Source organism: Mercenaria mercenaria, chromosome 7 (assembly GCF_021730395.1).
Source record: "Mercenaria mercenaria strain notata chromosome 7, MADL_Memer_1, whole genome shotgun sequence".
Lineage (NCBI taxonomy): Eukaryota > Metazoa > Mollusca > Bivalvia > Venerida > Veneridae > Mercenaria > Mercenaria mercenaria.
Genome location: NC_069367.1, coordinates 60,449,268 through 60,515,190, shown reverse-complemented (window position 1 = coordinate 60,515,190; position 65,923 = coordinate 60,449,268). Strand labels below are relative to the sequence as shown.

Genomic DNA, 65,923 nt, shown 5'->3' with positions numbered 1-65,923 from the left:
ACGGTACTTTGGCTAGAGAACCAGTTCCGGACGAATAAGTCCGCTGTCTAGGGAACCGATTCCGGTTCTCTAGCCACTGCCTTCGTATTAAAAAGATAATTGCATAAGAAAATATGAAAATAACGAAAAAGTTATTAAAAATTCCAATCCCATACATAAACAATTTTTAAAAACAATTGTTTTGCCAACCACCAGATAAACAGGTGTTAATGCGTTACGTCACGGCGATCTCTCCTATACCTTCCAATTTTTGCGCTATCCGAACACTAGTACATATTTAATTTACATTCATTGGAAATGACTACTTCATTTGTAGGGTAGAAATAAATAAAAAGCGGTCCATTTGATCTATTCATGTTTTTACCACCATATGAATTGAATTGTTACAAACTTACTAAGAATATATTCAAATAAACAACTTGTTTTTATCGTTTCCGCATTTGTTGTAGGCTTGGGTCTACTAATTGTTTGCCACAGACATAAAAAGGTATAAGCACACTAAAATGTTGGTCTCAAACCTCAGTCTCCAACAATTTCTTGGAATCAGCAGGACTACTTTGTGAAGAACAAGCAGGTTTTCGAAAACATTATGGCACTGTTGACCATATTTTTTCACTAAAATTATTAATTGATTTTTATTTAAGTAAAAATTGTCGTCTTTATTGTGCTTTTATAGACTATAAGAAAGCTTTTGATTCTGTTAGTCGAGTTTGTTTATGGAGGAAGTTACTTCAACATAATGTTGATGGAAAATTTTTTAAAGTTATATACTCAATTTATGATCAAGCAAAATCTTGTGTTAAAAGCAGTCAATGTCTCTCAAATTTTTTCATTAGTGCATCTGGAGTCCGACAGGGTGAAAATTTATCACCGATACTTTTTTCTATTTTTCTGAATAATTTAGTGTCCTTTATGACACATTTTTACAAAGGACTAACAACTCTATCAAATGATGTTAAAAAGTTTTTAAGTGATGATACTGCTGAAGTGTTTTTCAAATTATTTTTATTACTCTATGCAGATGACACTGTACTTTTTGCTGAGACACCAAATGAGCTACAAACATCTTTAAACACAATGTCAGAATATTGTGATTTGTGGAAACTGACTGTTAACTCTAGTAAAACTAAAGTTGTTGTTTTTTTTTTCTCGAGGTAAAGTGAGAATAAAACCAGTTTTCCGTTATAATGGTGAAGTACTTGATATTGTTGATAATTTTAGTTATAATGGTAATTTCCACGAGACGAAAAAACATTTAGTAGATCAGGCTACAAAAGCTATGTATTCTCTGTTGAGAAAAGCAAGAAAACTTCAACTCAGTATTGATTTACAGTTACATATATTTGAAACAATGATAATGCCTATATTTTTGTATGGATCTGAGGTGTGGGGTAGCAGTGATATTAGTTTAATTGAAACTTTTCAACTAAAATTTTTAAAGATGTTACTAAAAGTTAAAAAATCCACACCAAATGTTATGGTATTTGGTGAACTAGGGGCTTTGCCCATTAATGTTATTGTCAAAAGTAGAGTACTTAATTACTGGTGCAAGGTTATTGAAAGTAAAATGATAAGATCAGCCAATTGTATAAGTTATGTATAGCTTCATATATGATGTATATTGTTGCTTGGATTTCATATGTTAAGAATACATTAGAACAGCTTGATTTGCAGAATATTGAATTAATCAGTCAGTTTTGATTTAGCCTTTTTCGTAATATTATTAAGCTTAGAATAAAGGATCAGTATATAACAAATTGGACCAGAATGGTTCAAAACTCAAGAAAATGTGAGCGTTATAAAATATTCAAGACAGTCTTTAAATTTGAAGACTATTTGAAATTGTTACCATCAAATCTTGTATTATCCTTATGCCATTTCAGGTGCCGTAATAATAAGTTGCCTATTGAAAAGGGTATATTTCTTAATATTGTCCATGATGAGGGGACATGTCACTTGTGTAATAATGCAGCATTGGGTGATGAGTGTCATTATATTTTTGATTGTCCTTTTTTTTAAATCTGGATAGACAGAAATACATTCCATTTCATCACCAGATTTCAAATGATAATAATTTTCAATGTTTGTTTCAAAGTTGTGATGAAACCCTTCTCCTGAAGTTGGCATTATTTACACAAAAAGTTATGTATGTTACTCAGTGAATCTGTTAATCTGGTGCTAGTCAGAAATTATTGATTTACGTCAGATATGCATATATCTTCCGTTAAATACCTACTGTAAGATACAGTATCTGCTATGTATTTTTTACATGTATACGTTTTGTTTTATGTACATGTATTTGCATGTAAATGTTGCCTTTACAAGGCTGATGCCCATATGGGCCTAGTTCTTGAATAAAATCTGAAATCTGAAATTAAGCAGAGTTGTCGTTCGTTCCTCACCATACACCTCGCTAATGTAACCGGTGTGCAAGAGAGTGCTCAAACCTGTTCTCATTTAAAATGTCTGTTACTTGCATTTTCTTGAAGTGCATTGTAAGACTATTACTTTATGTTTAATGGAAGAATATGTATATGAATATATATTTGCCGAACAAATACATTGAAGTAAAAACTAAAATCTCAAATAAAAGCTGAAATTAAACAATCATATGATATTTTTACACAATTTAAAAACAATCTGAAGATTGCATGTGAACGGACACGCAAAGTTAAGTCTGTACCAAAACGTTCTACACCCTAATAAAAAGCTCAAAACAAGATTCACTTAAGGTATCCCCACTAAAAGATCAAAACTCAGGCTCTCTTAAAGGTAACAACATTGAAAAAGCGAATATCTTTCTTATTGACTGTTTATCTTTGTAAAATCTGTTTATCTTTGTTATATATAGTCGGTTAAAAAGCGCTTGTCGCTTATGTTGTATTGTTTCTCTGTCTTGCCGACTTAAAATAAAATTTATCTTATCTTATCTTAATATTTTTTACAAAGGATTTTGAACAGTCATTTTTTCCCAGATTCACCACTCTCAATTAAACAGACGGATGGTGGTTGTTTCGTCAAATCACCGAGAAATTACTTTAAATCCTCGAATGAGTGACCTCATCAGTAAAATTGGATTATTCTATACCTATTTTATCTATCCAATCGCGAACGTTCGTTTGCAACACGTGACCGTACAATATATCACGGTATTTAGATGCACGTGCGTACAAAAATCCTGTATTTTCTGTATTTGGACGCACGCGCGTACAAAAAAACCTGTATTTTCTGTATTTGGACGGTTCAACAGTCCCATGTTAAACATACGATAAAGCCCGAAACGCGTGAAAATGTTCCGAATGTAAATCGGATGAAGTAGGCACTCTACGTACAGAGTTTGATTATGCATCTTGAAATCTGGATTTAATTTGAGTTTTTTTGTTTGCAACACACAAAAACGATTCTAGGGATAACAATGCTATCTGATTTAGATATTAAAACGTTCGTTAATAATAAAAAACTTCAAAATACAGTAAAAAGGATCATCAGATGTTGGAATATTTGAAAAGTCGCATAAAGAAGCCGTTCCGGACGAAACCTAGAAATTGGTATCAGCCCTGACTGTCTGAATAGCTACCTCAGCAGTTGTTATTTAACGGTTAAGAAACAAAATGGAGAAAATTATGAATGGCAACGGACGGGCGGTCAGCATCCAAAACATGTCTGCTCTATAATTCAGTTTTCGTCCGATCTTCACCAAACTTCCTGACAATGTTTGTGGGCATTACATCTCGGCCAATTTCGATAACCAGCCAAATTGTACCAGGCACTCTTTGGTTATAGTTCTTGAATTACTAGAAAAAACAGGGAATTTAGCCTTGTCCGCTCTTTTAAGTCGAACAGTTTTCATCCGATCTTCACCAAACTTGCTGACAATGTTTGTGGGCATAATATCTCAGCCAAGTATTATTACCACCCAAAACGCCAAATGGCTGTTGTAGGAAGGTTGCACCATATACTTTTTTAATGATGATACGCAGAAAAAAACAACATTCAATGAATTGCGTATATTACGTATGAAGTGAAATAAATATAGAAGAAAAAGGTTATTTAAGGTCTAACATTGTTCCGTATAAGATATATTTGCACTCATACCAAGCTGGGAAAAACTAGAAAAGGCAGGAATACAGTATTCAGTGAAACATGTTTAATTTAAACTATTATTATAGTAAGATAAAATAGATATAGAATAAATAGGTTATTTAACATTGTACTGTACAATACGAGATATATTTGGACTCGTACCCAGCTGAGAAAAGCATATTGAACTCGCCTAGCGGTTCGTCCAATATGGTTTTCTCAACTGGGTACTCGTCGAAATATATCTCCGTATTGTACAGAACAATGTTAAATAACCTAATAGTATTAAAGCTCCTTGCCAACCTCAATACCAACAAATCTGTCGGCCTGACAATATAAGACCAATTGTCCCGAAGGTTGTATGACTGAATAGCGAAATCTAATCAAAATTAGCGAAATCTAGACATAAAATTTAAACTAATGAATATTTTTTAAAAGCCAAAAACGTATACGGGTCCTGATTTCGCCCGATTCTACATGCGCGGAAATCTCAAGTGACAGGTAAAATCAAGACATAAAATTTAAAGTGATGGATATTTTTGAAAATCCTTTTAAACTTTTATCAAGAATATATTTCTACGTGTGCATGTCAATTTTCAGGAAAAATATTTATATTTAGTATGATTAATAAACGAAAAACTTATATACGGATGTTGATTTCGCCAGATTTTATATGCGCGGAAATCTCAACTGAGAGGCAAAATTAAATCTTAAAATTTTAAGGAATGAATATTTTTAAAAATTCCTTTTGAGCTTTTATTAGGAATATATATTTCTACGTGTCCATTTTAAGTTTCAAGAAAAAAGAATAATATTTAGTATAGTTTTGAAAAGAAAGCGTATGCGAGTCTTGAATTCGCCTCAGGCAAATGTCAGGCAAAATCAAGACATATAATCTAAAGTAATAAATATTTTTAAAAATCCTTTTGAACTTTTATTAGGAATATATTTCTACGTGTCCATGTCAAGTTTTAAGAAAAAATATTTATATTTAGCATGGTTTTGAAAAGAAAATCCTATGCGAGTGTTGATTTCGTCCTATTCTGCGCGGAAGCAAAATCAAATCGTAAAATTAAAAGTTTGTATTATTTATTAAATTCGTGTTGATGTTGAGCCGTTATTGAGAATATAATTCAACATACAGACACATTTAAAAAAAAAATTCTTCACAACGAGTCATTTATTCATTTACGCGTGACAATACTCCTTGGCACTGTTGATTGAAAGCAATGAATTACAGCACTGTGTATTTTAATAAGTCCACTTGTCCCCGGATGCACAAGGTCTTGACAATAATGAGTTGGATACTTAATCCTTTTTCCCAGATCCACGTAGTCCCCTTTCTAAAATAGAGCACACAAATACTCTTTCCACGCCGCATTGCCGTAGTTCCTCCACCATCGTTTTCAAATCGTTGAAGATTTCCCCTGGGCTTGTGCTGCGGTTGATGCTATTGCCTCCTAATATGACAAACACGTATCTGAAATAAAAAAGATATATATATATATATATATATATATTCAATTTAATTCTTAGAAAGACGTTTTCATATGGAAAATGTGTTAATGAAAAATAAATTGCAAATCTGAATAATTACTGTTTGATACATGTAATAATCTAATATTTGTTGGATGATATAAATCGGCACAATTTTGACAGAATGATTACCTGCTGCATTCCACACCTCTTCAAACGTGTGAGAAAACCACCTTTAATTAAATTATCGTTTATCCCCGCTTAACTAATTGGATTTAATTTAATTTGATTAACTAATCAACTTTTTTTAAATTATCACTCTGTTAACCTAATTAAATCAAGAATGTCTTTGATCTTTTACCAAAAATGGACAGTAATTATTTATCAAACGATTTTGCTGGAAAACGTCCCTATAAATATTAAAGCTTGGATTTTTCTCCTCATTCTTTGCTTGTATTCATTATATAAATTGTTGGCACTCAAACTGATTTTTATTAATCAGTGACTTATTGTTTTTCTTCTTTCTGGATTAAATATACTTCTGTGTTTTGTGTGTGTAATAGTTGTTTTGAAAGTATAGTGACTTTTCATGTGAATTTTTAATTGTTGAAAAGACAGTGACTTTTCTAATTATTTATATGTGCTTTTCATTATGGCGGATTCTTATCCCTGTTCTGTATGTGCCGACCAGTGTGACGACCATTGTATCTTCTGTGAAGTAAGATTAGTTGTTGTGTATATTGTGTTGAAAATATTTAACTTACAGAAATCAAGTTTTTGTAGAAAATGATATACTCTGTATATCAACGGATTACGTACAGTTCCGTGAAAATTGTTGGAACGGACGTAAAACACAATCGCATTATGTAGATACATCTGGGATTATTTTCGTCATGATAAATCTTAATATCAAATCCAAGTGATGTTTAAATATAAGTGTACTGATTATACACTCACAGACTTTTAAAATCGACCACGGATATAGCTGCGATATTTTTAATAATATTTAAATTACACGACTGAAATTTTAATATGGGCCGTTCCATGAGAAAACCTGTATTAGTGACATGATATAATTTTTGCATAATTGGTAGTTTAAAATACTGGAAAATCATTGTTTTCTTATGTTTTTTTTTCATAAAATAGAAACTAATTTATTGTAATTCAGTTATCCAAGGCACGTTATTCTACCATATTTTTCATATAAATGTTTTTGTGTTGTCATAATGTTTAGTAATTAATACGCATAATTGTTTCCATTAATGACATGAAAAATACACGCAATACACGAAGACGCCTTACTGCTTTCATGGCTCAAAATATTTTGTCTTCCGTGACTACTTAAAAAGTAAGGTAAAAGAGTGTTTTCCATAAATATTTTGTCATCTCAATTTTGGAACTTCTGATAAAAGCTTAAACGGGTTTTAAAAATTATTCATTACTTTAAATTTTATGACACGGGATTATTATCCCGATGGTAGTACTCTAGGGATTCGAACTCACAACCCCTGGTTTTCGTAGTAAGACACTGTTGCAAAACTGTAGGCCTACGTAGAATCTATGCCTCAGTGCTTTTAACCATTTTGATGTCATCACCGGGCGCGTTCGGCATACATACTCGAGCTAACCCGAGTCACCCTGGGTATTACTCGAGTATAACTCGTGTAACCCGGGCGATGGTAGTTGTGTCACCCGAATTCTACCCACCTCCTGAAGCTGGGAAAGGCGGGTGATCGTATTCGAATGCATTACCGCTTTAAACATGGCGTCGTTGGTAACTGGTAAAGTTTTGGGTGCAATTACTACCAAGGCTTTTTCTCAATAACCGCAGATGATACTGAACTGAAACTTCAAACAAGTGTTTCAACTCATCAGACTTACCAAAATAACTAAGTTAGATATCTCTTGATTCTATTGTAAATTATGGGTCTCATTTATAGACATATTGCTTTGAAATCTAATTTTACTTTTTAAGGTCATTAACTAACCGCAGATGATCAAGTCCCATTACTCTAATATGTATTTTGACAAAATTATGACCCCTTTGAACTTAGAAAATGCAGATTTAAGTTTTACATGCAAATTAGTATATCCATACTAATGCAGATGTTTGGTGAAAAGTTCACACATTTCTTCGGGTCTGTAAAATAAGGTCATATCACAAGCCTCATAACTCTTACTTGAGTCAGACCTCTTTTTGGGGTGAAAGTTTTGCATGCAAGTTATATTTTTTTGAAACTAATGCAGATACTGGGTTGAAACTTAACACATGTCTTCCATGTTGTAAAGGACATAGCACCAACTTCCATAACTCTTATTTGAAGTTTGGCCAGGTTATGCCCAACTGTTTAAACTTAGAAAAAGCTGGTTAAAGTTTTGCACGCAAGTTCCTATCTCGGAAACTAATGCAGATATTGGATTGAAACTTTCATACATGTCTCCAGTGTTGTAAAGGAATGTCAAAGCATTAGTTCCCATAACCTTAATTTTGGACAACCAATGCACTCTTTCTTGTGCACAGATATTGTTGGGTTTGCATGCAAGTTGCTATCTCCAAAACTAATGGGGACATTGGGTTGAAATTTCTCAAAAGTCTTTAGGGTGGTAACGCAAGTTAAAAGCATCAAGTCTCATAACATTTGCTTTAATTTTGGCAAAGTTATGCCCCTTTTTGTAGTCAAGTTGCTCTTGCCAAAACTAAGGGCGGTACTGGGTTGAAAACGTTTTATATCTATTCAGAGTTTTAAAGCAAGATCATAGAAACAAGTCAAATACTCATTGAATCATTATTTCACTTAGAACTAGAACCGAAAATCATTTATATTGACGATTGCCTTCGAATAGTGGAGCGTGCTGTCATTGTTTTTTTAAAACCTTTTACTTTCTTTTAAATGCAGATTAACTTTGAAATGCTCTTTTGGCATTCATGCCCCCCTCTGTAAATACTGCTGAATAGGACAGAGGTTGAGAAATCTGCTTCTTACAGCAACATCCATGTCAAGCATATTTCGAGGGTTCTCGATCTGATTCTTAAAGCTTGTAAGTTTTATTTCTAGGTTCACAAGGGACAACTTTGAGAAAAAACATCTAGACTTAAGAACACATAATGGATGATAAGGACAAATAATCCACAGAAGAAGCCACGCATTGATGTTGAAGTTATAAGTAAAAAAATTCAACCTCCCTAGTTGCCGACAAACCTTCTTTCCACAGAAACATATGGTACTGTTGTCTAGTTATCTCAGTAGCTGATGCACTGTACTGCCAGTCCAAAAGTCACGGGTTTGATCCGGTTAAAGAAGAAATTCTTTCCATGGCCATTTCAGTCTACCTCAGTTCATGCGAATGTAGAGTTGTCAGTTCCTTATGAAAGTGCACTTAGGTTGCTAAGCCTGCCAGGGAGAGTGAACATTTGTTACCATTAGTGACTGTCAGTCATATATGGCAATAAGATTGTTGGAAATGGTGTTGAACCCGATTGAACAATATCAAGAACTTGTACTCGGTCTTTTAAAAGTCAAACTAGCATTTAGCACAAGGCACCGAGGCATAGAAATTCATTAGCATGGGGGAATAGAGACAGCAGAGTTGAGCTTATTCATTTTTGTATCATATTTCTTCAATGGACATGGCTAAGTGATAGATCAACGTCCCTGGCTAAAGGTTGCGGGTTCGATCACCTGTCAAGATATACAAAAGTAGTTGAAAATGGTAAATGTATCAACAACTGTCCCTGGCATTCAGCTAAAATGTGGAAAGTGGATTCTGATTCTCTCACCGTGACCTGCGTGGCCAGAGTGATTATTATGCCCAGTGTCCTATACATGGGTCTTGGCAAACAGTGCAGACTAAGTTGAACACCGCAAAACAGATCATGTGATCACAGTCTCCACTGTTTCCTTAAATAAATTTCAGTCACAACAATGAAAAAAAAGAAGAAATAATTATACCAAACACCCTTTTAATTTGAAATGGTTCGGGGTAGTAGAGACATATTTAGACATAAGAGGATTAATATAAGTTGTAGCTCTTGCTTCAGAAATGAATTAAAGTATGAATTAACATAAAATAGAAATTCCTAGTCTATTAAACATTATGGGCGGAACATTTTTTCCAAGTGTTACTTGATCCCAGAATCTGAAAAGTCGATTGATAATAATCCAGTCTGATTTTTCACTCTGACAGAAGTCGTACCAGTTCATCTTAGTCTGTTACACTGATCTGTCTTATCGAATGCAGTTAATATGTAGTATTTAACGCGTGGAAGAGTCTACAGTTCATCTCTAACAATGATACCAGTCTGTCTGTACTCATCATGGTCATCAAACATATCTATATTAGGTTCTTCACAAAAATCATTTATTTCAATGTCATTGAAAATGCAAACATTATTTAAGATACACACAGCGACAATGCAATCAACTAACAGCACTTTACCGCATACATAAAACATATACATGTAGACTACTAATTCAACACAATTTCTGATACGAGGGATAAGTACTGTCTCGTCTGATCAGCCGTTCATTTTGGAAAATGAATTCATTATGTGTCAAATGTAGCAACCATTCTTTATTATTGTTACAGCTCAGAAGCTTTTGAACTATCTATCTATCTATATAGATAACGTTCTCCATCATTTTCAGTTACTCGTTAAAGCGTTTCGGACTATAATTGTTACTCCTGTCACTCAGGTTAACTCGGGCGATCTAGTCAGAGTTACACGGGTTTGTATGCCGAATGCGCCCACCTACTACCGCTAAAGGGAAGTAACGCTGCTTGTGTACGGATACTCCTCTCCCTTAGCATTCAGGCCTAACTAAACTAAAGGAACCAGCGTGGGAGCCATCTGGTCTATTCGCGTAATGGCTGCCAGGTATTTCACTTGGCATGGCAACAGAGATCTAAATTGAAGCTAGTTTCTGTTTAAATTTCATTGTGAATGTATTTTTGACATTTTGTTAGGAAAAATGGGAGAGCAGGTTGTATTTGGTGAAGTCAAGCTCAATTTTAGTATGAGTAGTACTTCCAGGTCACAGCAGTGTGATTTTGATGTCAGTTTACAGTAAGCAAATGTGACCAGAGAAATCTCTCTTAGAAGATACATGACCCCTACTTTTCTCTTCATTTTATATCAGTTTTATCATAACTCTTTAAAATGAGGTAAGGATTTGTTCTCTGAAATGGGTCTAGCTATTTTTAGTAGCTCTTTAAAAAAGGTCAGTTTTATATAGAATATATAGGGAAAACTATTTACCTTATTGTGACCTTCACAACGCCATTTGTAATCTTTAAAAGCTCACGCCCAGAGAAGGTATTTTTTATTTTCTTCAGCTTTTAGATACGTTGTATAATGTTTTATTAAAGACAGATCTATTCTTAAATGTTAGCATTTTATTTCAGCGGAGTTTCTTTCGAAGAAAAGGAAATGATCATTATTTATTGTCCTACCGAGTAGGCTACTTTCGATTTCGCTCAGTTAAGGTTCAAGTAAAGTGTTTGAGACTGCCCCTCGGGTGAATTTTCGTTTCATGTTTTGAGACCTCATAGGCCTTTGTTTATCATACATTGTATACCAAACTGTTCAGAAAGAGTAGAAGTGTCATTCAAGAGAGGTTGTTTTGTTCGGTACAATAATATTTCTCTTATATCACATGTACTTTGCTTGTCCACATTCTGTTTTGTAAAAAATATCAAACTCCTTTTTCAAAAATATTTTTACATTAGGTCTATACTTATTGTGTGCCTAACATATTTCTCCAGGTACTCCCAGTGTTAAAATTGCTAAAATACATCTACATTTCAAAAAGTTGCAAAAATTGCAAAACGAAAGTGAAAGTAGAGCTGTCAAAATGACAAAATACTCCTATATTTCAGAAAATATGTAAGTTAACCGTATTTCAATACTGGGAGTACCTAGATAAATATGTTACAGACACAAACAAAAGATATTTAAAGAAAAAATACTTTTGAAAAAGAAGTTTGATATTTTCTACAAAATAGAACTGTGACGATCGAAGTACATGTAATTTTAGACAAAAAACTTATTCTCAAAGAAGCTTACCTATGTATAATGTATTCCCTACTTCCTCTGAACAATTCAGTGTATGTATAATAAATAGTAACAGTCTTTGAAGAATAAATTTCCAAAATCAAAATTCACCTGAGGGGTGGTCTCCAAACACTTCACATGAACCTTAAGGTACTTCCGCCATCTTGAATTTAGGGTGACCTTCATTTGAGGTGTGAAAATATAGTGAACAAAAGCTTTCACATGCAGCTGTTCCAGAGTACAAAAACAGCACAGTTTGCAAGACCTGAACTAAAAGTAGCTGTATAAAAAGTAAAACTAAAATTTGGAAATAAACAAAGAAGAAATTTTACCTGTATTTTTCCAAATTTTTGGTTAGATTTATAAATCCTTTCAAAATACTTTATTAAAAATTCATGAATGGCAAAAGTTAGTTCAAAGTTTCAATTAGTGCATAGGAGAAATGTCTTACTGAATAGAACTAAACTAAATCTGTTTTTAAATCTGACCACCTCATGTATTAAAACGAAAATAAATCTGTACAATTGCTATTTTCAGCATATACATAAAAGTAGTGCAATGTTCGGACAATGATTTTTCTACGTATGGTGTACCAAACTGCCTAAAATTGTAAGAGAAGTCTGAGACTTAATGTGATCAAGATTTGGCAACGATCCAAAATTCTTTTCAAGGTTTAATTTATTATAGTGAAATTTATGTACTTATGCGCTGCTTATCTCACGGAATATTTGGTGGAAATGGAATTTTCGGCACTTCCTGCGGTAACTACCGAAATTACTTAACGTAACTTTCTCACAAATACGTGATTGCATATTTATAAATTATAAAACAATCGAAATATTTGCTTAATCACGATATATGCAAATATTTTTAGACAATCTTGAAACATTTGGCCACAGTATTTCTGCATACTGGTCCGGGACAAGTTCGATGTGTACAGTGATTCCTTATTAGATGTTTCATGCGTCGTAAAATAACCAATTTTGATCTATCGGCTTTTTAATATACAATATGAGAATTTATGCAGCATGTAATAAATCGCAGAAAAATTGTACAGCCAAATAGCAACCACAGCTAAATTTTCAAAATAACTTTTTTACCTTTATTTTAAACTTATTTGAAAGAGCCTTTTAAAAGAAACACAGAACAGTTTAAATTTTGAAGATATCTCAACTGAAACAAAAGTTATGCCAAATTTAAGTTTTGATTTTTCGACAGAATTTGGTCATCTTTTTCAAAGACTTTCTGCATTTTCGCGGTCAATCGACGGAACCGAAAATTCAAGATTTTTCAGTTAAATTAACATAACTTTTTTATTCATAGAGATATGTAATAGCAGTAAAATTTAGGCCATATTTTTAAATTGAAATATGCAAGAAATTAAAATTCAGAAATTTGTTTTAAAAAGGTATTTTTTTAAAGATTATTTATTTATTAAATTAAGAAGATTTTCAGTAGATTTATTATGCAAACAAAATGTGAAGCCAAGCTATATGATAAGATATTGGCACTTTTATGTGCAGATATGTGACATCTGGCATTACTTGTCCAGAACTGCTAATTGCAATTATCATAAATTGGTGTGTCTGCTATCACCAGGTATCTTTAATAAGCTTGTTGTCATGTAGATATAATTTGAATATTGAATAATGGTATTAGTTTATGGCTTTAGATGTGAGAGGGTCATCCAGGCCCTTTCAAGCTTAAATTTGATTGGCTACTGATAAAAGTATATTTCTTTTCATTGGTTAATTATTTTTATTTGCAAATCTTGATCATGCAGTTTTTGCTGCTATTCAAGGAGTTAAGTTTTAGACACAAAGGTGTAAAGATGTTTTAAAAGTTCCTGGCATCTCTTGCCAGAAATAGAGGCATATCAGTGACTTATATTGAGTCAGCCTATTAAACTTTGAAGGAACACTTAAGCTTTACTTTGTTATTTAAATACAGGATTTTGTGAATTGTTGTAACTTTAACATTGGAAATTTATTATTCACTGGAACTTTGTTACATCTTTGTTGCTTGTTGTAATCTAAATGGGAAACCTGAATTAAACTTCAAAAAACAGTTACATTGTGTTTTATCTGCAGTGTGGACAATTATCTAAAGGTCAAACCTAAAACCAAAGGCTTATAAGTCTGTCAAAATGAGGTTCCTTTAAATTTATAACACTCGGTGGAATCTCACAGGAGCTCGAACCCGGCTAATTTTCCCCAAGACTACAAAAATCAACCGGTACCACCTGTGAGCCCGAGTCATGACCCCAACACCCTTGGAACGATAAGGGCCCTCTATGACAGATATCTTTATAAAAATTTGCACTGTAATGTAAAATTTCATGCTGATTTCAGTTCTGCTGTTATTTTATATCTCTGACTCATGCCTAAGGGGTAAATCTGACATTTTCACATCAAAATGACGGGTGTTTATTTTAAATTTTATTTGTACATTTACAACATACATAAAATCAATGAGAAATCAACATTTTTACATGAAATGAATGATAACATAAAACAAATTCAATAAGTTAGATATATCACAGTGACAGTGCAATAAGTTAACAAATGTTGCTGAAATGTTTTCATTAACACATTTTGGATTTGTTAAATGCATTTTGCGTTTAAAAATTTGTTGCGTCATTATATGACTATCTCCTAACATAATTTGTCTTGATGAAATTTAATTTGAGATATAAATCACAACATATTTTATATAAACACACGTTATTAAATAAATATATCACAGTGACATGTTACAATCATTTGTTTCATTGCTGATACTTGGCTTGACATTAAAAATACACCTTACAATACTGCCCAAGCTGTTCGCGTTCAGAACTTACAAGTGATTTCATTTTACTAAGCATTTTTTGCTGTTTACTGATTTCGTACTGTAACATGTTCTTTGTTTTTAATTCCTCAACTAAGGGTTCTTTGCTTACACATTTCTCTAATTCTGAATAATCATCTTGTTTTGAAGTAACTTTCTTTGGATCAGACATTTCACTTTCAGGTTTACTTTTTTCAACACAAGTCTCATTATTGTTAACTTTGGTTGTCGTGTTTCCTGACAGCGAGACAGTCAAAGGAATGAACGGAGAATTCTGGTACTCGTTTGAAGTCTTGAATCCAGCTACTTTCTTTTTGTGTAGCAACTTTTTGTTTGTTTCAATAACACGTTTGATGCGGACAGACAGCGTGGCTTGTTTAATTTCAAATGTCTTTTTGTCAATTTGATTTAGCCAGGTAATGAGATTGGTTACAGGGAGTTTTGATGCATCAGCAAATTTCTTCAGCTCAATAATATGGCCATGTTTGAGGGTTCCTTCAGGTTTTGGTTCTATCACATTGTGGATAAGATTTGCTGACAGAAGTCCAGCTTCCTCACAAAATGGGCCAGGGTACTGTCCTGCCATTTCAAGTTGATGTTTAAGTCATCATTAGGATGTCAATATGGTATATATATTGCACAACCTGAAAATGTATAAAAAAAAGAATTATAAAGCTTGCATACAATTAATTTCATCACTATCAAGGTACAATTAACCGTGTATTATTTAACAAATGTAAAATAAAACCAGTTCTTTAGTCAGTATCCGAAAAGCGGACACGAAATTTCATTAAATAATTAGACGGGTTCATTTTCGGACACCTTCAAATTTCATTAAATTCGGCGAGATTTATTGCTTTTTCATCATATTTTTTTCGATAATCAGATTCTTTAATATCAAATTTATGTGGAGGTAATATAATTTGTATACAATTGTAGATAACTACGAAACAATTTACAAAATGCAATCAGTTGAACTTTTCACGCGAAAACCTGATGATTAAAATCAGCAATATCTCAAAAGTAACATTTCTTTATCTTGGTTCTTCGTAAAACAATGATATTTTTCACATTTTCATAGATTTAAACTGATAAATAATGTGTATTGAAATTCCGGCATAGAAATGGACACTGACTTTACATTAGTGATTACTGCGGTGTTGACAGCGGAAGCAGCGGTCCAGTACTAAGACTGTCTACGAAACCAAGGGTAACGAGTTCTTTATCTGAAAATCACGAACATTGGGATCAGTGTTCAGTATACACCTGAAAATAATAGACTTGCTATTTGCCGAGTGCACACTTGTTTTCTATCGTCGTTAATATAAAGTAGACTAGTAAATATTCGTACATATGCATAATCTCATAAACACTTCTTTAATATGTGTTCTCTGAAATTAACAAATAACTGGCTCAACTGAGACACCATACTTTAAAGTAAATTCAGTTTATTCACCACGAGGTTCAAAATGCACGGGAGTCTCGTGATAGTACATGCCTTTAATTTCACATGGTTGAAGTGTAAACAAATATTTAAATTTGCTTCGTTTTATTTCTCACGGAAAAGATCGGACAGCTTTTTATATTGGAATAATTATAGAACATATATGCATTTAAAGTTGGAAGTTGATTGTTTTCTACAGGACGTAAAACTGAAACAAGTAAGCACTTTTACCTTTTCAGCAGTGTTCCTCAGGTGAACTTTGACATTGTTTACGAAGAGAAATCAGTTTTGTGTCATCTTGAAATGCGTTTTTCGGCTGAAACGTATAGTTCCCCGAAAAGTTCTAAAATGGTTTTTGTTTTATTTATAAATTCAACACAATGTGCAATATTTCCAGTTTTTGAAAATGATTGAAATTCAACTTTATTTTAGAAAAAGTTCCGATCTTTCATTAATATTTTGCCAGCGGATGCTTACAAATTTTAAGTGAAACGGCTTTCTTGTCCAAGAGAGGTGTGTAAAGCGAAAAACTGTCATTACACATTGCGTTTATTCTTTAAATGTGAAGGATCGGTAACAGATTAAGGAGATCGGACAGTGAAAAACTATACTAAATGGATATCTCTAACCATGGATAAGTATGTGTACATATTTCAGTAAGGAAATCTGAGGTAAAATAACAATCATATATTTTATTCCTTGAAATAAACATGGCGGCGAAATATTTTAGAAAAACTGTGCACGTGTTTTGCGCATTAGAATTTTTAACGACTTTTTCTTGAAAAAGTAACGCTTGTATGCACTAATTTGGCATTTCTTTGATTTGAAAATAAATATTTCATAGCAATTTAGGTTGATACGATACCAAAATTTTGCACCAAAAATGTTCACTCATTTTCTTCCAAAGCACTGTGGAGATGGGGTTTAGCGTAGCTTTGATGCTCGCAATTTTACCTACAGATATATCTTTTCAATTTTTATCATATATATTTTATGTCCTTGCATTTCGAACGCTGTTTCGAGGATTCTGATTTTTCACATAAATTTCTAATTTCAATTTGCGGAAGTACCTTAACCAGTTAACATGTACAGTACAGTGCACAGTTGATAAGTTTTACATTAAGACTTAAAAGGTTGTATGAATTTTCATCTCATTCTTTAACTGGCTTTTTGCAGACACACATTGTGACATGCATTTTAGATGTTTGCTTCTTGTGTTATTTTTCACATGCTATCTTACGAAAATCAATTTAAAGCTATCGAGTACTAGAGAATGGAATTTAGTCCATTTCTCAAGGACTGATTACACCAAACAGGAAGTGACTACTCAGTGTTAGTCCAAAATGTAGTTCCATACTGCTGATGAAATCTGGTATAATGAGTCATATGAGGATGTGACAGTTACATTTTTGGCACAGTTTTATTGCTTAATAAATTGTATTGAGAAAAGATCTAGACCATTTTCATTGTGAATTTCCAGGTATATAGGAGAGATCGCTGTGACGTCACGCATTAACACCTGTTTATCTGGTGGTTGGCATAAGAAATGATTTTACACCGTTTGTGTATGGGATCAGAATTTTTAATTTTTAATAACTTTTTCGCTCATTTATGGATTTTAAAAATTCAAAAAGTTTTGAAATGCTTATGATTTTCATATTTTCTCATTTAAATATCTTTTTAAAATGAATTACCATTTTAAATGACATATGGTTTTAGTAGCGGCGTAGCGATGCTCCAAACTTTTAGAAAAAACACTGTAAGTTAAGCGTTCATAATAAATCCATTTTATTTTGAAATGATAATTAAAAGTAAGCAATAAATTGCTTGTTTTATATCCTTTCCATTGATCAGAAAAAATATTGATGTCATTTGTGTTTGAAGAAAGTTCACGCCGTTAGAAAAACATCACTGTTTACAAAAAAACATGGACGCTCGGCGTCTGCCCACCCGGTATTTGTCTTATCAGTTCTAAAAATAGAAAATACAAGGGATTTGTATACAAACACGATCTCTCCTATAGTCTACTATAAGTTTTATTCTTTGAGAAAATGTCGACATATGCGTAATTGCTAAACGTCTAATTTCATTGGAGCATTTTTAGAGGGTGATGTTTCTCAGAACAGATTACTTTTATGCCCCCGAAGGGAGGCATGTTAGTTTTCAACCGTCTGTCCGTTCGTTCGTTAGTTCGTTAGTCACAACGTTAACTTTTTGCATGAAGGCACTTTACATGCGAACCACTGCACCCAGGACCTTCAAACTTAATGTGCTGATAGTACTTATTGAGTACACGACCCCTATTGACTTTGGGGTCACCAGGTCAAAGGTCAAGGTCACAGGGGCCAATGTTAACTTTTTGCATGAAGGCACTTTTCTCGCGAACCACTGCACCCAGGACCTTAAAACTTCACCTGCTGATAGTACTTATTGAGTACACGACCCCTACTGACATTGGGGTCACCAGGTCAAAGGTCAAGGTCACAGGGGCCAACGTTAACTTTTTGCATGAAGGCACTTTACTCGCGAACCACTGCACCCGGGACCTTTAAACTTCACATGCTGATAGTACTTATTGAGTACACAACCCCTACTGACTGGGGTCACCAGGTCAAAGGTCAAGGTCACAGGGGCCAACGTTAACTTACTCCCGAACCACTGCACCCAGGACTTTCAAACTTCACCTGCTGATAGTACTTATTGAGTACACAACCCCTACTGACTTTGGGGTCACCAGGTCAAAGGTCAAGGTCACAGGGGCCAACGTTAACTTTTTGCATGAAGGCAATTTACTCGCGAACCACTGCACCCAGGACCTTCAAACTTCACATGCTGATAGTACTTATTGAGTACACGACCCCTACTGACTTTGGGGTCACCAGGTCTAAGGTCAAGGTCACAGGGGCCAATGTTAACTTTTTGCATGAAGGCACTTTACTCCCGAACCACTGCACCCAGGACCTTCAAACTTCACATGCTGATAGTACTCATCGAGTACACGATCACTACTGACTTTGGGGTCACCAGGTCAAAGGTCAAGGTTGCAGGAGCCAACGTTAACCTTTTGCATGAAGACACTTTACTCTCGAACCACTGCACCCAGGACCTTCAAACTTCACATGCTAATAGTACTTATTGAGTACACGACCCCTATTGACTTTGGGGTCACCAGGTCAAAAGTCAAGGTCACCAGGTCAAAGGTCAAAGGCGCTGCGGGGGCATTTGTCACCATTAGTGACAGCTCTTGTTAATTATATAATCTCAAGATAAAAAAAATCATTCGAAAAAAAAGATTGCCCACAGCATGGAGAGAACCTGACAAAGGCCTACATTAATTTGAACCAGCGCCTTAGACCTCTCGGCCTTTGCAGCAGATGACATCGAAAGCAAATATATTTATTATAACCACTGATGATATCGTCTGTGTCCCAGCTCTTTGGTTAATTTGACTGCGCAACACCTACCCAGCTCGGATCAGTTCTCGTATTTCTTCGACAAGCAATTTGTATTGAAATGCTCGGCGTAAATTATCTTTACTTTTTAGCTCACCTGAGGCAAAGGCTAATGGTGAGCTTTTGTGACTGCTCAATGTCCGTCGTGCGTTGTGCGTCTGTCAACATTTTCTAAAAAATCTTCTTGAAAACCACTTGGCAGAATTACACCAAACTTCACAGGAATGATCCTTGGATGGCCCCCTTTCAAAATTATTCAAAGAATTGAATCCACACAGAACTCTGGTTGCCATGGCAACTGAAAGGAAAAACTTCAAAAATCTTCTTCCCCAAAACCGCAAGGAATAGAGTCTTGATATTTGGCATGTAACATCATCTAATGGTCCTCTATGAAGACTGTTCAAATTGTGCCCCTGGGATGAAAAGAGGCCCCGCCCCGGGTGTCCCAAGTTTTACATAGACTTATGTAGGAAAAAACTTTAAAAATCTTCTTATCTGAAACTGTAAGGCCTAGGCTTTTGATATTTGATCTGTTGCATTGCCTTATGGTCCTCTACCAAAAGTGTTCAAATTATTACCCTGGGGTGAAAAGAGGCCCTGCCCCGGAGGGTCTCAATTTTTACATAGACATGTATAGGAGAAAACTTTAAAAACCTTCTTGCCCGAAACTGCAAGGCATAGGCTTTTGATATTTGGTATGATGCCTTGCCTAGTGTTCCTCTACCAAAGTTGTTCAAATTATGCCCCTGAGGTGAAAGGGGGTCCCAAGTTTAACATAGACTTATATAGGAAAAAAATTTAAAATCTTCTTGTCTGAAAATGCAAGGCCTAGGCCTTTGATATTTAGTATGTAGCATTGCATAGTGGATCTCTTAAGTTACAAGACTGTTCAAAGTATGCCCCTGGGGTGATAGGCCCCGCCCAGGGGGTCACTTGTTATATGAGTTATATAGGAAAAAATACTTCAAAAATTATCAGATCATATTTCCTAGACTGTTTAATTATAATTACCTGATGACCTCAAGTGATGAGGGGTCACCTGACGGTGATCTTGACCTACTGACCTACTGTCTTGTTTTTTAAGATACATGTACAGCATTGAAATTTGGATGATATGTACAGTTTTGCAAACCGATCTTAAAACTGACTTTCAGTGACCATGAATGTGACCTACTGACCTACTTTCTTAATACTTTAGCATCAGTTTTTCATTTGAAACATGTGGCTCATATTACTCAGGTGATCGATCCAGGGTCATCATGACCCTCTTGTTATTGCATTGGTAGTAAATGGTAATTTTTAAAAAATTCTGAATTTGTAACAAAACGTGTTCAATTTTTGAGATATGTTGCTCAGTGTGTTTCAAAAGACTAAAAATATTGGCTGATATCTGGCAGGGGCCGAGAGGGGGGCTTGACCTCCAAGTGTCTGTGCAAATAATAGGATGTTTCGGGACAGCGTGATAACTTTTGACTGTTGCTGTCCCGGCACATCCAGACTTATTCTGCATATTTCTGTTAGGAAGTCCCCAATGAAATCCTATTTTGAGTGTTTTCTGGTAAGAGTACACATTATTATTCTGATTTATAGACTGTAGTAAAAAATCTCGGAAAGTTTGTTTTGATGTGGTTTTGGTAACTAATTACTGAAAAAATTGCCTAAATTATCCTTTACAGACTAAACTGAATGTTTTGATCCTTCTGGTACATAGGAAGAAACTACTAAGTTTATTCTCTTTGAATTGGAATGCAGGAAAAGTTTGTAAAAAATTAGCTAAGCTCTGTAGTGCATGTTGTTCTGGTCCAGAATGAGGACAAGATCAGTCGTCAAAATGAAAGTATGTCCAAATAATAGCCTCGTTAGACCAACTCTAGTCCAATAAAAAAGCCATAACATGTGCAGTTTTACATGCCTACTTTCAAACTTTATTTATTTATGATATTTTACGTTTTATTTTTCATAGCATGTTTCAATATCAATATATTCAAAGTCAATATCAAACGACTTTGTTATCCATTCAGTTAGTAGTTTTTGCCCAGATTTCAGAGGATTTCTCTGGTCTCCCTTTTAATGGACATCAGTTAATCAAAATCTGTTTATAAAGACAAGGTGCAAATTGATATGGCTATCCTATCTGCATAAATAAGACTGAACAGATACATGATGACTTTATAATTCATTTATTCGCTTGTGACCAGAGACACACATCCAAAATTTAAAGATTTGAAAGATGATAATATTTAAACTATAAAATGTAGATATACATTATTGTCTGTTTACAAAATCAATCATTTAGTATGTTAAATCAAAGCCATGACAAATTGTTTTGGAATTTCTTGTTAAAATGTTTATTTAAAATATTATGAATATAACACTCTGTTTTGTTAAATCTAAACAAACATAAATTTAATCTTAAGTTATTTATGTCTCGGTCTGTATAAAATATGAAAAAGGTGTTGTGAATAAAAGAAAACTTGAATATATGGTATAAAATTTTACAATACAGCTCAAACTGAAATTGCTTGAACACATGCTTTACTTGCACTCCACGTTTGGTCTTGACGAAACACCTGTCCTACCTCGATCAGATAGTTTGAACACTCATGGCTTGATTTCCCAAATCGTACCTTTGGTCCCAGTTAAGATAACATCTTGTCCATCGAAAATGAAAGGTGCGAGGTAAATTTCATTTATTAAGCTTGCGCATTTCAGAAGTATAAACTTTTTACATTTCATATATTGGCAATTTAAAGTGAATCTTTCTGTAATTTAGTTATATTCGCTAACAACCGTATTGCTTTTCAGTGTTAAGACACATATAATTTAACCCACTGGCTTCAGACCAGAAAGAAAAAAAACTGTACATGTTATACCCTACTGCTACATATACTATAAGAACCATGACCATGAATGGGACAATGTCCTTACCAATTTCAATTGCGCATTTCTCACCTAAAACACGGAGTTTGTACAATGGGTACTATGCATACTGAACAAGTGGTAATTTATGTTCCATTGAACTCGTGAATGAACTCTTACAATAATGCTGATTACCAGCAGATTTGAAAATCAGCATATGAATTTCACAGCTGTGAATATTTCAAAGATTTCCTTTGCTACTTTACTTCTGTAGGGGTCTCAGTGACCGAGTGATTTCAGGTTGCTGACATAGAATATTTTGCCCGTCTCGAAAGCAGGATCGAAACCTCGCTTTTATGTAGAATTCATACAAGAAATCCATACATCAGGCTAACGGAAGGGGAGTGGTTCTACACAGGTGTCCACCCATGCCAGGAGGGGCAACTGGGGTCTTCATCCACCATCAAAAGTAGGAAAAATCAACATATGACCTAAATTGTGTCCGTGTGACTCAACATTCCAGACAAATAACCTTTATCTCCGTTTTCTGTTTGTTTTTATTTAAATAAATATATAGAGGATATTTGTTTGTTTCAGTTTAAGATCAAAATATATTTCATCAAGTAATTCCAATAGGTCCATAATTCTTGCACAAATATTTAGTGAATTGTGTCCCCTTTTTACTTAGTTTAATTTTGATGCTTTTTCACTATATCTCTGTTGTTACTTTAGAAATAGATTCCATTCAAACTTAAAACAGCTGTTCCACATGGTAATGTTTATGATACTGGCACCAAAATGGTCTGAGTTATGCCCCCTTTTCCCTAGAATTTCAGGTTCAAGTTTTGACGCACTTATGTTCTATATCACTCCACATTATTAACCACATGATATGATACAATGTCATGGTGTATTACTCTTGCAGAAATTTTCCTTGAATTATGTCTCTTTTATACTTATGTAATGTTTTGATACAATTCTTTATCTTATGTTATTACTAAATACATTTGACACAGACATAAGCCACTGTCCAATATCTTCATCCATATTGGAGTAATTAAGCTCCAGCTTCCTCAGATGTGCCCAGTTTCACCATCCAGCATTGAAATAGTCGAGCAACTTGTCTTCTGTGACAGTTCTTGTTGTAACTCCCTCTAATGAAATGTCTATGTGATATGTGTATTGTCCCTGTGAAATTACCAGATATATATTTCACCCTAGGACTTAATATTTGAATGCTTCAAATTTACCTGATGAAAAGTCTGATATAAAATCAGCCAGTGCTTCCTGAATGTCAATCACTAAGGGCTCCGTAGTGTTTATCATCAGTTTGATTTGATTGGTAGCAAAGCTGAACTGAATATTTTTTTTTTTAGAATTTGAACCACAGATCCTAAACAATATTATTGCTTTTATTTTTGTGATAAAATATTTTTGGCGGGGGGCAATTTTGTGAATACGTAGCAGGAGGGGAAACAATATTTATTTAAGCATGAAAAGAGGAAACTGGAAGAAAGGAGGTAAACATAGTATAACATGCTTCTGAGAATAAGCAGTGTTGTGGCTTGAGTTAAAAAAATGTACAAATCACAAGTGAATGTACATAAGTATATGTTGTATCAATATGCCACTAAAAAACTTCCATTTTTTTTTACCAAATGCCTATTACTAGATATAACATTTTGACTGTAGCTCTACAATCAGTATACTGTTTATAGATGTATATTTAAGGTGAGTTTTTGTGATCGCTCGATGTCCGTCGTCCGTCGTCTGTCTGTCTGTCGTCTGTCAACATTTAGCTTGTGTATGCGGTAGAAGCTGTTTTTTCCAACTGATCTTCATGAAATTTGGTCAGAATGATTACCTTGATAAAATCTAGGCCGAGTTTGAAAATGGGTCATCTGGGGTCAAAAACTAGGTACTAGGTCAAATCAAAGAAAAAAATTGTGTATGCCACAGAGACTGTATTTTTCAATTGATCTTCATGAATTTTGGTCAGAATGATTACCTTGATGAAATCTAGGCCAAGTTTGAAAATGGGTTATCTGGGGTCAAAAACTAGGTCACTAGATCAAATCAAAGAAAAACCTTGTGTATGCGATAGAGGCTGTATTTTTCGATTGATCTTCATGAAATTTGGTCGGAATGATAACCTTGATGAAATCTAGGTCGAGTTTGAATATGGGTCATCTGAGATCAAAAACTAGGTCACTAGATCAAATTATAGAAAAATCTTGTGTATGGGATAGAGACTGTATTTTTCAATTGATTTTCATGAAATTTGATTGCCTAGGTCAATTTCGAATATGGGTCATCTGAGGTCAAAAAGTAGGTCACTAGGTCAAATAAAAAAAACCCTTGTGTATGCGATAGAAGCTGTATTTTTCAATTGATCTTCATGAAATTTGGTCGGAATGATTGCCTTGATAAAATCTAGGTCGAGTTTGAATATGGGTCATCTGATTTAAAAAAAATAGGTCACTAGGTCACATCAAAGAAAAACCTTGTGTATGCGATAGAGACTGTATTTTTCAATTGGTCTTCATGAAATATGGTCAGAATGATTGCCTTGATGAAATCTAGGGCGAGTTTGAATATGGGTCATCTGGGGTCAAAAAGTAGGTCACTAGGTCAAATCAAAGAAAAACCTTGAGTATGCGATTGAGGCTGTATTTTTAGCTCACCTGTCACGTAGTGGGTGAGCTTTTGTGGTCGTCCGTCGTCGTCCGTCCACAATTTCTTGTGAACACGATAGAGACCACGTTTTGCAAGCAATTTTGATCAGACTTCTACAAAACTTGTATTGGCATATATCTCAGTTACTTTTGAAAACTGGCCAGATCCCATTATGGGTTCTAGAGTTATTGCCCCTTAAAGGGCCAGAATTTGCTATTGTGTGTATGTCAACAATTTTTTGTCTGCATGATAGTGGTTTCATTTATGATTTTAATTTAACCAAAGTTGCAACAACTTGTATCACCATAAGATCTTGGTCCGTTTCTTGAACTGGCCAGATCCCATTATGAGTTCAAGAGTTATGGCCCCTGAAAGGGCCAAAATTAACTGTTTTGACCTCGTCTGCACAATAGCAGCTTTATTATGTCTCCCATCACACAGTGGTGTGGGAGACATGTTGATTTACTCCAGTCTCTCTCTGTGTGTGTGTGTGTGTGTGTGTGTGTGTGTGTCACAAAGCTTGTCCGCACTCTAAGTCGAACATTTCTCATCCGATCTTCACCAAACTTGAACAAAATGTGTTTGACCATGAGACCTCGGCCAAGTTCGATAACTAGCCAAATCCGCCCAGGCACTTTTGAATTATGGCCCTTGAATTACTGATTGGATCCACTCATCACAGCCATCGAGAGAAACTAGACATTTTTCAATGGGGTCCACTCATCACAGCCATCGAGAGAAACTAGACATTTTTCAGTTGGGCAGTTGTGGGAGACATGCGCTTTTCTCAAAAGCATCTCTAGTTTATGACTTGTATCACCATAAGATATTGGTTCCTTTCTTGAACTGCCCAGATTCCATTATGGGTTCCAGAGTTATGGCCCCTGAAAGGGCCAGAATAAGCTATTTTGACCTTGTTTGCACAATAGCAGCTTCATTTATGATTTTATTTTAACCAAACTTGCACAGAACTTGTATCACCATAAGATCTTGGTTCCATATGAAACAGGGCTGGGACGATTTCAGAATTTTGAAACCGGTTATAATCTTTTGTTTGAAATCGAATCGAACCGGTTAATCGGCCACCATATATAAATTGCTGTTTTCTTTCCTGACGACCGTATCAATGTACTTCCAGCAACTGCTGACTTCATTAGAGACTTACCGACTTTATCGTTTGCAAGCAGTGTGACAATATATGTATTATATTTTGGTGTATTTTATTTTAAATATGTAACGACAGGTAAATCCGAGACTATTGATTGTGTTGATATGTTTTAGCGAAAAACACTGTGGATCTAAGTGCTGGTCAAAGAAATGTATAAAGATGTACGACTTGTGATGTTTATTGTTTGAGAGCGATTACCGGTTTTGCAAAATTGAAATCGGTTTCACCTAGTAATCGAATCGGATCCGATTAACCGAGTAATCGTTCCAGTCCTACCTGAAAGGGCCAGAATTAGCTATTTTGACCTTGTCTCCACAATAGCAGCTTCATTTATGATTTGAATTTAATCAAACTTGCACAAAACTTGTGTCACCATAAGATCTTGGTTCCTTTCTTGAACCGGCCAGATCCCATAATGGGTTCCAGAGTTATGGCCCCTGAAAGGGCCAGAATTAGCTAATTTGACCTTGTCTGCACAATAGCAGCTTCATTTATGATTTTATTTTAACCAAACGTGCACACAACTTGTATCACCATAAGATCTCGATTCCTTTTTATATGCCCGAAGGGACGTATTATGTTATCGCCTCGGTGTCCAACTGTCTGTCTGTTGGTTAGCAATTTCCATTCTGCTCGGTAACTCTTGAACCCCTTGAAGGATTTCAAAAAAACTTGACACAAATGTTCACCTCATTGAAACGACGTGCAGAGCGCATGTTTCGGATGGCTCACTTCAAGGTCAAGGTCACACTTAGGGGTCAAAGGTTATATGACTTTGTTTTGTGTGTATATTGCTCTGCATTTGCGTTGCATTCCAGTGCTCTTGTTTTTATTTGGCAGATCCTTCTTTTGTTCACTTACAATAATTTTTTTAAATTACTTCCCTTTTATGTTACTATAAATAGCTTATTATGTCTCCCACCACACAGTGGTGTGGGAGACATATTGATTTACTCCAGTCTGTGTGTGTGTGTGTGTCTGTGTGTGTGTGTGTCTGTCACAAAGCTTGTCCGCACTCTAAGTCGAACATTTCTCATCCGATTTTCACCAAACTTGAACAAAATGTGTTTGACGATAAGACCTCGGCCAAGTTCGATAACTAGCCAAATCGGTCCAGGCGTCTTGGAGTTATGGCCCTTGAATTACCAAAAATCAGTCTTTTTACTCTTGTCCGCACTGTAATTCGAATATTTCTCATCCAATCTTCACCAAACTTAAACAAAATGTGTTTGACCATGAGACCTCGGCCAAGTTCGATAACTAGCCAAATCGATCCAGGCATTTTGGAGTTACGGCCCTTGAATTATCGAAAAATTGGCCTTTTTACTCATCTCCGCACTCTTAGTCAAACATTTCTCATCCGATCTTCACCAAACTTGAATAAAATGTGTTTGACCATGAGACCTCGGCCAAGTTCGATAACTAGCCAAATCGGCCCTTGAATTACTTATTGGATCCACTCATCCAAACCGTCTAATTGGATCGACTCGTCTAAAACATCTAGAGAAACTAACATTTTTCATAGGGGCAGTTGTGGGAGACATGCGCTTTTCTCCAAAGCATCTCTAGTTTAGTAACTTTTTTATTATTGGCCGTAGGGAAAAACCGAGACCATTTTTCTGTGGTACAACATGGATGGTACCTCCAATTTTTAGGTGTATTTTGACATATCTGTACCTTGATAGATTTTTTTTTTTGGTTAAATTTCTTCCCTTTGTTGTTCCTGTCCTTTGGACTTATGGCTATATAGAAAACTGATTTCAAAACAATTTTACACAAGACTAGTGTTCCTTGGGTGACCCTCTATTATATTCTTTCAAATAATTTTGATTCAGCGAAAAACATCGCCCCAAGGGGTTTTGCTTATTTTCCCTATATGCCTTTATAGAACTTTGAATATCTTTTTATCAGAAACTGCTGGTCCATTTTCAAAGTAATTTTACACAACTGTTTCTTGGGTGACCCTCTATCAAATTCCTTCAAATAATGTTGATTCATTGAAAAAGTGGCCGCCTGGGGGAGGGGCTCATTTTCACATTTGGCTATACAGAAAACTTATTGTATGAAACTACTGGCCTGATTTGAAAATAATTTTATTTTATTTTATTTCATTAGGTCAAACATGTTTACACTGTTATGGTTTGTTTCTCAGGTGATCGACCTAGGGCCATCTTGGCCCTCTTGTTATCCAAGTTAGGTATAATTTGATGAGGATTTTCTAAATCTTAATCAATTTCTAATTGTAAAATGTTTTTGTAAAAGATGGGTGCAGTACAACGAGTACTCAGAAACCGATTTTCAAGTACTGAAACAGGTAGAACAACCATAATCAACCAAAAAAGTTTTTTAAACATGACCGTCATGGATTTGTTTTTATTTATGTAGTAGTATTAAAACATTGTCTCCTTGAAACTTCCGTATTGATACATCAAAAAACATACATTAAAATTCAGTCTTTCACTTTTCCATGTTATCCATTTGATATTGTATTTACTTTCAGCCTTGTTGTCAAGGTTAAACAGATGAAAAATGGCAAGTGGAGGAGCTGTAGATCAAAATGTTGATGAATCTTCAGACAGTATACACGACTTCCCATGTAAACCTTGCTCTGATGATGGTAAAAATATTGAAGGAGTAAACTTCTGTGCAGAATGTCAGACCTATTTCTGTCAGGCATGTATTGTTCACCACAACAAATGTTTCAAAACACACACCCTCTACAACAAATCGGGCATAAAGTCAGGCAAGATCCAGTACCAACAACAACCAGCAGGACTGGCATGTGATAAACACCCAGGATATCCCATCCAGATGTACTGCGGAGAACACGATGATGTCTGCTGTGCTGTGTGTATAGCTGTTGACCACAGGTAAGAGTTAGAATTTCATTTTTATTACATTTATGTTACTAAAGTATTTCTGTTTTTAAATGTGAGTATGTATATTTTAAAAATAGTAGCGGATCCAGTGTTTCAGTCAAAAAGTTTGGCATTCAATAAATCTATCACATAAAACAATAGTTATTGTGCTTAACTATTGTGCTGAATACAAAAATATGCATGCCTAATGATGTATGTTACCTCCTGTAATAAAATTCTGATTATTTGCACCTTTTAAAATTGAACTGCCCTAGAGAGCAGTTCATATTTCCTGATTAGCAGCTGATTGAGTACTGCAAATCTTCTAAGGCAACACTTAATATCTTAAACATTACTGTACATTTCTGAAATTTGACATACTTTTAGGGAAATATATTGTTAATGTCATATAAATATAAATAATATTTTTGAGCCATCTTAAATTTTCACTTATTTAAAAAACTTGTCCTATTTTTAGCTGCTCAGGTGAGTTTTTGTGATCGCTCGATGTCCGGCGTCTGTCGTCTGTCTGTCGTCTGTCAACATTTAGCTTGTGTATGCGATAGAGGCTGTATTTTTCAACTGATCTTTATGAAATTTGGTCAGAATGATTGCCTTGATGAAATCTAGGCCGAGTTTGAAAATGGGTCATCTGTGGTAAAAAACTAGGTCACTAGGTTAAATCAAAGAAAAACCTTGTGTTTGCGATAGAGGCTGTATATTTCAATTAGTCTTCATGAATTTTGGTCAGAATGATTACCTTGATAAAATCTAGGCCGAGGTCGAAAATGGGTCAACTGGGGTCAAAAACAAGGTCACTAGGCCAAATCAAAGAAAAGCCTTGTGTATGCGATAGAGGCTGTATTTTTCAATTGATTTTCATGAAATATGGTCAGAATGATTGTTTTGATGAAATCTAGATCGAGTTTAAATATGGGTCATCTGGGGTCAAGAAGTAGGTCACTAGGTCAAATAAAAGAAAAACCTTGTGTATGCGATAGAGGCTGTATTTTTCAGTTGATCCATATGAAATTTGGGCAAAATGATTGCCTTGATGAAATCTAGGTCAATTTTAAATATAGGTCATCTGGGCTCAAAAACTAGGTCACTAGGTCAAAACAAGGAAAAACCTTGTGTATGCGATAGAGGCTGTATTTTTCAATTGATCTTCATGAATATTGGTCAGAATGATTACCTTGATGAAATCTAGGCCGAGTTCGAAAATGGATCATTTGGAGTCAAAAACTAGGTCACTAGGTCAAATCAAGGATAAACCTTGTGTATGCAATAGAGGCTGTATTTTTCAATTGATCTTCATGAATATCAGTCGGTATGATAACGTTGATGAAATCTAGGACGACTTCGAAAATGGGTCATCTGGGGTCAAAAACTAGGTCAAATCAAAGAAAAGCCTTGTGTATGCGATAGAGGCTGTATTTTTCAATTGATTTTCATGAAATATGGTCAGAATGATTGCCTTGATGAAATCTAGGTCAAGTTTAAATATGGATCATCTGGGGTCAAAAAATAGGTCACTAGGTCAAATCAAAGAAAAACCTTGTGTATGCGATAGAGGTTGTATTTTTCAATTGATCCTTATGAAATTTGGTCAGAATGATTGCATTGATGAAATCTAGGTCAAGTTCAGAAATCACAAAAATAAACAAGTGTCACTTGTCAGTTAATTTTATTTTAATACAAAAAAAAATCATACAACATACAATAACACCATTGTTATAACTAAAAAAGATTTTTTTTGCATATTTTTGAGAAAATTAAGCATCCACATTTTTGTGACTATTTAATAGAATTCTGCTTGATCTCCATTTACTGTAGTGGAAGTCTGCATATACATATACTCACATTTTTTAACCACAATAGTGAATGAGTCTTTTTTAAATGCTTCATTAAATGTAATGCTTTTGGAGAAAAATAACCTGATAATTTAGAGACTGAAGACAAATTGTTTTTGCCCCGTCCGTCCATCCATCTCACTTCATTTCCGATCAATAACTGGAGAACCATTTGACCTAGAACCTTCAAACTTCGTAGGAGGATAGGGCTTATGGAGTAGATGGCCCCTATTATTTTAGGGGCACTCCATCAAAGATCAAGGTCACAGGAGCCTGAACATGGAAAACCGATTCCGATCAATAACTTGAGAATCACTTGACCCAGAATGTTGAAACTTTATATGATGATTAGACAGGAAGAGTAGATTACCAGTATTGGTATTGGGGTCACGTGATTAAAGGTCAAGCTGACAGGGACCAGAGTCTGTCACATTTCTTTTCTAATCTATAACTGGAGAACCATTTGACATAGAACCTTCAAACTTCATAAGATGATAGTACTTACAGAGTAGATGCCCCCTATTGTTCTTGGAATCATTCCTTCAAAGGTCAAGGTCACAGGGGCCTGAACATGGAAAACAGGTTCAGATCAGTAACTTGAGAACCACTTGACTCAGATTGTTAAAACTTCATAGGATGATTAGACGTGCAGAGCAGATGAACCCTATTGATTTTGGGGTCACTCCATCAAAGTTCAAGGTCACAGGGGTCTGAACATGGAAAACCATTTCCGATCAATAACTTGAGAACCACTTGACACAGAATGTTGAAACTTAATAGGATGACTGGACATGCCGAGTAGATGACCGCTATAGATTTTGAGATCACTTGATCAAAGGTCAAGGTCACAGAGGCCAGAACATGGAAAAAACTGTTTTCGATCAATAACTTGAGAACCACTTGGCCCAGAATGTTGAAACTTCATGTGTGATAGGACTTACAGAGTAGATGGCTCCTATTGATTTTGCATCAGTTGATCAAAGGTCAAGGTCACAGAGGCACGAAGAAGGAAAACCATTTTCCAATCAATAACTTGAGAGCCACTTGATCCAGAATGTTGAAACTTGATAGGATGATTAGACATACAGAGTATTATATATCACATGACCCCTATTGATTTTGGGTCAGTCGATCAAAGGTCAAAGTCACAGGGGCCATAACTTGGAAAACTGTTTCTGATCTATAACTTGAGAACCACTTGACCTAGAACATTGAAATTTCATGGGGTGATGTGACATGCAGATATTGCCTTTCAGTCACTTAAAGCCAACCAGTGTCTCTTTTATTTTGCTCCTGTCCCCTATTGACTTCTTGTCTATTACTACTATGCTTTGGCGGAGACATGCGCTTTTTTACAAAAGCATCTTCAAGTTGAAATGTTTGATTGGAATACATCGTGTTTTTACTTGTATATAGATTGTGTAATAGCGCAGACTTCATACCAAAATTGGCGAAGGAAATTTTAAATGGACGAGACAGAAAAGATGTAAAGATATCTCTCGAAGAAATGAAAGAAAAACTCCACGCTGTAAAGTCTTCTAAACTAGAACAGATAAATGAAGTCAGGAAAGAAAAAGAAGACCTCCTCATTGAAATTGGGAAAATGAAGGAGCGCATCATTGCCAGAATAGAAGAGATAGAACAAACTTCAGTCAAGCAGGTACAAGACAAACACAAAGGAATTGTTGACAAAATAAAAACTGACATAGACGCTATAGATGCTAAGCTTAGAGCTGTTGATGACAATATTAGAAAGATTAATGAGTTCAAGGGAAACAATGAGGCTAAGCTGTTTATTGTTCTCAGCAAAGCACATGAGGTAGAATCTGGCTGTGGTAAATATTTAGAAAACTACGGAGAGGTTGAGTATGGCAAGATTGCATTTGAGTTCAGTCAAGGTATTGAATCGGCTATCAGAAGTGTAGAATCATTTGGTATTACAGAGGGTTGTGATTTTGCTCAGTCTTACATTGATTCTGTTGTTTCTGCAGCATCACTGGTTGGTGAGTTTGGTGTCACAGATTGTGCTTCGTGTTCGATTATCGATTGTTGCTTACTAGAAAATGGTCAAACCATCCTTGCTGACGTGAATAATAATTGCCTCAGACGATTTGACAAGGAATATAACGTGTGCGACTGGCGTGCTATATCCAATCTGAAAAGCTTGTGCAGAGTTGGTCCAAATGAACTAGCCATTATAGATGGTGACGCTGTTCGTTTTATTCATGTTGGTAGGTCAATGATGCTTACAAATTCATTTACAATTTCCAGTGAATCAAATGAGATGAAGAGTTTATATCCTACAGGGTCTTGCTCTAAAAGTTTCTCACTGTCTCGTATTGCATTCAGTGATGAGAAACTTTACATTGTAGCCTTTGTTAGGTACTGTCTGAGTAAATGGATATATGGAGTTGTAGTACTTGTATATAACATAGATGGCTCTCTTATTCGAATTATCTCAACTGATCTCAAGCAAGATATAAATGCTTTTTCAATGAGTTTAGATAGTTCTCAGATGTTCTTTGCCACTCCTAAAAGGGGTATAATAACTCTAGATAGTAATGGTAAAATATTATCAGAGTTCTCTGAAAAGAGGTTAAACAATGTTTCTTGTGTAACTGAAGGAGACAGAGGGCAACTGTTTGTGTGTGATAACGGCTCTGAGACTATATTTCTGTTAGATCTTGACAGTAAAACGTTTGAAGAACTGCTGGGTACAATAGATGGGATAAGTTCTCCTTTATCAGTCACTTACATCCAAAAGCAAAAGAGGCTTATAGTTACCGGTAATACTAAAGTAATGAAAGTGTTTCAGTTGACCTAAACAAAATCTAAATTGTCGGGTATGAAACGTCAGGCAATAAAAGAGAGCACAATATTTGATCAACACACTGATCAAACTTGATCTAGGTCTTCTGTATATGATTTTTTGTGCCTGTGTTGTTTAAATTGCTGAATAACATTCGTTGTATATATTAGTGATTTAGCTTATGTCATTTAGTTAGTTTCATACTTGTGTTTTTAGCTCACCTGAGTACTACGTGCTCGGGGTGAGCTATTGTGATCTCTCACCATCCGGCAGCCATCCGTCTGTCCAAACTTTTCTTAGGTAACATCTCCTGTGAAACTGCTGGTCAGAATTGCCTCATACTTTGTCAGTAGCATCCTGGTATGGTCCTCTATCAAGTTTATTTTAGCTCACCTGTCACGTAGTGACAGGGTGAGCTTTTGTGATCGTCCGTCGTCCGTCCACAATTTGTCTGCACGATAGTGGTTTCATTTATGATTTTTTTAACCAAACTTGCATACAACATGTATCACCGTAAGATCTTGGTACCTTTCTTGAATTGGCCAGATTCCATTGTAGGTTCCAGAGTTATGGCCCCTGAAAGGGCCAAAATTAGCTATTTTGACCTTGTCTACACAATAGCAGCTTTATTTATGATTTGATTTTTACCAAACTTGCACACAACTTGTATCACCATAAGATCTTGGTTCCTTTCTTGAACCGGCCAGATCCCATTATGGGTTCCAGAGTTATGGTCCCTGAAAGGGCCACAATTAGCTATTTTGACCTTGTCTGCACAATAGCAGCTTCATTTATGATTTGAATTTAATCAAACTTGCACAAAACTTGTGCCACCATAAGATCTTGGTTCCTTTCTTGAACCGGCCAGATCCCATAATGGGTTTCAGAGTTAAGGGCCCTGAGAGGGCCAAAATCAGCTCTTTTGACCTTGTCTGCGCAAAAGCAGCTTCATTTATGATTTGATTTTAACCAAACTTGCACACAACTTGTATCACCACAAGATCTTGATTTGGCCTGATTCCTTTATGGGTTCCAGAGGTATGGCCCCTGATAGGGCCAAAATTAGTTATTTTGACCTTGTCTGCACAATAGCAGCTTCATTTATGATTTGAATTTAATCAAACTTGCACAAAAACTTGTGTCACCATAAGATCTTGGTTCCTTTCTTGAACTGGCCAGATCCCATGATGGGTTCCAGAGTTATGGCCCCTGAAAAGGCCAAAATTAGCTATTTTGACTTTGCACAATAGCAGCTTCATTTATGATTTGGTTTTAACCAAACTTGCACACAACTTGTTTCACCATAAGATCTTGATTCCTTTTTATACGCCCTAAGAGACATATTATGTTATCACCTTGGTGTCCGTCCGTCTGTCTGTCTATCTGTTGGTTAGCAATTTCCCTTCCACTCTGTAACTCTTGAACCCCTTGAAGGATTTCAAAGAAACCTGACACAAATGTTCACCTCATCGAAAGGATGTGCAGAGTGCATGTTTCGGATGGCTCACTTCAAGGTCAAGGTCACACTTAGGGGTCAAAGTTCATATGACTTTGTTTTTTTGTGTATATTGCTCTGCATTTGCGTTGCATTACAGTGCTCTTGTTTTTATTTGGCAGATCTTTCTTTTGTTCACTTACAATAATTTATTTTAATTACTTACCTTTTATATTACTATAAATAGCTTACTTAGTAACTTTTTTGTTATTGGCCGTAGGGAAAAACCGAGACCACTTTCCTGTGGTACAACATGGATGGTACCTCCAATTTATAGGTGTATTTTGACATATCTGTACCTTTAAGAAAATTTCAACTATATTTTCTCATGATTCTTTTGATTAAACTTGATTATGATTTTTTCGGCGAACGCCGTCTAAATTCGTTTTCGTTACCTATGCCACGTGACTTCAGTTTGCAAATCAAACTACTTGATAACGCATTATAGATAATTTATCAAAATGGAAGATTTATGCAACACTCTGCCTGATTGGACGAGAGTGTCAATTTCTTTCACTCTGTTGATTGTGCTACGCTGAGTGAAATGTAGACAAAGCGTTTATCCTAAACGACGCTGTTCACAGTTTTAAAGCTAACTTTGGCTCAGTATTTTCAGCAAGAATATTGATATATCTCAAAATGATAAGTAAGTTTAATAAATATGATAAAAACCTGTTCAAATACCAACATATATCAAATTAAAGAAAGAGCTGAATACGGTCTGCGTATCACATGAATAAGGGTGTGATAAGAGTCTTTTATGTAGAGAAGTGCTTTTTAAAAGATTTTCCTTGTTACAATTGTCGTCTGTATATGAAAAGGTTTCTTGCTTTTGTGACTTATTCAGATTGCATATTAAAATGAGTACTTGTTTGCTTTGATATATTTGTTATAAATTATTTAACTGATTTATTATATATGAATATTTTTCTTTAGTATGGTATGCAAATATTGAACTCAGTTGAAATCTGTTTTATTATATATATGCTATATAATGACTGAATCTCATTACACTGAAATGAAGGTACGCTGCATACAGTTTATCTATGTGATATGACTTCGGTCAAGCTTTGCTTATGAAACAGAAATATTGAAATAATTACAATTGTATGTTTTGCTTGACCTTCACTTTTTTATAGGTGTGACGTCATTGTCCAAAGATTCATGAATAGCGAATATGCATTTGTTAAAGCGGGATCAGTTGGCCTATTTTAGAAATAAATAAAAATAATAAACAAAAAAATCCTTTAATTGATTTTTTTCTCATGTATTCTAATCAAACTTGATTTGTAGCATCTTTATTAGGCCCGCAGCCAACTTTGTTCAGCTGGGACATTTGACCCCTTTTAGGGGCTGCTAGAGCTAAAACTAGAAATGCCTTTATACAACGTCTCATGAACAGCTTGGTGGATCTTTGTCATACTTGGTCTGGAGCATCATTATAATGTCCTCTTCCAAATTTATTTATATAGGAACTTGGGCCCTATTAGGGACCACTATAGCTAAAAGTAGATATGCCTTTCTTCGCATTAACCACTAAAATGTAATGGATTTTTATCAAACTGGATGTGTAACAATATCGTAAGGTCTCCTGCTATTTTGTTACAAATGGGGATAGGGACCAATTTAGCTAAAAATATAAACACGTTTAATGACCTCTTCTCATGAACCGCTTCATGAATCTTCATCAAACTACTGCTGTAATTATTCGTCTAAGGTTAAACGAAACAAAATTGCAACTCTACGAAACCTTTGCGAAAAATTAAAAGAGAACCATTTAAATTGTTAAAGTGTGGTGTTTAGTTTTGCAGTTTGAAAAATGTTAGATGAAAGATGAATGTTAGATGAAAAAATTCATAAACTTCTTTCCTTATTACAATTCGCCGACCATCATTTTTTAAAGATATTTCTTGTTTTACCTTCTTGTCCTTAAGTGCAATGATGACAGGTGAGCGATATAGGGCCATTATGGCCCTCTTGTTTTCCAATGTTTTGCCTTTGAGGAGGGCGCCAGAGCTAGAAACAGAAAATCCTTTAAATTACTTCTTCTCCTGAACCCCTTGATGGATATTTGTCAAGTTTAGTCTATACTATAGCATCATTATCAGGTCCTTTCCCAAATTTTTAGTTCACCTGAGCACAAAGTGCTCAAGGTGAGCGTTTGTGATCGCCCTGTGTCCGTCGTCGTCTCTCGCCAACAATTTGACTGTTAACACTCTAGAGGTCACAATTTTGGCCCAGTCTTAATGAAACTTGATCAGAATGTTACCCTTAACAAAATCTTGGACGAGTTCGATATTGGGTCATCTGGGGCCAAAAACTAGGTCACCAGGTCAAATCAAAGGAAAAGTTTGTTAACATTCTAGAGGCCATCTCTATGAAACTTGGTCAGAATGTTAATCTTGATGATCTTTAGGTCAAGTTCCAATCTAGGTCAGGTAGGGTCAAAAACTAGGTCACCAGGTCAAATCAAAGGTAAAGCTTGTTAACAATCTATAGGCCACATTCATGACTGTATCTTCATGAAACTTGGTCAGAATGTTAATCTCTATGATCTTTAGGTCAGTTTTGAATCTGGGTTATGTGGGATCAAAAACTAGGTCACTAGGCAAAATCAAAGGAAAAGCTAGTTAACACTCTAGAGGCAACATTTATGACCATATCTTCATGAAACTTGGTTAGAATGTTAATCTTGATGACCTTTAGATTAAGTTCCGATCTTGGTCAGGTGGGGTTAAAAACTAAGTCACCTGTTCAGTTCAAAGGTAAAGCTTGTTAACATTCTGGAGACCTAAGTTTAAGTTTAAAACTCATGAGAATTGATCAGAATGTCTTGATGATCTCTAGGTCAGAATCGAATCTTGATCATATGGGGTTAAAAACTAGGTCACCAGTTCAAATAAAATGAAAAGCTTGTCAACACTCTAGAGGCCACATTTATGACCATATCTTCACGGAACTTGGTCGGAATGTTATTCTTAATGATCTTTAGGTCAAGTTTGAATCAAGATCATGATGGGTTAAAAACTAGGTCACCAGGTCAAATCAAATGAAAAGCTTGTTAACACTCTGGAGGCCACATTTATGACTATATCTTCATGAAACTTGGTCAGAATGTTAATCTCTATGATCTTTAGGTCAGTTTTGAATCTGGGTTATGTGGGATCAAAAACTAGGTCACTAGGCAAAATCAAAGGAAAAGTAGTTAACACTCTAGAGGCAACATTTATGACCATATCTTCATGAAACTTGGTTAGAATGTTAATCTTGATGACCTTTAGATTAAGTTCCGATCTTGGTCAGGTGGGGTTAAAAACTAAGTCACCTGTTCAGTTCAAAGGTAAAGCTTGTTAACATTCTGGAGACCTAAGTTTAAGTTTAAAACTCATGAGAATTGATCAGAATGTCTTGATGATCTCTAGGTCAGAATCGAATCTTGATCATATGGGGTTAAAAACTAGGTCACCAGTTCAAATAAAATGAAAAGCTTGTCAACACTCTAGAGGCCACATTTATGACCATATCTTCACGGAACTTGGTCGGAATGTTATTCTTAATGATCTTTAGGTCAAGTTTGAATCAAGATCATGATGGGTTAAAAACTAGGTCACCAGGTCAAATCAAATGAAAAGCTTGTTAACACTCTGGAGGCCACATTTATGACTATATCTTCATGAAACATGGTCAGAATGTTATTCTTGATGATTTTTAGGTCAGATTTGAATCTGGGTCATGTGGGGTCAAAAACTAGGTCTCCATATCAAATCTCAAAAGCTTGTTAACTCTCTAAGAGTCCACATTTATGACCCTATGGTATCTTCATGAAACTTGGTCAGGATTTTTGTCTTGATGATGTTTAGGCCAAATTCGAATTTGGGTTACGTGGGGTCAAAAACTAGGTCATATGTTGAAATCACAGGAAAAGCTTGTAACCAGTCTAGAGGCCACATTTATGATCCTATCTTCATGAAACTTGGTCAATGTGTTTATCTGAATGATCTCTGTGCCATGTTTGAATCTGGGTCATATGTAGTCAAAAACTAGGTCACCCGACTTGAAACATGGATGACGTTTACAGTTTTGCACACCAATCTTATAACTGACTTTCACTGATCATGAATGTGACCTACTGACCTACTTTCTTGTTTTTAGCTCACCTGAGCACGAAGTGCTCAAGGTGAGCTTTTGTGATCGCCCTGTGTCCGTCGTCCGTCGTCGTCCGTCCGTCGTCAGTCGTCCGTCCGTCGTCCGTCGTCAACAATTTGACTGTTAACACTCTAGAGGTCACAATTTTGGCCTAATCTTAATATAACTTGGTCAGAATGTTACCCTCAATAAAATGTTTGACGAATTTGATATTGGGTCATATGGGGTCAAAAACTAGGTCACCAGGACAAATCAATGGAAAAGCTTGTTAACACTGTAGAGGCTACATTTATGACTGTATCTTCATGAAACTTGGTCAGAATGTTACTCATTAAGTCCAGTTTGAATCTAGGTCATGTTGGATCAAAAACTAGGTCACCAGGTCAAATCAAAGGAAAAGCTAGTTAACACTCTAGAGGCCACATTTATGACCAAATCTTAATGAAACTTGGTCAGAATGTTAATCTTGATCTATAGGTCATATTCAAATCTGGGTCAGGTGGGATCAAAAACTAGGTCACCGGGTCAAATCAAAGGAAAAGCTTGTTAACACTCTAGAGGCGACATTTATGACTATATCTTCATGAAACTTAGTCAGAATGTTAATCTTGATGATCTTTATGTCAGTTTCGAATCTGGGTCATGTGGGGTCAAAAACTAGGTCACCGGGTCAGATCAAAGGAAAAGCTTGTTAACACTCTAGAGGCCACATTTAAGACTGTATCTTCATGAAACTTAGTCAGAATGTTAATCTTGATGATCTTTAGGTTAAATTCGAATCTGGGTCATATGGGTATATATTTGGTACGGATTTCAGTACTCATATTGAATAGCCTAATTGTGACCTACTGACCTACTTTCTTGTTTTGAAGTTACAGCAACGAAATTTGGTCCACATTTATAATATTTATTACAGATTTCAGTACTCATCTTGAATAGCCTTACTTGATCTTCATAAAGCTTTGTCAGAATGTTTGTCTCTATGAAATCAAGGCCAACTTAGATTCTAACTTATCAGGGGTTAGAATTAGGTCAGGTGAGTGATACCGGGCCTTGAGAGCCCTCTTGTTTTCAAATGTGGGCTCTTTGCTCCGTTTCTTCTCATGAACCGTTTGATGAATCTTCACCAACCTTGAACTGTAGCATCATTATAAAGTCCTCTCCTAAATTTGTTAAAATGGGGGAGCTTGGCCCCTTTTAGGAGTTACTAGTGGATTTTGATGAAACTTGTCATGATGTTACTTGGGTGGTCCTCTACCAAAGTTGTTCAAACGATTCCGCTTGGTTGCACATAGATAAAAATAGAGCTAAAATAGAAAAAAAACTTGAAACGACATCTCCTCCTAAACCGATTTCGAAACAATTTTACACAAATGGTCCTTATGTCACCCTCTTCCAAGATTGTTCAAATTTTACCGATTCGTCAAAAAACATGGCCACCAGGGGTCGTGGTCACTTTTCCCAGACCAGAAATATATTTTTGCCACAAAAAGGTATATATGATGGAATGGTCACCTAAAGTTCTACTTTTAAATTATACAATACTTTTTGTTCATCAGCATTTTTAGCTCGACTATACGAAGTATAAGGAGAGCTATCCTACTCGACCCGGCGTCGGCGTCGGCGTCTTTCCGCGTCCCCACCTTGGTTAAAGTTTTTTTTAAACTTTCTCTTTTTTCAACTTATCTCTGTAATTACTTGATGGATTTGATTCAAACTTGAAATAGTTATTCCCCATCATCACCCACATCATCTGACATAAGGGCCATAACTCTGGCACCAATATTTCATGATTTATCTCCCCTTTTCACTTAGTTTTTAAGGTTAAAGTTTTGATGCACTTTCACTCTATCTCTGTTATTACTGAATGGATTTGTTAAAATACTTGTTTAACATCATCACCCACATCATAATGACACAAGCTGCATAACTCTGGCACAAATTTTTTATGAATTATTCCCCCTTCTTACTTAGAATTTCAGGTTAAAATTTTGATGCACTTTCACTCTATCTCAGTTATTACTGAATGGATTTGATTCAAACTTAAAATACTTGTTCAACATCATCACCCACGCCATATGACACAAGGTGCATAACTCTGGCACCAATTTTTCATGAATTATGCCCCCTTTTTACTTAGAATTTCAGGTTAAAGTTTTGATGCACTTTCACTTTATCTCTGTTATTACTGAATGGATTTGATTCAAACTTACAATAGTTGTTCAACATCATCACCCACACCATTTGGCACAAGGTGCATAACTCTGGCACCAATTTTTCATGAATTATTCCCCCTTTTTACTAAGAATTTCAGATTAAAGTTTTGATGCACTTTCACTTTATCTCTGTTATTATTGAATGGATTTGATTCAAACTTAAAATAGTTGTTCAACATCATCACCCACACCATTTAACACAAGGTGCATAATTCTGGCACCAATTTTTCATGAATAATGCCCCCTTTTACTTAGAATTAAAAGTTAATTCTGATGCATTTTCACTATATCTCAGTTATTATGAAATGCGTTTGATTCAAACTTGAAGTAGTTGTTCCACATCATCACCCGCATCATATGATACAAGATGCATAACTCTTGCACCAATATTTAATTAATTATGCCCCCTTTTTGCTTAGGCTGTACTTGTATAGTGTTTTGATACACTTTATCTGTACTTCTCTTATTACTTAATATTTTTGACACAGACTCAGGCTATTGTGCAATATCTTCACCCACCATTGGAGTTAATAAACACTCCAGTGACAGCTCCAGTTTTCTCAGATTTGCCCAGTTTCACTATCCAGCATCGAAATAGTCGAGCACGCTGTCTCCTGTGACAGCTCTTGTTATAAAATCTTCTACGATGAAATGTTAACAGTTATTCTTAACACAATGTATCTAAGATTTTTTTTCAAATAGACTATTTTCTATATAGAACAAAATGTCATCAGCAAATGTTAATGCAACATCTGTACACACCCATCTGTGAGTAGACAATTGATATTTTATTTCCTGTTTGTTGGGTATTTATGACATATTATTTTTGCCCTGTCCGTCCGTCCGTCCTTCCGTCCGTCCGTCATTTCCGAGCAATAACTGGAGAACCATTTGACATAGAACCTTCAAACTTCATAGGGTTGTAGGGCTGCTGGAGTAGACGACCCCTATTGTTTTTGGGGTCACTCCGTCAAAGGTCAAGGTCACAGGGGCCTGAACATTGAAAACCATTTCCAATCAATAACTAGTGAACCACTTGACCCAGAATGTTGAAACTTCATAGGATGATTGGTCATGAAGAGAAGATGACCCCTATTGATTTTGGGGTTACTCCGTCAAAGGTCAAGGTTACAGGGGCCAGAACATTGAAAACCATTTCTGATCAATAACTAGAGAACCACTTGACCCAGAATGTTGAAACTTCATAGGATGATTGTACATGCAAAGTAGATGACCCCTATCGGTTTTGGGGTCATTCCGTTAAAGGTCAAGGTCATAGGGGCCTGAACATTGAAAACCATTTCCGATCAATAACTTGAGTACCACTTGACCCAGAATGTTGAACCTTCAAAGGATGATTATACATGCAAAGTAGATGAACCCTATCGATTTTGGAGTCACTCCGTTAAATGTCAAGGTCACAGGGGCCTGAACATTTAAAACAATTTCTGCTGAGTAACTTGAGAACCACTTGACCCAGAATGTTGAAACTTAATAGGATGATTGTTCATGCAGAGTAGATGACCCCTAACGATTTTGGGGTCACTCTGTTAAAGGTCAAGGTCACAGGGGCCTGAACATGGAAAACCGTTTCCAATCAATAACTTGAAAACCTCTCGATCCAGAGTTTTGAAACTTCATAGGATGATTGTTCATGCAGAGTAAATGACCCCTATTGTTTTTGGGGTCACTCCATTAAAGGTCAAGGTCACAGGGGCCTGAATATTGATAACCATTTCCGATCAATAATTTGAGAACGTCTTGATCCAGAATGTTGAAACTTCATAGGATGATTGAACATGCAGAGTAGATGACCCCTATCGATTTTGGGGTCACTCTGTTAAAGGTCAAGGTCTCAGTAGCCTGAACATGGAAAACAATTTCCGATCAATAACTTGAGAACCACTTGACCCAGAATGTTGAAACTGCATAGGATGATTGAACATGCAGAGTAGATGACCCCTATTTATTTTGAGGTCACTTGATCAAAGGTCAAGGTCACAGGAGCCTGAACAGTGACTTGAGAACCACTAGGCTAAGAGTGTTGAAATTTAGCAGGATGACTGGACATGCCAAGTAGATTATCCCTATTGCAGCCAACCATCAGTGTCTCTTTGACTTTCGCTCCTGACCCCTATTGACTTCTTGCCTATAGGACTTTGCATTGGGGGAGACAAAAGCAATTTCTAGTTTATTTTATTTTCAAGCATATGACTTTACGGTATCGTGCGATTCTGACATGCAGAATTTTCAGTTGATGACTTGGGCTGAAAGGAATCAGAACTGTTCAGTTCACTAACTGAATTAGTTTTACTTTCTGGAGAGAGTTTAATAATGTTAAAACTTTTGGCCCAACCTCTTGTATATTTAAATGACATACAAACTTGTAAGTGCTGTATGTTTGTGAATAGAATATGTAGACTAGATATAATAAAATATGATAAAACTAATACTTCCTGGTTCTTAACGATCAATGAGTCAGTATCTATATAATAGAGTTCAACTTAAGGAACTTAAGATTGTACTAGAAGGAGGAGGGGTTGCATGAGGGGTCTATGTACATTTCATAACATCATAAAAAGACTCCATCAAACCGAGTCTGCTAATCTTCCAAGGGATTTTCTATATATTTTGTTGTTAAAAAAGCAAAGCAGCAAAAAGACTTTCACAAAGTTTTCACTGTGTTCGATTAACCAAAATGAATTATTTTTAACCAGGTTTTCGTAGAAAACCAGTTATAAGATTGGGATATGTCGTCGGGCGGGCGGGAGGGCGTCAAACTTGGTTTCCGCACAATATCTTTAGTTTGGAACAAGCTGTAGACAACCAAACTTGGCCTGTAGATAGATGATAAGGAGACGAAGCTTTGGATTGCATCTGGGTCAAGGTCAGGGTCGCTGTTGCTAAAAATAGAAAAATTGGTTTCCACACAATAACTTTAGTTTTCATTGATGTATTGAAATTTAACTTGGCCTATAGGTAACTTATAGAAAAAACAATGTTGGGATTATATATGGGATCATTGGGGTCAAGTTCAAGGTCAGGATATCTTATTTAATCTTCACACTTAGAAAATTACACGGTGGCGCAGTGGTCTAGAGCGTTTGGCCAAAAGCTACTTTTTAGTCAGTGAGACGGAAGGGCATCGGTTCAAATCCAACTGAAATCCAATTTTTTTTTTTGTCAAGGTCAAGGTCACAGTTACTAAAAATATATTTTTTTTCTCGGTGTGATCATCAAAAAGGTGGTTTCCGCTTTATAATTTTAGTTTGGACTTACTGCCACCAAACTTTATGTACAGCAAGCTTATCTGAAAAATTAGCTTTGAATGATATTTTGGCCACTGTTACTAAAAATAGAAAATGGTTTCTGCTCAGTATCTTTAGTTTGGGTACACTTATTGTCAGTATACTTGGTGTGAGGATAGCTTTTAACAAACACAAAAGGTTGGGAATGTATTAGAGGTCACTCGGATCAGGGTCAAGGTCATTGTAGCTAAAAATAGAAAAATAGGGTTATATTTGAAATAAAAATAGATTTTTGTGCCTTGGAATGGGTGTCGGTTCAAATCTCACTGAGATCCAAAATATTTTCTTTTCTTTCTTTTTTTGGTGCAAAAAGGTCATTTTAATGCCATTTGGTCACTAAAAATAGAAAAATATGTTCATAGTTATAATAAAAACAATATATATAATAGAATATGACCATGTTTTTAAAGAACCTGTCGGCATGGTGCAATTGAAAACCTGGTTTTCGTGGAATTTCCACGTTTCTTGTTTTATGTTGTCACCGATACTGTAACATATTAATTTAAAATATTGTTATAAGAACAATGACTTGTTCCAGCAAACACTGTACAAGTATTTTACGACTTCATTCATTTTTCCATCCAATAATCCATTTGCACTATACTTGAAGAAAGGATCGTGCTGCAGCAGAAATTAAATCATTGATATTATACTTGTATCTTTAAGAGGTTACAAAGTCTTTGCAACCAATCAGAATTCTTTTGAAGTTTTACGAAAAAATACCTGCACAATATGTAAGAAGACAAGAAACACCTAACTGTAGTTCTCATCATAAAATAACTAGTAATTCTAAGAGCTTATTGTGTTAGTGTGACAAAAATCTATATGGAAAAAGCGTAATGTATGTATCTTTGGCATTAGAAATAGGTAAAATGACAATCACTTAAGAAGTAGTATAAATAGTCCTGTTATGACTCACCCGATACTGACATATTTAGGCTTTACTGAAAAAGCAACACACGAGAGCTATTATTGCATACCAAACTGATGATTTCTGATCAACGTTTAATGGGAGTTGTTGCCCTGGCCCTATCCGCCTCTGGTAAAATGTGATACGTCTTGCTACAACTTGCTACAACTTGCACACCATTTGGATACTAATGTTAGACGTACATATATGGTAAATATTTCTAAAGACTGGAGTACACGAAAAAGTTCAAAATAGACATATTGTACATAAACAGTGTTACTATCAAGCAGAATACAGGGTTTTTGTCTCGTTTTTCATGCTACCCTCAGCACTCATTTGTGAACTTGGAAACTATCCCCAGCACATAATACGGCTATCCTCAGTACAATATTGTAAACTTTTCTAGGCGCATATCTTTAACAGTTTAAAAGTTACATTGCCAGTTCTTACAATAAAAATAGTTTAGCTTATGGTATTAAAATCGTGATTCAGATGTTTTATTTATTCGGAATATTTCTTAACAATAACAAGTTTTGTCGAAATTCTGTCAATTTTGAGGTGTTCATCAATTTAACATTTAGCTATTAGTTCAAACACTGGTTCCACAGGTCACACGTGTCAGAAATGCAAAAAATAAAACTACGATGTTGTTACTGTGCCGAAATATTTAAAGAAATATGTACTTGCTTACAAAACTGCGACTGCAGTCTGAAAGTACATACAGTTGTCTGCAAATTGATGTACGTAAGTTTTACGTTGAATATAAATTGAATTTAACACATGAAAATTGCAAAATCTAGCCGAAATGTCACAGTTACGTTTGAAAACTAAATGACGTATAACATATATGGCCCAAAAGCGACGATAATGTCGGTTACGCTAATGTACGCCAAAAATGAGCGTAACGTCCCTATCGCTTGGACCACTTACCACGTAATTTGTAACATAAATAACATGACAAACTTTATAGTGTATATGGTTATATTGTATGACAAAACAATTTGCGTCAATAAAATGTTCTATCTGTCCGTCTGTCTGTCTGGTCACACAGTTTTAATCAGAATAAGACTTGTTCTCCCATAATCAGGGAAATAGCATAATGTTATATAATGATAAAATGAGAAAACGCATATGAGGTCGAGTGGTTGAGGTCGGTCGGTCGAACTTTGGTTTAGAACAGAGCAGCACAAAACAATTTTCCTCTTTCATCCATTACTCAATATATTGTGTGTTCTTTTTCCTTTTATGTTTTATTTATCTTTTACCTGAAGATATATTCCGTCATCGGTTTAATCTACACAATGTTGACATAATAACCTAAAGTCGAACCCATTTACTGTTTTTTCATTTCAGTAAATGATTAGTTGTTTTAATGTTATTTCTATATATGTCGAAATGAAAATATGCAATAAAGTATTATTAAACTTAACGGACGATTATTTTACATTTACGGTTGCCGAGCAATTTTGAAGGTATAGGCCTAACTAAACTAAAGGAACCAGCGTGGGAGCCATCTGGTCTAGTCGCGTAATGGCTGCCAGGTATTTGAATACTAATTTTTCACTTGGCATGGCAACAGAGGTTTAAATTGAAGCTAGTTTCTGTTTAAATTTCATTGTGGATGTATTTTTGACATTTTGTTAGGAAAAATGGGAGAGCAGGTTGTATTTGGTGAAGTCAAGCTCAATTTTAGTATGAGTAGTACTTCCAGGTCACAGCAGTGTGATTTTGATGTCAGTTTACAGTAAGCAAATGTGACAAGAGAAATCTCTCTTAGAAGATACATGACCCCTACTTTTCTCTTCATTTTATATCAGTTTTATCATAACTTTAAAATGAGGTAAGGGTTTGTTCTCCGAAATGGGTCTAGCTATGTTTGGTAGCCCTTTAAAAAAGGTCAGTTTTATATAGAATATATAGGGAAAACTATTTACCTTATTGTGACCTATAAGAAAATCTGGGCAAAAATTGAGATTTGTCCAGATATTGATATAAATGAACTAGTTTGGTCAGATTTTGGTAAAAAATGAGCATTTCATTGAAATTTTGCTGCAAAAATTGATAAAAACCAAAAGAATCACATTTTCACTGTGTTGGGGTGTATTTAAAAAAAAAATGCGCATTTACACTCTAAATTTTGCCCATCTATACCTTTCAGAGGGGACATTTGGTATATTTCAAAGTGTTAGTGTGTAATTTGCTTGCAAGTTATGGTGAAAATTTATGAAATAGGGCAAAAACCAGCTCTGGCTAGAAGAACTGGTTAAAAATTATGTCGCGACATCAATTTTGAAGGAAAATTGGCGCAGGGACCCGCATTACTGAAAATGCCATAAAACCTGGAAAACTGATTTAATCAAGCTGAAACTTGGTATTTTTCATGCAGATATGTTACTGGTACTATACAAATGAAATTGAGACTATTACAGAAAAACAGTTTTTCTTATAGGCCTAACTAAACTAAAGGAACCAGCGTGGGAGCCATCTGGTCTAGTCGCGTAATGGCTACCAGGTATTTGAACACTAATTTTTCACTTGGCATGGCAACAGAGGTCTAAATTGAAGCTAGTTTCTGTTTAAATTTCATTGTGGATGTATTTTTGACATTTTGGTAAAAAAAATGGGAGAGCAGGTTGTATTTGGTGAAGTCAAGCTCAGTTTTAGTATGAGTAGTACTTCCAGGTCACAGCAGTGTGATTTTGATGTCAGTTTACAGTAAGCAAATGTGACAAGAGAAATCTCTCTTAGAAGATAAATGACCCCTACTTTTCTCTTCATTTTATATCAGTTTTATCATAACTCTTTAAAATGAGGTAAGGATTTGTTCTCTGAAATGGGTCTAGCTATGTTTGGTAGCCCTTTAAAAAAGGTCAGTTTTATATAGAATATATAGGGAAAACTATTTACCTTATTGTGACCTATATGTTGAACAGAAATCATACTGTCACCGCCCGATTTAAACAAGAGATGTCGATGCCTCTTCCGGCAGCCGGCCAATGTTCTGAGGGCAGAGGCCAAGTGACCGTCCGGCTGCCGATAAATTTTACTTTTCTCCAAACTTTTCCCGGGCTCCGTCGAGCCAAAAAATAATCATGACACCGTCCGAAAGATTTCGGTCGATAATTCTTCAAATGCTCGCTGTCTGGCGACAGTTCGCCATTTGTGACTAGGGCTTAATGTATCATTTTTATGCCCCCCTTTGAAAAAGGAGGGGTATATTGTTTTGCAGATGTCGGTCGGTCGGTCTGTCGGTCGGTCGGTCGGTCGGAATGTAGACCAATCCGTTTCCGGATGATAACTCAAGAACGCTTGGGCCTAGGATCATGAAAGTTGATAGGGAGGTTGGTCATCACCAGCAGATGACCCCTATTGATTTTGAGGTCTGTATGTCAAAGGTCAAGGTCACAGTGACCCTGAATAGTAAAACGGTTTCCGGATGATAACTCAAGAACACTTGGGCCTAGGATCATGAAAGTTGATAGGGAGGTTGATAATGACCAGCAGATGACCCCTATTGATTTTGAGGTCAGTATGTTAAAGGTCAAGGTCACAGTGACCCTGAACAGTAAAACGGTTTCCGGATGATAACTCAAGAACACTTGGGCCTAGGATCATGAAAGTTGATAGGGAGGTTGGTAATGACCAGCAGATGACCCCTATTGATTTTAAGGTCAGTATGTTAAAGGTCAAGGTCACAGTGACCCTGAACAGTAAAACGGTTTCCGGATGATAACTCAAGAATGCTTAGGCCTAGGGTCACGAAAGTTGATAGGGAGGTTGGTAATGACCAGCAGATGACCCCTATTGATTTTGAGGTCAGTATGTCAAAGGTCAAGGTCACAGTGACCAGGAACAGTAAAATGGTTTCCAGGCAATAACTCAAGAACGCTTGGGCCTAGTGTCAGGAAAATTGATAGTTAGGTTGGCCATGACCAGCAGATGACCCCTATTGATTTTGAGGTCATTAGGTCAAAGGTCAAGGTTGCATTGGCCAGGAACAGTTAAATGGTTTCTGATCTTCTTGTCCAAAACCATAGGGCCTAGGGCTTTGATATTTGGTATGTAGCAAAATCTAGTAGTCCTCTACCAAGATTGTTCAGATTATTTCCCTGGGGTCAAATATGGCCCCACCCCTAGGGTCACATGGTTTATATAGACTTATATAGGAAAAAACTTTGAAAAACCTCTTGTCCAAAACCACAGGGCCTAGGGCTTTGATATTTTGTATATGACATCATCTAGTAGTCCTCTACTAAGATTATTCAAATTATTCCCCTAGGGTCAGATATGGCTCCGCCGTGGGGGTCACATGGTTTACATATACTTATATAGGGAAAAGCTTTGAAAATCTTCTTGTCCAAACCACAAAGACTATGGCTTTGGTAATTTGTAATGTAGCATCATTTAGTGGTTCTCTACCAAGTTTGTTCAAGTTATCCCTCTCAGGTCAAATATGGCCCCGCCCCAGAGGTCATATGGTTCATATAGACTTATACAGGGAAAATCTTAGAATCTTCATGTCCATAACTTACATCATTCAAATTTGGACCACATGTATAGTTTTGAGTGGCAAGATGAACCTTGACATGAGTTGACCTTGATCTTGACCTAGTGACCTACTTCCACATTTCTGTACCTACAGCCTTCAAATTTGGATCACATGCATAGGTTTGTGTACTGAAAAAAAGTTTGACCTTATTATTGACGTAGTGACCTACTTTCACATTTTTGAAGGTACAGGCTTCAAATTTGGACCACATGCATAGTTTTTTGTTCCAAAATAAAATTTGACCTTGATTTTGACCTGGTGACCTACTTTCACATTTCTCAAGCTACAGCCTTCAAATTTGAACCACAAGCATAGTTTTGTGTACTGAAATGAACTTTGATCTTGAGATTGACCTAGTGACCTACTTTCACATTTCTGAAGGTACAGGCTTCAAATTTGGACCACTTGCATGGTTTTGTGTTCCGAAATGGAATTTGTGTTTACAGTGAGCATATAATTTCTGTTCCTTGTGCAATTACTGAATGCATCAAGGGGGGCATTTCGTGTTCGACGAGCTCTTGTACATGTTAACGAAGGCACTATATGGACAAGACATGAAATGTCCCGATAATAAGACAGTTGCGGCGTTCCATAATGTGAAATTGAATTGCATTGTAACAACGTTGTACAAACATTAGCTAGTGTAATTCGTGTTTTACAACTGATGAGGACATTTTTACACCGTGTTTTCAAGGTGTTTTGTGGCAGTTTTATACGCCCGTTTTGAAAAAAACTCAGTTCTATTTTAACAAACATTGAAGATTCCGTTCGATAACAAAACAACAAACAAAATGGTGGCGGTATACATAATAAAAAGGTCATTACAAACAGTTGCTAGATCTGGGATTTTGCATTCGGCTCTCGTAGATTGGGCGTCTCGGGAGTTCCGATTTGGCAAAATCCATTCGAGCAGAATACAGCATCCCAGATTGCGCTACTATTATGATAATCATTCACTTCATTTAAGTTCAAAGTATTCACTGTAGTCTGCATATAATGGAGTAGTCCTAAGCTGGAGGGTGAGGGTATAGAAAAATGTGTATTTCAATTTGCGCGGCATAAGGTCAGAAGTAGAATAAATATTTTTGATCGATTTGAAGATGATAATACATGTTTACATAAACGAAGTCTAAAATGTCTCGTTAAAATATGAAATTCGCTTTTAAACAGTTGTTTAAAATACCATCTAGATATGATACCTAATTACCCGTTTTAAACTTTGACACACATGATCACCATGTCGGGTAAATAAACAAAGGTGTAATCGTTTTTTGCAAAATAATGACCAATAATTAATATTCGTAACCAATATACTGTTCGTTTAGGGTAGTATGGCACGGGAGCAGTAGATACAAATGCTTTTATCATTTATTTTGAACATAAAGACTCACAAAAGGCGAGGGACAAAAAAAGTAAGTGGCCTTTCTCATCCAAACATAAACAAAAGACCCAATAAACACTGTCAATAAACGCCACCAAAACCATGATCAGCAAGCGTGTTGTTAGTCCAATAATCACCATGAAAACCATGTTCCAATTTCACATGCAAATGAGCTAATGGATCGCTAATTAACATAAATGTGTCGTTTAAGAAGACGCTAATGGAGCGCATAATAGAACACATAATAGATCGCTTAATGTATCGCATTAGAGATCGCTTAATGGATCGCATAATAGATCGCTTAATGGATCGCATAATAGATCAATTAATGGAACGTATAATGGATCGCTTAATAGATCGCTCAATGGGGGTTAATGCATTTCATCACACAGATACACTCCTAACAACCCGCCCGCTTAGCTCAGTAGGTAAGAGCGTTTGTCTATGGATCGCGGGGTCGCGAGTTCGATTCTCGGGCGGGGCGTATGTTCTCCGTGACTATTTGATAAACGACATTGTGTCTGAAATCATTAGTCCTCCACCTCTGATTCATGTGGAGCAGTTGGCAGTTACTTGCGGAGAACAGGTTTGTACTGGTACAGAATCCAGGAACTCTGGTTAGGTTAACTGCCCGCCGTTATATGACTGAAATACTGTTGAAAAACGGCGTTAAACCCAAAACAAACAAACAAGCATTCCTAACACCAGGCTGTATTCAAGTTCAACTTTGGGGTCAGTAGGTCAAGGTCACAGTGACTCGGAACAGTTAAACGGTTTCCGGATGAAAACTTGAGAACGCTTGGGTCTAGGATCATAATTTTTTGTACACAGGTGTAACATGATAAAATACAGGTCAAGTTCGACTTTGGGGTCAGTAGGTCAAAGGTCAAGGTCACAGTGACCCTGAACAGTAAAACGGTTTCCGGATGATAACTTGAGAACGTTTGGGACTAGGATCATAAATTTTTGTACACAGGTGTAACATCATGAAATAAAGGTCAAGTTCGACTTTGAGGTCAGTAGGTTAAAGGTCAAGCTCACAGTGACCCGGAACAGTTATACGGTTTCTGGTTGATAACTTGAGAACTCTTGGGTCTAGGATCATAAGTTTTTGTACATGGGTGTAACATGATAACATACAAGTCAAGTTCGACTTTAAGGTCTGTAGGTCAAAGGTCAAGGTCACAATGACACGAAACAGTTAGTTTCCGGATGATAACCTGAGAAAGCTAGGGCCTAGGATCATGAAAATTGATAGGAAGTTTGGTTATGACCAGCAGATGACCCCTTAGGATTTTGAGGTCAGTAAGTCACAGGTCAAGGTCACAATGATCTGGAACATTTAAAATGGGTTTCGGACAATAACTTCAGAATACTTCGGACTAGGATCAAAAACTTCATAGTGAGATTGGTCATGACCAGCAGATGACCGCAATTAATTTTGAGTTCCAAACGTCAAAGGTTAGAGTGACCCAGAACATTTAATCCTTTTCCGGGCAGTAACTTGAGAACGCTTGGGCCGAGGATCATGAAACTTAATAGGGAGGTTGATCATGACCAGCAGATGACCTGTATTGATTTTGAGGTCAGTAGGTCAAAGGTCAAGCAAGTTCGGCTTTAACGTTCGCTTGGTTCTGTGACAAGGCTATATTGTGGAGGTATAATTCGTCACTCCTGTGACAACTCTAGTTAAAATTTAAAGCATTCTTAAGAAATACAGCATTAATTTCCAGATACCTAAAAACATTTTTTTTTATTTTCGAACGATCTGGTGGCCAGTGCCTTTAATGTTATTCCGGAAGACGAACAAAAAAATACGACGTTCGGCGGGGCGACGTTTGGAGGGGCGACATTCGACGGCGACGTTCAGCGGGGAGGCGTTCGGTGGGGCACCGTAACGACCTTCGGCGGGGCGCCATAACGACGTTCGGCGGGGCGACATTCTGTGGGACGATGTTCGGTTGTGCCCCATAACGACCTTTGTCGTTCTGTCAATGAAATACCATATAATATTTGGTTGACGGAGCAGCTTCCATGTACCTATCCGGGCGTAATTTCATCACGGGTGTACGATTTTGTAGAAGTTATGGCTCCTGTCAGTCAGTAAACAGCGGTAACATAACGTTAATGTTTCGATTTTTCGTATTTCGCTTTCTTTTGACGAACATAAATATATGAACAGTGGCTAAAGCTGTACGCGTCATGAAACAAAAGGTCCTATGGAAAGAATTACATTATTTTACCTGCGTATAGACGTAGAGATAGTTCCTAAAATTTTAAATTTTGAAAAGCAATTAAAAATTAACCTTGGTGTTTAAATATAACATTTAAGATGGAATATAATATACATAAGTCTTGATTTGATCATTTTGAAGCATGTTGTTTAAGATTTTCTTAAACTTTTTATTTAATTTCCATTTATCCCCTCTTGCAGATAGTCCTACCTATCAAATCATTGATCAATATTTAATCCCCAATTATACCTGGATTATTGCGGGAAGAACATGATTATTGTATGACATCGGAACATGTTTTAAAGCTAAAAATTTAAATTCAGATTCACTATTTAAGCTGAAATTTAGATATAATGTTATTTCTACCATATTACACATCATTATAAAAACAAGAAAAAACTCTTCAGCATTTACCATGAGATTTGAAATTACAGTGAAATGACTTATCACTGTGATTTTAACAATACAGTTTTTTTAACCGTACAGGTTAATGCAGGGAAACTGATTGATCTCTAGTACTACTTCTATTGTTGGTATTTTTCTTGAATTGCAAGCAAGTCAAAACATATGTTTTTATTGTTTTCCTGAACATAAATGGATAATGTTGTCAACTATTTTAACATACTTCTTTATACAGGACTGCTGCTGTTGGGTGCTTGATCTTTCACTGCTCATGCTGGGTGCTTGATCTATCATTGTTCAAGCTGGCTGCTGGATCCATCACTGCTCAAGCTGGATGCTGGGTGTTTGATCTATCACTGCTCAAGCTGGATGCTGGATCCATCACTGCTCAAGCTGGATGCTGGGTGTTTGATTTATCACTGCTCATGCTGGATGCTGGGTGCTTGATCTATCACTGCTCAAGCTAGATGCTGGATCCATCAATGCTCAAGCTGGATGCTGGGTGCTTGATCTATCACTGCTCAAGCTGGATGCTGGGTGCTTGATCTATCACTGCTCAGGCTGGGTACTGGGTGCTTGATCTATCACTGCTCAAGCTGGATGCTTGATGCTTGATCTATCAATGCTCAAGCTAGATGCTGGGTGTTTGATCTGTCACTGCTCAAGCTGGGTGCTTGATCTATCACTGCTCAAGCTGGGCGCTGGGTGCTGGGTGCTTGATCTATCACTGCTCAAGCGGGGTGCTTGGTGCTTGATTTATCACTGCTCAAGCTGGGTGCTTGAACTATCACTGCTCAAGCTGGATACTGAGTGTTTGATCTATCGCTGCTCAAGCTGGGTGCTGGGTGAATGACCTATCACTGCTCAAGCTGACTGCTGGGTGCTTGATCTATTACTACTCAAGCTGACTGCTGGGTGCTTGATCTATCACTGCTCAAGCTGACTGCTTGATCACTCACTCCTCTAACTGCTGGGTGCTTGATCTATCACTGCTCAAGCTGGGTGCTTGATCTATCGCTGCTCAAGCTGGGTGCTTGACCTATCACTGCTCAAGCTGGGTGCCGGGTGCTTGATCTATTACTGCTCAAGCTGGGTGCTTGGTGTTTGATCTATCACTGCTCAAGCTGACTGCTGGCTGCTTGATCACTCACTCCTCTAGCTAACTGCTGGGTGCTTGATCTATCACTGCTCAAGCTGGATGCTAGGTGCTTGTTCTATATATCTGCTCAAGCTGGCTGCTGGGTGATTGATCTATCAGTGCTCAAGCTGACTGCTTGATCACTCACTCCTCTAACTGCTGAGTGCTTGATCTATCACTGCTCAAGCTAGGTGCTTGATCTATCGCTGCTCAAGCTGGGTGCTTGACCTATCACTGCTCAAGCTGGGTGCTGGGTGCTTGATCTATTACTGCTCAAGCTGGGTGCTGGGTGCTTGACCTAATCAAGCTGGGTGCTAGGTGCTTGATCTATCACTGCTCAAGCGGGGTGCTGGGTGCTTGATCTATCACTGCTCAAGCTGCGTGCTTGATCTATCACTGCTCAAGCTTGGTGCTGGATGATTGATCTGTCACTGCTCAAGCTGGGTGCTGGTTGCTGAGTGCTTGATCGATCACTGCTCAAGCTGGGTGCTTGATCGATCACTGATCAAGCTGGGTGCTGGGTACTTGATCTATCACTGCTCAGGGGGATGCTGTGTGCTTGATCTATCACTGTTCAAGCTGGGTGCTTGATCTATCACTGCCCAAACTGTATGCAGCGTACCTTCATTTCAGTGGCTGGGTGATTGATCTGACACTGCTTAAGCGGGGTGCTGGGTGTTTAATCTATCACTGCTCAAGCTGGGTGCTGGATATGTCACTACTCAAACTGGGTGTTGGTTGCTTGGTGCTTGATCTATCACTGCTCAAGCCGGGTGCTTGGTTCTTGATCTATCACTGCTCAAGCTGGGTGCTTGATCTATCACTGCTTAAGGGGGGTGCTGGGTGCTTGATGTCTCTGAAGTTTTGCATTATAGAATCGTATAATTATTAATTATTTTACATTATATAATATCGATTTTTCAACTCACCAGCTTCAAAGTCCAGCATGAACCATTCAACCTGCGGGCGTTCCAGCTTAATTACTACGTAGACTGGTCAGCACCTGAAAATAGAAAAGAATATTTTAGTTAGTAAAAATATACTGTAACATAGTTAGAAATGCTTTGTCTGTTTATTATTTTATTTTAAGACGTACATAAGCCAATAAAGATCTGTTATGTTTCTATATACATTTTATAAAAGTAATTATATATATAATATAGGAATACATAAAGGACTAAATTACCGCAACATAATCCTGCTTTGTTCTTCAAACTTGTATCATAAGAACATACGATTATGTATGTAGTTTCTGTATGATATTAAATGCAAAATATACAAACCTCGAAGTCCAGCGTAGTTGGATCCTTTGGTCGGAGATTCTGCCGATGAAGATTGGCGGCCCTGATAAGAAGATTTGGTTTCGGTAGAGCGACGTCTTCTGCCGAAATAAGATCCTTCATCACGGTCTCCACAATATCACCGGCAGGTCGGAAAACATTTTCCCGAGCAACTTGCTTCACCTGCAATGAAAAAAGAAATTGCGAAATAAACGTGTTTAGAGTTAAGTACAATTTGAATATAAATAAACCTTTTTCAACTTGGGTCATAAGATCGAAAAAATGAAAAAAACCTGATTTTAACATATTTTTTTGATCACGGCATGATAATGTAATAAAAAGCTTAATTCAGATCATGCGTTTTTGTTTTTGTTGCTTTTAATGACATTTTTATTGCTGTCGTGCCCGGGTGCGAGGAATCCTGACTGACTTACTTCCCTTGACCATGCACAGATGACGTCATCTGTTCATACTCGTTGATTGGCTGAAAACGTATCATGCGACCTTTAACCCGCGCCATATTGTATTATTTTACGGGAAACGCTATCGCTACTTATCAACTCTGTGGAAAAATTGGATAATTTAGGAAATTAATGGCTAAATATGTTGTTGAAAGCTGTGGGGCGACTCGCAGGAATGGAATTTCACTCCATTCGTTTCCTAAGGTGCCAGATCTAAGGACAAAGTGGTTGAATTTCATTGGGAAAAGTGAAGTTGCCAAGTCGGCATAAATATGTGAACTTCATTTCGATGAAACACAGTTTGAAAGGATTCCAGCCCTTCTTAAATCAGTGGGACAGACCTCATGTCTTGTTACACTAAGGAAAGAATCTGTACCTTCATTAGTGGCCTCTGTTTCGGAAGCAAAGCGAAAAGTTGAGTCGCAAACCGTTCCGCATGATTCTGCACCAGAAGTAAAAAAGAGAAAATCATTGGAGGTAAATATTTTTCCTTCACAGTTCGTTAGATATTTAAGAAGTGTTACTGCTTCATTTTGATACATATGAACAATTGATTTTCCTCTGAATAGCAGAAAATATTACCAGATTACATAGTAAAAAAAAAATTCGACGTTCAGACTGTTGAATATTAGTGACCGGCAATCTAAGTTTACCCCTAAAATAAAGGACCAAAATAATGGAGGATAAATCACAATACACAGTCATGTAAAATTATTGGTTTTATTGCTTGCGCATACTTTTGTGTATACATGGTAAACGGAATTGAATCACCTTTCGATACACTTCAATTGAATTGATGGCCAATTCGTGAAATAATCTGCATTTCAACATATTGCATGTAAAGCGTCAGCAGCGATGAAAATTTCATTGGCAATTGCTGCCACTATTTTGGTTTTTTGAGTGTTTGACGCGAGTGGGGATATTGCCCATATGAAAAAAATATCTCGATATATCCTAAGATCGGGTCAAATTAGTTGGCTTATACTTTGAAGTGACCAGGTGTCTGGTAACAGGATCTCTGGCTCAAGACCCGGAGTCCTGAGGTCTGGTTACAGGTAATCAATACACACATATGTCACCAGTGGGTAAAGTAATTGCTGGTAAAAGCTTAGACTAGTTGTCTTGAAGTTGCTGGTTTATGATTTTAATAAAATAATAACTCAATATCCATTATAATAATTTAATTGGTATTCTTTATTTTAGAGGTTCCGGACGTGTGATAATCGCTTGTGAAAATTACAATACGTAGATAAAACGCACACCTTTTCGAGAGTATTCAGGGGAAATAAGCCATGTAAATTTTTTTGGAAGGCACTATTTTTATTGGTATAAAATATATTATAAAAAGATAAACAAACATAAATGATAATACTTTTATTTTGTTTTTTAGACTTAGAAAGGTGATATGTAAAGAAATATGTCGAAAATAAAAACCATTCCTATGAACTTTTATATGGCGGACAGCTAGATGTGTTTTTTAGTCGCTATGAAAAAAAAACTCTAGAGTTCGATTTAATCAAGTATTTGTGTTTGATCTCATCAGTAGTCGGACTAGAAAGTGTTTAATGAAACTTTTGGTACGTTTTGTCTTAAAACTGTGGTGAAAATGGTACAGAACAGTGATTATGGAATACCAACACAAAACCGCTTTCAAATTTTGCAACGGCGGGAAAACACAAAGGAACAAAATTATGAACAACAAACTTGTGCTATGGAATCTACGCAAGTTACAAGGCAAGATTTTATGAACTGTACAATAGACAATAAACTAGCTTATATGTTTGATGATCTGAGGTGTATCAGAAATGAGCAAATCAGTTGTAATCGTGGACTCTTGATGTTTGAGCATTAGCTCACAGGTATAAATAAAAAAAACTTGGCCAGGTAATACAAGTAACTAATGTTCAAACAGACTTTATGAAAACGTTGGCCTACAAATCGATAGACGGAGAAACCAGTGCACGGAGAAACAATTTGATATTTAGAGGTTTTATAGAAAACGGGGGTGAAAAATGCTTTCAACTCATTCGAGAGTTCCTGGGCAACCATCTCGATATAGATCCCCGACGCAAATACATAGCACGCGCACATCGACTAGGTGGACCCAGTCGACGAAACCAATTACAGAAAAGGCCAATCATTGTCAACTTCAGAGATTATTAGAATGTTGAACATATAATGAGCAAAGTTACGATGTTGAAGGGTAAAACATTTTCAATAGATTACGATTTCCCTAAAGGAATTCAAGAAGCCCGTTCAAAACTATGGCCACAATATAAACAACTGAAACGAGAATTTCCTAATTCCAAGATCCAAATTGCGTATCCGGCAAAACTAATTCATGTTGGGAAACTAGTTCAAGACGAACTTCTGGACTGAAACAAGAACGCCAATGCAAATCGATTAACAGAGGTAGAACGTGTTGAACACACTATACCAGAAGAATCTCTACATACAGGAGGGCAACACGAACTTACTGGACGCAGCTTTATGCCTGGAGCTCCGACAGCAGCCCCTCCCCCAAATCAAGTAGCGTGGAATAGAAATCCAGTGCCCATACCACCCCCACTTTCCCCAGCACCCCAACTTTTCACATTTCCCCAAGTATTCCCACCTCTACAGTCCCAGTTCATGCCGATAGGGCTACCAATGTCTAGTGCTTGCCAGTTGGTACCCCCATTATGAACAATGTCCCAAGCCCAGTATGTACGGGCCTTAGTGCAACAGTGCCAAGTGCAGATCAGAACAATCTGTACCCAGTGCAGTCCCATAAATTAAACTGCGCCAATACACAGTAGGCAAATATCCCCACACGTCTCTCTCTCCCCACAGCCCAGCAACAGGCTTGGGTCCAATCCACTGGCCTAATCGAGCAGAACTCGAGTCAGAACGTACCTCCTTCCACTCCACAGCTAGACAGCTCTGTACATCGCAGTCAGGCACAGCCCGTGGTAGTGATCCCTCTTGTAGAGACAGAACAGTGCTTACGGACACCTACCCAGCCCATTACGAAAGAGCAAGAAATCCCACAGACTGCATCGGAGACAGACAGTTCTGAGTCAAAAGTGCAAGTAAGAATAGGAAATAAACTTACCGAGACATTAAAATCAAATGCATCCCAGCCACAAAATAACACCGTGAATTCATCTATTCCAGTTAAAACACAACAATCTATTAATAAGTCAAGTGCACCAGTGAATAATCCATCTGCGTCCTTGTCGAATGACCAAACGTTTGTAAAACAACGTGTCAATACACAAGTTAAACAAAGTGTAAACAAACCTGTACATATTTCACGTGCTATTAGACATTTGCGAATTAAGTCTACGTGGACTGTGGACACCTAAGACGATAGATTTTTCAAGGGGACCGTCTCAACATAATTTGATTATATTACGAGTGGTATGAAAAAAAGCTTATAACAGCAATAGGCTTTGGGTTATTATATCATCACTATGCGGTAGGTGATATAAATTCGGATGTGCCTGTTTTTAGCTCGACTTTTCGAAGAAAAAGTAGAGCTATTGCACTCGCTACGGCGTGGGCGTCGCCGTTGGTTAAAGTTTTTGATAAAGTCAAATATCTCTGTTACTGTCAAAGTTATTGACTTGAAACTTATAATAGTTATTAACTATCAAAGTCTACACCAGGGGCCGTATTCATAAAGCATCTTAAATATAAGTATAAGAAATTGATTATTACTTAAGTATTACTTAGGTAAGAAATTTATTTTACTTAAGTATATTTGTTATTCATAAAATAACTTAATAAGTAATTCTTGGCTTTTATTGTGAACGAAAACATTAAAACAGACAACATTAATTTCAGACAGATACAACATGCACAATTATGTTTAAAGTGCTTTTATCTGAAAAACAACACTTTAATCGTACTCACAATGCCGTTTTGTTTTCTGACTTAAGTCATTTCATACGTATCTTAAGTTTAAGCTGTTTTATGAATAGGACTTAAGTTTTTTACTTAGACTTAAGCTGAAATCACCACAAACTTAAGTAAAATCTTCAACTTAAGTCAAAACTTATACTTAAGATGCTTTATGAATACGGCCCCAGGAGAAATAATCCCCATAACTCTGAATTAAATTTTGATAAAATTATGCCCCTTTTTACCTTAGAATTTTTGGTTTAAGTTTTTGATAAAGTCAAATATCCCTGTTACTATCAAAGCAATTGACTTGAAACTTAAAATAGTTATTTACTATCGAAGTCTATACTAGGGGAAACAATCCCCATAACGCTGATTTGAATTTTGCCAGAATTATGCCCCCTTGCGATCAGACTAGCTCATCTATTCAACTTTGACGCAGATGCGCAACTTATAGTATTAAAGAACATTTCAGGAAAGTGTTATGACGCTAGATAATTACTTTTTGCGAGATATATAACAAAACATTTCTCTGGTAAACAGACGGACGGAAAGACAAATCCAAATCTTATCCTGTTCGGTGACATAATAAGCCAGACCTTACCATCATTATAGGAATGTTTTCCTACCAAACATAAATTAAAATTATCATGTTGAGACAGTCCCCTTGAAAAATCGATCGTCTTAGGTGTTCACAGTCCATTTTTAGTCTGTCCCGATGACGAGTTGTATACCGGATTAAGGACGTATTTACCTGTTTACCTGTGTAAGGGGACATCTCAAAATATTCAAGTGATATAACGTAGTGTAAAAGTAGCATTAATAATGCCACGACTTTTTTCATTTATTTCTTACCAATCTGGTGGGTAATATTTTATTCTGGATATGTCATCGCTTAGTTTTTAAACGTTTTAGAGTGAAGTTGCACACGCATATGATTTCCCGAGCATTTTAGTAATACCAGATTTCAAGAGGAGGTCGTTTTGAATTCAGACTTTTGTATCAACAAAAATAAAGGTAAAAAAATCAAAGCACTGAGAGTACTGATGGGTCGGGGCAATTCAGCTGTATATATAACATAGCAGAATAATCTCTAGGGTTCATACAGAAATCTGGGAACTGAATTCAAGGACTTTCCAAGGACAAATTGGCATTTTCAAGGACCTGTACCGCGCTCCAATTTTTGAGACTGTTACAGTTCTTCTTTCGTTTTGTTACTTTGAAACACATTTATCAAACTATTTAAACCATAAATATTATTCATAACTTTCGCCCATCGCACTTTTTCAATTTTTTTTATTACAAACTCGACAATGCGCTTTGTGGACGTCTTTTTCCTTTCTGCACCATCTTTAAACATTTAGCCAACTCAGTTTGAAACGGCACTTGCCATTTTGAAATCAATTGTCAGTAAATCACAACAGGAATCAGTAAATTTACTTTTCTACTATTCGATCGACATTTCAAGCACTTTTCAAGATGCAGCTCGTTTTCAAGCACTTTCCAAGGCCTGTGCGAACCCTAAGATTTACGCCAGAAATCAGTTTATGTCTGGCATTTCCAAGATTCATGCACGCGCTGTAGGTACAAATAAAAAACAAACCAGTTTATAAACAGATTGTACTTTGTAGCTTTAAAATGTCAAAATATTAAACACACAAACGAACACAAATTCAACATTATTGTATGAATCCTATTATACATAATGACTTTAACATATCTGTCTTTAGTAAATAGTATCAGTTTGGATTGTCAATTCAAAGAATTTTTGTATATTAAAGGTTAAACTCACATATTTAATTTAAACAAATTTGCGATATGTATACCTACACTGATTTGGGAAAGACTTTTACTTTTAATATTTTAGACTTGGAATTGTTGCATTGCTTAATTCATTCTACTAACAGAGTATATTATAACAGTTACTAATGTCACCAAGTGAGAGCTGTTTACATAAAATATTTAACAAAAACTATGTTTATGACAATAAATCATAGCTTTTCCTCGGCAAATATCATATACATTGTTAACATGGTACATAGCAGTACAACTACAAGTACATTATTTGATTACCACACCGCCAGGGGTCCGTTTGTTTGTTTGTTTATTTATTTATTTATTCATTTATTAATTTTTTTTTTGGTGGGGAGTGGGGGTTAACGTTGCACCGACACAATTATAGGTCATATGGCGGCTTTTCAGCTTTGATGGTGGAGGAAGACCCCAGGTGCCCCTCCGTGCATTATTTCATCAGGAGCGGGCACCTTGGTAGAACCACCGACCTTCTGTAAGCCAGCTGGATGGCTTCCTCACATGAAGAATTCAACGCCCCGAGTGAGGCTCGAACCCACATTGATGAGGGGCAAGTGATTTGAAGTCAGCGACCGTAACCACTCGGCCATGGAGGCCCCAGGGGTCCGTTTGTCATTACCAGACCCCTAGCCTGCATGTAATGAAACTAATTCACAAGTAAGTTTACATGCTGGCTGCACATAAATTCTATTTTCATATTTTACAAACAAAGTACGTGGTTGATTTAAACATATTTTGCAAACTAAGTACGTGGTTTGCAGTATAAAAATAAATTATACATGATATGCGGACACATACAACCACCACTTTTTTAGTCTGTTTTGATAACAGATGAAAGTCATGTTTATCATCATGAAACGGTCTCAGAAAACATGTGCAGCCTAGACCGGGTCTCAAACCTTCGGCTTACCATGCCTACGCTCTTCCAATTGAGCTACAATGGCCGACCAGTACGAGAACCGCTACACACCTTTCCACTTATTGCAAGAAAATGGCTCTCTTTGCTAATGTCTGACGCAGACTATTAACCGAATTCAGATGCACACCCCTGTCAAACTGCTGGGCTCCAAGGGTGAACATCTCAGTAGAACATCCAAATGCAACAGTCTAAGGAAAAGTTGTGCAGCCTAGACCCGAACCTCGGACTTACGACTTAATGCGCCAGAGCTCTACCAACTGAGCTACTTAGACACCCGATAATAGAACTTATACATATGTGAATGAATGACAAATCGATTGTTCGTTTGACCATAAAATGTAGTGTTAAAGATCGAACTTTTTTTCTGCTAGATCTACATATATTTGATTAATTCTAAATTCAATATGACTTGTTAATCTACAAGAAAAAGGAAGATTTCCGTAGCTACTTTAGAGACATTATGCAGCCATTCAATAAAAAAAAATGAAAATGAAATTTTAGTCCTATTCAAATACAGTATAGTCAGTAGGCTCTTTGAAAAACAGTGTATAATTTCCAGTCTGTTCACTTTCCTGTCTTAAAACTCTTTTAAGATGTACATGCAACAAAATAAGCTAGGTTTAAAAAATGAAAGCGAGCATTCGAATCAGCAATTATAAGTTACGGATTCAGGTGTAATCAAGTCACGCCAAGTGTTGCTGAACGGCGAACGTTATACTTTACGAACCTTTTCTACTATAACTTTCGGTTTATCTCCACGGTTAGGTAACCCACATTCAAGCCAGAGTTTCAGCTCAAATACCGAATGCTCATTTATATCATTTTAGCGAAGTTTCGCCCTTGGAATACGGTTTCCGTCAAGTTTTTATTTGGAATAGTTTCTCAGAAGCAATCGTGTTTGTTGTATGTATCAACTTAATCAAGCGGTATACATGACATATATCGATGACGCTACTGGCTACTGCATTCTAAAAATAGCCGTTAATATAAAAATAGCCATAAATAGTCCTGATGATATTCAAGCGCTTTGTTATAGCTGCACTAATTTTTGTTATTTGCCGTTTTGCACTAAAAAGTGTAGTGGTTTTCATTTACCGTCTATTATTCCATTGAGTCGGAGCAAAGCCCCGACCCAAAAATCAAAAATAAATGTAAAATAATGGATAAACGTACTAGAATAAATAAATTTTGGCTACATTTCACGAAAGGGCATTGGTGCCAGTTACGTGTTATTTAATAAAGTATGTTATTCTTAATTAATTTCGAGTTAAGTACCTTTCTAACTCTATATTTTGAAAAGTTTGATATACCTTACTCGAAATTTCATCTCACTGCTTCGGCATTTTGAATTAAATAACATGAACATTGGATTTTCTAACATCAAATACTCAAAATTTTGACTTAGTATCTCGAGATTTCATCTAAACAATAACTGGATTGCGATAACAGACACTGCAACTTCCATCTCCAGATTCGCTCTGTCCACGCAAAATGCCACTTATTTTGTAGCTATATGGTGACCGCCAGATACTTTGGTCATAGTCTGTATTTGAAAACCATATGGCTGATCACCAGAAATTCTGTATTTTCTTTTTAAGAACTTGGCAGACCTACGCAAGTTATATAGCTCCAACCCGTGCTAAATATTTCGTATCATGCCCCAACTGTATATCATTTCCGGATTCGCACATAAGGAAAGCGGAATCACTATATATCACTGTATTTTCTGCCAGCATTCTTTTTGTATGGTATTTACTCTGTCACAGAGACATAACAACAAACGTATTTATGTCGCCATGCAAAATGCCGTCCCGCAGACCATCCTAATGGCGGTTAGTGAAATGTCGCCTCTCCAAACATCTCGTCCCGCAAAATGTGCTCCGCTGAATGTTTCCCCACCAAACATCGCCCTGCCTAACGTCGTTTTATCGCCTCGTCAACAGTTACTGTCACCCCGCCGAATGTCTCACTGCCTTACTAAACGTCGCCCCGCCTGACTTCAGGGCCTGTGTTTTGCATAGCACTAGCCGTAAAAAAAATTCTCTACGAGTGTTAAACTCGCATAACGCTTTCCATAATCTTTGCCAAACCCACTCACTCAAGTGTAACATTGACAAAACTTCATCCCGCTGAGGTAGGCGTAAGGTGCTCATCCAATGTTAGACAAGTTTTAAATCAGGACAAAGATAAGACGATCGGACAGATGAACGCGCGCACGTGTAATTTAAGAT

At 36.3% G+C, this 65,923-nt stretch overlaps 1 protein-coding gene and 1 long non-coding RNA gene across 2 annotated transcripts; one reads left to right on the top strand and one right to left on the bottom strand.

The window, feature by feature from the left end:
* Nucleotides 1-5,240: 5,240 nt before the first annotated feature.
* On the bottom strand, nucleotides 5,241-12,144 carry LOC128558632 (uncharacterized). The gene is made up of 2 exons (XR_008371764.1): nucleotides 11,941-12,144; nucleotides 5,241-5,560 (listed from the first exon to the last, which is right to left on the bottom strand). It is a non-coding gene; the product is annotated as an uncharacterized LOC128558632 (long non-coding RNA).
* LOC123555364 (uncharacterized) lies at nucleotides 10,822-36,781 on the top strand. The gene is made up of 3 exons (XM_045346009.2): nucleotides 10,822-10,870; nucleotides 28,537-28,906; nucleotides 32,164-36,781. The coding sequence occupies exons 2-3, from the start codon at nucleotides 28,566-28,568 to the stop codon at nucleotides 33,569-33,571; spliced, it is 1,749 nt and encodes a 582-aa protein (XP_045201944.2). The 5' UTR covers nucleotides 10,822-10,870; nucleotides 28,537-28,565; the 3' UTR covers nucleotides 33,572-36,781.
* Nucleotides 36,782-65,923: the final 29,142 nt, after the last annotated feature.

Coding starts and splice junctions, on each gene's coding strand:
- LOC123555364 (XM_045346009.2), top strand. CDS start 28,566: ATGGCAAGTGGAGGAGCTGTAGATCAAAATGTTGATGAATCTTCAGAC. Junction 28,907..32,163: donor TGTATAGCTGTTGACCACAG/GTAAGAGTTAGA, acceptor ACTTGTATATAG/ATTGTGTAATAGCGCAGACT.